Source organism: Silene latifolia, unplaced genomic scaffold (assembly GCF_048544455.1).
Source record: "Silene latifolia isolate original U9 population unplaced genomic scaffold, ASM4854445v1 scaffold_194, whole genome shotgun sequence".
NCBI lineage: Eukaryota > Viridiplantae > Streptophyta > Magnoliopsida > Caryophyllales > Caryophyllaceae > Silene > Silene latifolia.
The window spans coordinates 140,525-212,613 of NW_027413158.1; the positions used below are offsets into that span (position 1 = coordinate 140,525).

Consider the following 72,089-nt stretch of genomic DNA (forward strand, 5'->3'; position numbering starts at 1 on the left):
TGTTCTCAAATTATAAGCAAGCAATTATTGTTGTGATGGATTGAGTTGGGTTATATCTTACAATCCTAGGAAAGTTTGGGTCCCGGAGCCAAATCAGTTAGATTTTACAACACCTACAAGTCGACTTAATCTTCCCTACTCAACAACATGCATGGTCTAATGAGACTCGAGTTGGTTTATGTCTTACAAGTCTCATTGAAAAGATAGGTGATGGGTAAAAAATGCAAGGATTCATAGGCTCACATTTCATCAAACATAACACGTGCATGAGTTGAGATCAAAACAAGCAAGCAAATAAACCATGAAAGCATATTAATTTAAGCATGAATCATTCCCCATGTTGGTTTCCCCTAATCACCCATTAACCCTAGCTAAGAGACTACTCACTCATTATCATGTTGATCATGCTAGCAAGGTTGTCAATCATACCAACAAAAGGAAACATGATGAATAAATGAAAGTAATTAACAATAATTAAAGAGGGATTAAGAGAATTATACCTACTAATGATTCCAATAATAAAGCAAAGAATAAAAGAAGTACTTGATGCTTGATTGAGAGGTTGTCAATCTCCCAATAACCCAAATAATCTTCAATTACCCAAAATAAAGGATGAACAAAAGAGAGATTAAGGAAATAAAACTTGTATTAGAACTTGATTAATTGTTGATTACAATACTAAAGAGAGATTTGATTGATATTAACTACTCTAATTATTGATAAGAAGAACATGCTCTTCTAATTAGACTAATGGGGTATTTATAGTGGAAATTAGGTGGATGCATTAGGGTTAACTAAAGGCTAAACTAGTAATTACACTTTTTTAGTTTGAGCAGGGAGGAGCCAGTATTTTTCGAAGGAAGGGCTTCTTTCTTTGTAGCTTGGAGAAGACGAAATTGCGCTGTACTGGAATCCGTGCGTTTTGGAGTCGGGACGGGCGGATTCGGGCGGTGGAACACGGGCGGCTTTGGAGGAATCCGGGCGGATTCTGGTGGTCGCTAACCCGGGCGTCTTTGGAGGAAAACGCACGGATTGTGCTTGTGGAGGACGGGCGGATTGTGGAGAAACCGCACGGATTGTACCTCAGCAACATTTCTTCTTCTTTTCTTCCCTTTTCTTCATAAATTCCTTGGGTATTTCCTTGGGGACTCAAGGATCCTTTCTCAACATTGCTCATCTACTATAATATGTACAAAGGCCTTCTAATCTTGTCTCTCCTTGATGCTTGGTCATTGGATTCGATCAATTTAGTCTCGTTTTGCCATGAAAATGCAAGATTCTTACTCCTTTCCAACCAAGGGATCAAAATCTCAAAGAATATGCAAAACAAAGAACTAAAGATAATAAATGACCCAAATATGCACTAAAAAGCATGGGAACAAGGCTAATTCGGGGGCTAAATATGCGCTAATTATGGTCACATCAAAGCATGACATACAACTCTCCAAAATTAGGAGTAACATGCTGCAACCTGCCAATTGAAAATAATCCACGTTCTCTTAAACTCCACTTGCGAAGTTTTTCTTCCATACAAACTTAGTAGGGAATTGATTGAATGTTAATTCTTTTACTTCATCTTCGCGTTTATTACAATCTATCCAGTCTAAAAATTTAGACATACCAATTGTCGGACTGTCTAAAACTTCATCAACAAGATCGTCATGACTAAAAATAAAACTTTGTTGATCTGGCAAGCGAAACTACAATTGTTCAACAACAAGTGTGCGAAAATGAATTTTAGAAGAAAATAGCCTCCATATAGACTCACATGAGGAGATATACCTACAGTCATAAAACCTTCGTATTTCATCTGTTTGCTCGGGGTTCTCATCATTGCGTCGCCTGTGAGAGGATTGCATCGTCACTCGATCAACTTCTTTGTTTATGTACTTGAACAAATACTTAATAGACCTTGATTCCATTCAACATTTGATATGAGCACGGTATTTTAACAATAACTGCGCATTATATGTGAGGATGAATCCATTATCAACAGTTTCCCCATTTTTCTCAAGCAAAACACTTTATTTTCTCCTTTTATAAATAGGATACCCATCATCATCAACTATTTTCCTCTCATTACGGTTTTTAGGAAGATGTCTAGAACATTTATTACCAATCATACATGGCGAGTTTGGATATCCTTCGCCACATGGACAATGAATTATAAAATCTTCTACAACATTATATAACTCCGGGTGTTCATTTGGATCAGGTATTTAGCACTAATAACTCTCTCGATATCTGAAGCTTCTGGAAACTTGTCATCTCAATGCAAAAACAATAAAATGTGAGCATGAGGTAGTCCATGTTTTTTAAACTCAATGTTGTACACAGCTGCAGATTAATTTACAATAAACAATCTTTTAGGAAGAAACTACAATAAAGACAACATTATATTAAAACATCCTAAAATAAATATAATAGTTTGAAATTTTACCTCCAATTGCTCATCCAAATATGTGTCGATCTTTCAAGTCAGTCATCAATTCTTGAAGTTTAATTTAAAAACTCGACAACAAATATCTGGTCTATCCTCAACCCTAACTCCTTTCTTAGAAACCAATCTTTGTTATTTCAGGCCATTTCGGGTTACAGGTAAAAGTAATGAACAAATTCGAATAACCATTCCACTTACAAATAGCCATTGTATCTCGATAGTTTTCTCTCATGTATCCATCAGCTCCTACATAGCTTGAAGGTATTACGATACGACTCCCAACACATGGGCCAATATTTCCTTGATTAAAAAGATTAGCAAGATTATTGTATGTTTTTGCGTGCAATCGCTTTTCGATTATGTCGAAGAAAGGACAATCTATGATATTCAACCATCGTATAACCATCAACTAAAAATTGTTGAAACAATTTGCGAGACAATATAATCATGATAAATTAGCGGGATAATGAACGGTCTTGAATGTGAAATGCAAGCCACTCTCGCATTGTCAATTAATTCTGTGGCGTTTTTCTTTTACTCACTTTGAGAGAACTTTCCCTCTGTAGTATACCTAATCTAAAACCATCTTCACGCGAAGGAAATAATAGAGGATATTGTAATGGCAAATAGGAAGGATGAAGCCCAGATAGATATTCGCTGCAGTGTGCCACAATGTTTTTGAGCAATAATATCCCTTTACTCAGTAGTTGGCCCAATATCTCCTTCAATAAGCGCAACAACCTCTGAAGTAGTTGGAAGATTGTATGTTCTACCATCTGTTTGCCTTTGGGATATCAACCTAATACTCACTTCTCCATCAATATCAGTATACAATCTATCTCTAGCCATCCTAAAGATTTTTGCCAAAGTGTTTTTCTCGTCTATCATTCCTTGAAGCGAACGTATCAGATCATCAATAAATCGATTCTAAGCACCATCACTACAAAGCTTAATTTAAATATAAATTATTTTATAAACACTTGTGAAAAATGTATATAATACTACTATTACATAAAAACAACATACCTTAAAGTATTCTTATGATGGTGCCGGGATTTGTCGCCTTCCGAAAAGTATCAACTCGTTTGCATAGGAGTTGGTCAATTGTTGGTGCTTCGTCAAGTCAAGGTGCATCCCTCATTTTTTGAAGCATGCTCTCGGTTTTGGGATCCGAAACATCATGTTTTCGCTTTCCCGAAAGGCGAAACTTGTCCTCTTGCCGAAGAAGTCGGTGCCATTGGTGGGTGGCCGGGTTATGTTCCGGTGCTTCCTCGACTCGTTTGTGTTACAAGGAGAAATTCCGTTCAATGTTGGGCTTGTCAACAAGCCAAGTTAATTTCCTCCTTGCTCCTCATGGTGTGGATATGTTGGCTCTTATCAACATCTTTTCAAACCAATTGGATGCCAATGTTTCGGAGGTGGCTAGGAGAAGGGCTCTTGCCTTTTGCCTTGTCTATGTATACCTCTTTGTTGATGCTTTGAAGAAGGAGGGGTCAAAATGCTATGGTAGCATGACCCTCGTGCATGTTGTTGAGCAAATGGAGCATGGTAGAGATCCATCATGGTTGGTGCTTGGCGAGATCATCCAAGCTTTGGACAAGAAGGGTTCTTGTGGAGAAGCTCCCTCGTTTGGATCTCTAAGGATCCTCCAAGTGTGGCTATTGGAGAGGCTAAGGTATGTAGAGCCTCCGGTTGATTCTTCCTCTTATTCATTCCGTCACCTTACCATGAAGAAGAAGTTGTACTCGGATAGTTTCGCATCCACCGAGGCCTATTGGGCCGCGAGATTGACGGAGGAGGGTGGTCTTCATATCCGTTGGGTGGTGCCATGGTGGCACTTGCGGTCCTTCACGAGGTTGCCCGCTTCGGGCGCTAGTACTCGTTCTTTGATGGTGGTGGGTTTGAAGGTGCCCGCTCAAGATACCCTAGTCCAAGAGAATGTTTTCCGGAACTCCGAGCTTGTGGAGGTCTTCGAAAGATGGTGGGCCACTCGGCCGCTTTGGGAGGTGCCAAACCCCGTTGCCACGACATGGGTGACTCCCGCTTATGTCAAGTGGTCAAGAGCTCAATACTTGGAGGAAAGGTCCAAGTCTCATAAGGACGAGGTTGTTGACTTGAAGTATCAAGAGGTTGGCAAGGCCAACCGTGCCTTCTTTGAGGACTATGTCGATGGAGTTAGCCCGGATGTGATGAGGCCGTCTAAGAGGAGAAGCTCGGGACCCAAATATGTAGTGGGCCGTGCATGGGCTCGTTTTGGATCGAGCATGGGGTCTTGCAAGAGACCGGAGGCCGTCGCCGTTGTAGATCCGTTGAGGATCCATTCCGAAGAGGAAGTTCATGCTAGGCGGGCCAACAAGAAGAACAAGGGGAAGATGTACCCCGAAGGAAAAGACAAGAGTAGAATGGAAGAATGAAGACCTCCATTACCCACTTTATTATTATGTTGTATTAGTGTTGTGAGTTTTTATTATGTTGTATTAGCTATGTATTGTGTGTTTTGTGCTAGTTTTACTATGTGAGGTGTTTTAGTCGACACCTTAGCTTTGACAAGTTGTAGACTTGCCGAGCTTTATTTGTTGTTGAATTTGTAATTCCTCCCATTATTAATTAAATAAGAGGATTGCTTGTGTCAAAAGAAAATTGTGAACGCTTGTTTCTTCCATCCATTTTGTAATGGCAATTCGGTTTGAATCGTCCCAAACATTTGCACTTAGGAAGTGGGATTTTGTAGGAAGGGAGAAAGGCTTCTTTCTTGTATTTTGTGGGAAAGGGAATGTTTTTTCCTTTCGCTTTTTTGAAAGTTGATATGGGTGATTTTTGTATGTGGGTAAACATAAAGGAATTTTATTTTTTATGGGGATGTATATTTTTCGATTTAGGGTATGGTTGTATCCTTCTTGTGTAAGAAAGGACTGCGTACGTATCCACCTAAAAAAGGTGAAATCAAACCACACTCGTAGTTCAGGGGTTTTTTTTTTGTTTTAGTGCAAATGGATGTTGCCTTTGACAAATCAAAGGGCATTCGAAACGGGCAAGGTGCCGCAACTTAGACTCGATAAAACATGCAATTTCAAACCATAACACATTGAGGAACTTGACTTGAAAGGGTTAAGGTGGTCGCTAGTTGTAGAACTAGGGTGAGGTCGTTGGTTACTACGGTTCAAGGGTAGTATTTTTTGAGTTGGTATAGGTTGGTCGGGTTTGTAAAATCCTCCCTGTCTAGGTCACTCAGTCTCACTGCGCCCCCCGAAAGTATTTTCTTGACCAGATACGGCCCGACCCAGTTGGGTTTGAATTTCCTCCTCGGATCGACGGGTAATAGTGCTCGAACCGACTTGAGGACCAAGTCGCCTTCCTTGATGTTGCTGGTTTTAACCTTTTTGTTGAATGCCCGTTGTATACGCCGTTGGTATAGGTGGACGTTGTGCAAGGCGTTGAGCCGCCGTTCGTCTAGAAGTGTGAGTTGTTCATACCTTCGACGGGTCAATTCCGCCTCAGGAACCTGACTTTCTAGTAGGATGCATAGAGATGGGACCTCTAGCTCTACCGGCTGAACTGCCTCCATACCGTATGCTAGGTAAAAGGGTGTGGCGCTTGTCGGTGTTCGAATGGAGGTTCGGTATCCCCAAAGTGCGAATGAGAGTTTGCTCGGCCAATCGCGGAAGTTGTCTTGCATTTTCTTGACAATGGTGACAAGAGTTTTATTCGCTGCCTCCACCGCTCCATTGGTTTGGGGACGGTAGGGGGACGATCGGTGTCGTTTGATCTTGTATTTGTCCAGCAAGGCCTATGTTTCCGCCCGGAAGTGAGAGCCTTGATCGCTGATGATTTCATGGGGTACCCCATATCTGCAGATGATGTTGTTTTGGATGAACTTGGCCACTTGTTTGGCGGTCAAGACTGCATATGACTGCGCTTCCACCCATTTGGTGAAGTAGTCGATGGCGACGAGGACGAAGCAATGCCCCTTGGTGCCTACCGGGTTGACTTTCCCGATGATGTCGATGCCTCAGGTTGAGAAAGGCCAGGGTGATGTCATGGTGTATAAAAGGGATGGCAGTATGTGTTGTATGTTGGCGAATATTTGGCAATTGTGGCAATGTTTGACGTAGTTACGGCAATCGGCTTCCATAGTGGTCCAGTAGTAACCTAGCCGCATGATTTTTCGGGTAAGCATCATTGCGCTCATGTGAGGGCCACATTCTCCGTCGTGGACCTCTCCCATGACCTTTTTGGCTTTGTGATGGTCAATGCAAAGGAGGAGAATTCCTTGGGGTGTTCTTTTGTAGAGTTGATTTTGGTTTATCACGAATTGTGATGCAAGTAAACGGATGGCTCTTTGTCCTCTTTGATCAGAGTTGGGAGGGAATTCGTTTTTGGTTTTGTAGTTGAGGATGGCTTGGTACCAAGGTTCATCATGGCTTTCCTCGGTGTCGTTGATGGCACAAATGTGAGCTGGCTCGCTCCTTCTCTCGACACATAGGGGCATCGATGTCATGTCGCCAGGTATGTTGACGAGCGCGGCAAGTTTTGCCAGGGCATCAGCGAATTGATTTTCCTCTCGTGGCAAGTGGAAGTAGTCGACTTGGTCGAAGAACTCGGCCTCATGATTGATTTTTGGTCGTAGGGAGCTAAGCTGTCGCTTCGGATTTTCCATGATCCGGACACCTGATTGATGATGAGTGAGGAATCGCCGTGGACCCTCAGTCTCTTGATGCCAAGTGTTATGGCTGCTTGTAGGCCGATGAGTCATGCTTCATATTCGGCGGCATTATTGGTGACGGCAAAGTCTAGCTTGAATGAGATCGGAACATGGTCCCCCTCTGGCGATATTATAAGGATTCCTACCCCGAAACCTCTCATATTAGATGCACCATCGATGTATAGGTCCCATGCGTCGGAGTCGGCACAAAGGATGTCTTCGTCAGGAAGTGACCATGTGTCGGTTGCTGGATCCTCGTGGACGGGATTTTCTACTAGGAAATCGGCGACTGCCCTTCCCTTGATAACCTCGAGGGGTACGAACTTGAGATCAAATTCAGACAGCATGAGTGTCCACCTAGACAGCCTTCCGTTTAGTATGGGTTTTTCGAAGATGTATTTGACCGGGTCCATCTTGGAGTAGATGTGAACCGTGTAGCTGCGCATGTAGTGCCACAGCTTTTTTGTTGACCATACTAGGGCAAGGCATGTCTTTTCCAATTGGGTGTACCTTATCTCATACTCGATGAACTTCTTGCTGATGTAGTAGATGGCTCGTTCTTCGCCGTCGACTGTTTGTGCTAGCATAGCTCCCATGGCTGTGTCAGTGACAGTCAGGTACAGGGATAAGGGGATCTCTTATTGCGGTGGCATGAGGACAGGACGTTTGGATATGATTTCATTTATCCTGTCGAAGGCTCTTTGACAGTCATCGTCTCAATCGGTGTGATCGAAGGCACGAAGTTTCTTGAAGATTGGTTCACAAATCATGGTGAGCTTAACTATGAAGCGGCCGATGTATTGAACCTGACCGAGAAATCTCCGAATCTCCTTCTCGTTCTTAGGCCGAGGCATTTGCTGAAGGGCTTTGATTTTGGTTGGATCAATCTCAATGCCTCTTTTACTGACGATATGTCCCAAGATTTTTCTGGAGGTGACTCCGAATGCACATTTCTAAGGATTTAGTCTCATGTTATATTTCCGCAGACGAGCGAAGAATTTCCGGAGGGCGTTGATATGGCCGTCCCGTTATTTTGCTTTGACGATCATATTATCGACAAATAACTCTACCTCCTTGTGCATCATATCATGTAGGAGAGTGGTAGCGGTTCTTTGATAGGTAGCTCCGGCATTGATGAGACCGAAAGGCATGACCGTGTAGCAATATGTACCCCACCACGTATTAAATGCAGTCTTGTGCATGTCTTCCTCAGCCATTTTGATCTGGTTGTACCAAACATACCCGTCCATGAATTATAAGAGGGCGTGCTCGGCGGTATCGCCCACCAGGATGTCAACATGTGGCAAAGGGAAGTCGTCCTTTGGACTCGCCTCATTCAGATCCCTGAAGTCGACGCAAACCCGAATTCTCCCGTCTTTCTTTGGTACAGGAACAATGTTGGCCACCCAGTCATAATACTCAGACACTTTGATAAAACCGGCCTTGAACTATTTATCCACTTCTTCTTTGATTTTCAGGGCCCATTCAGGGCGCATTCGACGCAGCTTTTGCTTCATGGGTTTAGCCCCGGGCTTAATGGGTATCCGATGCTCTGCAATTTCTCTGTCAATCCCAGGTATATCTCTGTAGGACCAGGCGAATACGTCCTTGTATTCGTGTAGGAGGTCAATGAACTGTTGTCTTTCCGAGGGGTCAAGGGTTGTCCCTATCCTACGTTCTTGAGGTGTGTTGTCGGTTCCTACATTAATAGGTTCGGTCTCCTCAATGATGGGGGTCCTGGTTTCCCGTTTGTCAAGTTCTTTGGCTAAGTGAGGTTGGTAGTCACTCAAGTCAAATTCCTCGTAGTCATTCAGAATTGCATTTCAGTTAAATTGAGACGAGTCATAAGCAAACTTAGCGTTCATTAAGTTGACACAAGCGAAAAGCTCGGACAGGACAGACATCTCATGGTTAGTCAGAGGCGACACAGCAGAGGAGGTGGCCCCTGGAACAGGCTCCAGGTTGTCACCTTCCATGGGAGTGGGGACGACCCTAGTTAACTCAGCCTCTGAAGCAGCTACAAGTTTGTGATAAAACAGCGGGAAGGGGACCTTGACTGGGACATCAAGAGTGTTAGAGATAAGTCAGACTCAGACTCTGACTCCGACTCAGACTCAGATTCTTCTTCACTTCCCTCTTTGAACATAGGGCCTTCTCCAGTTGTGATCTTAAGAATGCGGCCTTGGCGATCGGTCCACTTGACAGTTTTCCTCCAGCCTTGTGTAGCTTTCTCTGGGTCAGTATAAGAGATTAAGGCGGTGGGGTCAAACTGGTTGTCCCTCAGAGCAATGTTGATGATGTCCTCATAGTCGAGGTGCTTGATGTTATCCTCTCCAAAGAGGAGAGTGACATGCTGACTTGTCCGTCAGGCATGGGGACGATTTAGACTCTGTTGATGCAGCTTCGGTGTTGTTGGGGATGAAGTAGTAGTCCTGGAAGACTTCTACATCCGGGTACCTGACCTTGGCCACAGAGTCATAGATTGGCTCAGGAAAGCCGTGATAGAGCTCGGACTCTCCCTCGGGGACAAAGTATCCATTGATGGTCAGATGATAGGGACGGAGGATAATTTCGTGCTTCTTTCGCTTCCGAACTAGGAGGTTCAACTCCTGGATATCCTCATCGGTAGGTTCATAGCCCAGTTCGAAGGGGATGTTGGGGACTGATAGGACAAGAGTTGGTCGTCACACATCCAATCAAACACATTTATAAAACTCAACAAACAACTAGTTAGTGGTAAGTCGAGGTTGATCCATGGGACGATGTGCTTTGGGTTCTAAGTCTATCTATCTCAATTTATGCTAGTGTCACAATTTGTTTGGGTTTGTAGTTGTGTTCTAGACTAATGCAAGCAATAAAGTATAATAAGCAATAAAAGGAAGGATGTAAACAAATGATTAAAAGTACTAGGATATCATGGGTTCATAGGGGACTCATGGGAGTTGACCATACAAACATGTTCACAAAGTTGCAAGCAATTAATGTTGTAAAGGAAACGAGTTGGTTTATATCTTACGGTTCTTAGGAAGAGTTGGGTCCCGGAGCCGAATCGATTAGATTGTACAACACCTACAAGTCGACTTACTTTCCTCCAAATCACTTTTATGCATGGTCTAACAAGACTCGAGTTGGTTTATATCTTACAAGTCTTGTTGAGTAGATAAGAGATGGGTAAAAATGCAAGGATTCATAGGCTTAGCATTTCATCAAACATAACATGTGCATAGGTTGACATCACAACAAGCAAGCAATTTAATTATGAAAATATATTAGATTAAGCATGATTAATCCCATGTTGATTTTCCCTAATTACCCACTAATCCTAGTTAAAAGACTACTCACTTATTATCATGGTAAACATGTCATTAATGGTGTCAATCATCACAACAAGTGTAAACATGATAAGAGAATGAGGAAATAAACAATAAAGAGTAAAGGGTAAAAAAATTATACCAACTTAAGATGATCCAAATAATAAAGCAAAAAATAATAGAAGAAACTTGATTGATTGATGAAGAGTTGTCAATTCTCCAATAATAACCCAATAATCTTCAATTACCCAATAATAAACTTGAATAATAAACTTGAACAATAATTAAGGAAAGATTAATGTGTAATTTGTGGAAAGATTAAAGAGTAATATATTCTAATCTACTCCTAATCTAATCTAAGAGGAATTTCTAATATGGGAACTTGGTTAAGAGAGCTTGGTCCCCTTGATTATTACAAATGGGGTATTTATAGTTGGGATTAGGTGCACAAATTAGGGTTACTAAGGGCTTAAATGACGATTAAGTCCTTGAGGAATCGCTCCTCTCAAGAAAAGATGCGGGTCTCCTTTTAGCTAGTCTTTCAAAAATAAGCGCATCTTTAGTGGAGCAAGAAAAGACGTGCTGGGACTGTGCAGGAATCCGAGCGTCCAAAGGGTCGGGACGCTCGTCCAGTAGCAGGGTAAGACGAGCGGATCAAGCACGGGATGCCCAGATCTTAAGGCAGTGTTTTTCTTCATTCTTGTCTGTCAAACAATCCGAGCGTCTTGAAGGGGAGACGCTCGTCCTGTAGCAGACGAGCGGATTGGGTCTCGGGACGAGCGGATTGGCGGACAGCTTCTTTGTTTGAGCTCGGATTGTAAAACGGACATCATTTTCTCATCCGGACTACTATTGGAGTGATTCAAAAGCCTAGATCACTTGATTTTTCGATGCCGTTTCATCTAGAATACTTTCAGAGCCAAAGGAGAAACTCTCGGTTTGGTTCCGAGCAATTTCTTCTTGTAATGTCTTCCTTCTCGTCATCCTTGCTCTTAAGTCTATGATTCTTCTATATACTCTTTATTCCTACATCCTTAGTCATCTTTCTTGCCTTCTCTTCATACTAGTTCATCCAATATCATCAAAAAGCTTCCAAATATGCACGGGAGACGGGAATTTCCGCCTAGTTATCTTTCTTCCTACAAAACATACGAAATGTACTAGGAAAGCAAAATAGGAAACATTTGACGGATAAAATGGCTATGGAATGTTATAATAGTATGCAAAATAGGTTCAATTAGGGGACTAAATGTGTGCAAATAATGTTCACATCAAATATCCCCAAACTGAACTTTTACTCGTCCCGAGTAAAGAGGTGACTAAAACTAGGACCCTTATTCAAACTAACCTACTAATATAGCCGATGTGAGACAATTAGCGGGTCTCACTCCGCCCCTTCAACTCACAACAAGACAACCATGAGGTAGGATACCTTCTTGCAAGGCAAGGTGGGGCTTGCCCAAATGGCGATACATCCAAGCATTAAAGCACACAAAACAAGTAATGGATGCATCTACAAAAGAATAGCCACTTTCCTCATCTAAGTGGCGGAAATTATCTAAAGGGGAAGCAATTCAAGGGTACACACTCCATCATAGATACAATTTCTTCAAACTACTAAGCCTAGAAGGATACCAATAAATCACCTCCAAGTTGTGTCAAGCTAGGGTACCTTTGTCCTCAATTGTTAAATGCTTTCGTTAAGAGTAGGCTCCCTATGGTGTTAGAAACACTGGAGGATCGCGGAATTCCCCTTCTTGCCTACACAAGAAGAAGGGTCGTGCCCTCTCTACCATGCACAAAAGTGGATACGATGGAAAAGGGATCAATAGAATTTTGAGTTTCATGTGGGAGTTTGCTTTTGTTGTTGTTTTTCCCCCCAATTTGTGGCATTTAACATTTCAGAACATTTTCTTTTTGCTATTTCTATTGATGTTTGGTATTTCAATACTTGACAACTTTCAACTTTTGCATTTTCTTTTGAACATTTTCAAAGCTACCCCATTTGTAGCGAGGGTGCTTATATTTGAAGCATTAGGAGTCTATTTTTGCTCCTCTTTTCTTTTGATGCAATTGCAAACTTTTTTACTTTCATTTCATTTCTTGAACTCAAATTTGAACAATTTTTATGCCCATTCCCTTTGATGACAAAAATATGGTAGAACATGGATGATAGATGCATGGTTTCAAGGGTCACCTTGGAATAAACAGTAGCCAATGAGTTATCACATCACAAGGTACTCTTGACTAGGCCTTAATCCATGGGTCAAAGGATACTAGCATGACACATCCTAGGGTGTTTTACAAGTATTCTAATAAGTAAAGTCTTAAGAAGAAAAAGCATCTACTAGGGCCTATAAACACTTGTCAAGCTTCCCAAATAGACGGTTTCGCAAAATTTTTCCTAAATGCAACTATATGCCATGATGCAACTAACATATATACATCCTAATGCATATGCTTCTACCAACTAGTATGCCGAGTAATCTAAATGCAATCCCTATAATCACATTGTTTTATACCGCATCAATCAAAATAAAGCCACATAGTCATTAATATAAAGAGGAAAAAGGAGATTGGAAAGATCATACCATGCGGTCTTCAATATCCTCATGTCTCGGATATGGCGTAGTCGATCAATGTGAACAAGGGTAAACAAACACAATATATACAACAATATATACAAGACTACACTAAAAAGGAAATGAACATGTTTTTGGGTTTTTCAAAATTTTCAAATTTTTATGGTTTTTATGTTTATGAAACAAAAAGACATGCTTTTGTATTTTTCAAAATTTTTCAATTTTTTATCATTTTTGGAATATAAATTCCCATCCCCCACTTTATTTTGGACATTGTCCTCAATGTACATGTAGGAGTAGAAATGAAAAAAAATACATTTTTTTTGGATTTTTGAATAAATGCAATGATATGAATGAATGCACGCTCTAACTAAATGCAATTCTATATGACATATATAACAAATGAATGCAATCTACACTATACTAGTTGATGCATGTTCTCACCTATGATCAAACCTCCCCAAACCGATTTAAGCACTATTTCTAGTGTAGAAAAGAATAGGATTGGTCATTAGTGACTATGCATGAATTCTAGTCTATATGCAACTATCTACATGAATCATGTGAGATATATTACAATGCAACTATACTATATGAACTAGCTAATGTAAATGCAATATGAAATATAATACAAATGCAAGCTAAATGTATATGTAAATAACTAAATGCAAGTGGAAATGTAATGCAAAGTGAAAGGAAAGGATATCTTACAAATGGTGGTTTGAGGGAGGACTCCACCAAACTATGTTAAATGGAAAATTTCTTTATCCATGGAGCTTAATGCTCTTAAAAGTTGGTCAAAAGCTTTTGAATGGTCCTCAAGTAAGCATGAATAAGTCTTGAACCATTGCAAAATAGAGTAGGGCCAATCCATGAAGGACCTCCCTTTGAACTCCTTCCCCTTCTTCTTTGCTTTAGGATGATGGCCTTCCCAGCTCTTGAAACTAGCAAGCTTGAGATTGTTGTCATAGGGGGTTTTCCGATTGCTCCTATTTCTTCCAAAGTTGATGACGAAAATACTTGGACTAGGTGATCTTCCAAGAATAGAAGGTGAAATTTCATGGCCTTGATGATGGGGTGACTTTGGAGTTGGGATAGTGGGTGCCAAATTTCCACATGTAAGCTCCTTCTTGGCCTTTTCTTTGAGCTTCTCCACTAGGTAATTCTTGTATGACAATTTAAATTTCATGAGAAGGTCCATAATGTCATCTCCAAGTATCATGGGCTCCATAGTGGGTTCGAAAAGACTCTCATAAAGGCATTCCTCCTCTTCATCGAAGCAATCTTCAAACTTCTCAAGGATGGGTTCCTCAAGAAAGCTAATCCCATAACTCCATTCATCATTTGAATCTATCTTTCCCTCCTCATATTCTTCCATAGATGCGTCATCATCGCTTTCTCCATATGAATCATAAATAGGGGCTTCACTCCTCTTCATTAACTCTTTCTCCAACACCTTAAAGTCCACATCAAAAGTCACACCCTCATACTCACAAAGGCTAAGAGTATTTGGCTTACTCAACCTCATGTCTTCATCATCAAATACCACACTTCATACTCACAAGAGATCAAGGAGATTGGCTCTTCCCACTTCTCATCTTCCACATCAAAGGTTACTCCTTCAAACTCACATTCATGGTCAATGCTCAAGGATTGGTGGGGAGTGGTTGGTTGGGTGGTTTCTTGGGATTCTTTCCTTTGGGCAATTTGAATCTCCAACTCCTCACCTTGGGTAACAATGCCTTGAAGAATATTATCCCTATTTTGGCTCTCTTCTAGCATTTGTTTGAAGAAGTTTTGTTGATCTCCCATCATTTGGAGAATCACATTTTGAAAGGGTTCATCTTCTTGTTGTGGGTGGGTGTGAAAGTGGTTGTATTGTGGCAATTGAAATTCATTATGAAGTGGGTATTGGGTGGGTGGTTGTTGTGGATATTGGATGTGATGATTTTGGTGGGAAAAGTTGGGGTAGTAGTTAGGATTTTCATTGTATGAGTAGTAAGGTAGGTTTGTGTTGACTTGCTCCTCAAACTCCCCATACCAATTGTAGTCATACTCAAAAGATCCACCACATACTCCATATGTCAAGTCTTGTGTCATCATTATAGCCAAGATAAAGATACAACTACAAACAAGGAAACTACAAGAAAATGGTAAAAACGAACCTTGAGAAACAAGTTCCTCAAGGTTACAGCACAAATAAAAATAGACAAACAAGTAAGAACTTAATCACATAACACCGTCCCCGGCAACGGTGCCATTTTGATAGGACAAGAGTTGGTCGTCACACATCCAATCAAACACATTTATAAAACTCAACAAACAACTAGTTAGTGGTAAGTCGAGGTCGATCCATGGGACGATGTGCTTTGGGTTCTAAGTCTATCTATCTCAATTTATGCTAGTGTCACAATTTGTTTGGGTTTGTAGTTGTGTTCTAGACTAATGCAAGCAATAAAGTATAATAAGCAATAAAAGGAAGGATGTAAATAAATGATTAAAAGTACTAGGATATCATGGGTTCATAGGGGACTCATGGGAGTTGACCATACAAACATGTTCACAAAGTTGCAAGCAATTAATGTTGTAAAGTAACCGAGTTGGTTTATATCTTACGGTTCTTAGGAAGAGTTGGGTCCCGGAGCCGAATCGATTAGATTGTACAACGCCTACAAGTCGACTTACTTTCCTCCTAATCACTTCTATGCATGGTCTAACAAGACTCGAGTTGGTTTATATCTTACAAGTCTTGTTGAGTAGATAAGAGATGGGTAAAAATGCAAGGATTCATAGGCTTAGCATTTCATCAAACATAACATGTGCATAGGTTGACATCACAACAAGCAAGCAATTTAATTATGAAAATATATTAGATTAAGCATGATTAATCCCATGTTGGTTTTCCCTAATTACCCACTAATCCTAGTTAAAAGACTACTCACTTATTATCATGGTAAACATGTCATTAATGGTGTCAATCATCACAACAAGTGTAAACATGATAAGAGAATGAGGAAATAAACAATAAAGAGTAAAGGGTAAAAGAATTATACCAACTTAAGATGATCCAAATAATAAAGCAAAGAATAATAGAAGAAACTTGATTGATTGATGAAGAGTTGTCAATTCTCCAATAATAACCCAATAATCTTCAATTACCCAATAATAAACTTGAATAATAAACTTGAACAATAATTAAGGAAAGATTAATGTGTAATTTGTGGAAAGATTAAAGAGTAATCTATTCTAATCTACTCCTAATATAATCTAAGAGGAATTTCTAATATGGGAACTTGGTTAAGAGAGCTTGGTCCCTTTGATTATTACAAATGGGGTATTTATAGTAGGGATTAGGTGCACAAATTAGGGTTACTAAGGGCTTAAATGACGATTAAGTCCTTGAGGAATCGCTCCTCTCAAGAAAAGATGCGGGATCTCCTTTTAGCTAGTGTTTCAAAAATATGCGCATCTTTAGTGGAGCAAGAAAAGACGTGTTGGGACTGTGCAGGAATCCGAGCGTCCAAAGGGTCGGGACGCTCGTCCAGTAGCAGGGTGAGACGAGCGGATCAAGCACGGGACGCTCGGATCTTAAGGCAGTGTTTTTCTTCATTCTTGTCTGTCAAAAAATCCGAGCGTCTTAAAGGGGACGCTCATCCTGAAGCAGACGAGCGGATTGGGTCTCGGGACGAGCGGATTGGCGGACAACTTCTTTGTTTGAGCTCGGATTGTAAAACGGACGTCATTTTCTCATCCGGATTCCTATTGGAGTGATTCAAAAGCCTAGATCACTTGATTTTTCGATGCTGTTTTATCTAGAATACTTTCAGAGCCAAAGGAGCAACTTTAGGTTTGGTTCCGAGCAATTTATTCTTGTAATGTCTTCCTTCTCGTCATCCTTGCTCTTAAGTCTATGATTCTTCTATATACTCTTTATTCCTACATCATTGGTCATCTTCATACTAGTTCATCCAATATCATCAAAAAGCTTCCAAATATGCACGGGAGATGGAAATTTCCGCCTAATTATCTTCCTTCCTACAAAACATACGAAATGTACTAGGAAAGCAAAATAGGAAGCATTTGACGGATAAAATGGCTATGGAATGTTATAATAGTATGCAAAATAGGTTCAATTCGGGGACTAAATGTGTGCAAATAATGTTCACATCAGGGACCTTAGCCTATTTCAAGGGAGGTAAGGCGCTCTTTAGCGGATTGAGGGGTAAACTTGGGAAATGATCCTGGCGCATGAGGATGCGGTTGATTGTGAGGTTGGCAAACGGGTCACAATCAGAGGGTGTTGATTCGTCAGTTAGGGCATTCACAGCTTGAAATCCCCACATCTCGTTGTCGTCCTCCTCGATGGCTTGGGAGGCTATTCCCTTTTTCATGACGGCTTTGATCGGGGAAGCGGGAACTGTGATCGTCTTCCCGTTGAAGGGGACCCTGATTTTCTGATGAAGGGTTGAGGTAACCGCCTTGACGGCGTAGATCCAGGGACGTCCTAGAAGCATGTTAAAGGAGGCGTCGATGTCGACTACCTGGAAACTGGTTTACCTTTCTAGTGGTCCGGTTGCGACGGTTAGAGTGATAAGCCTTGCGACCTTACAACGAGTGCCGTCATAAGCACGTACTCCTTGATTGGTTGGGACCAAATCGGCTTCCTTGATACCCAGTTTATGAGCTATTTTGAGGGGAATGACATTTACCGCGGATCCGTCATCCATAAGAACCATAGGCACATTCTTTATGAGGCACTGTACGGTGATGTATAGAGCCAGGTTATGGTTGGCTCCGAAGGGAGGGATATCTTCATCAGACAAGATGACCGGGTTGTTCAGGTTGGGGACATCCCTTATCACGTGTGCTATTACTTCTTCAGGGGAGCAGGTAGAGGGCACAGTCAGTTTTCCCAAGGCTTGTAGCAGCGCTTGCCGATGCTCAAAGGATGTAGCAATCAGTTGCCAAATTGAGATTTCGGCTTTCGCTTTCTGCAGTTGTTTGAGGATCGAATTCTCGGGAGCCTTCGGTTGAGTGTCCGTGTCCGCGACAACCTGGTCGTTCGTTGTTGGAACGACTGTTGAATTGTTCGGGTTTTGATAGGGGCGTCCGGACCGGGTAAGATGACCGATCTCTTTTGCCCGTTTTTCTTTCCCTTGGACTATATAGATATCCTCAGCATCATCTCTCCAGATATCATTGATTTCGGGATCTCGAGGGTACCTTGGAGGGATATTCGTTGGTGGGCAGTTTTTGTGAGGGTAGTTTTTGTGAGGTTGATTATTGTGGGGGTGATTGTTATGAGGTGCATGCCAGAATGGTCGCGGGAGCAATCCATCCCGGTGAGGGTAACTTTGGGTGCTTGGGGGACCCTCCCTCAGGCGTGGTGTTGGAGGATTGAAAATCAATCGGCGGTAAGCATCGTCAAGTCGGGTAATCCTTTCGGAGAGACTGACTATAGCTTCCTCGACTTATTGGAACATGGCAAGCATAGTTGCGGCACTAAACACGAATACCCCGTCCGAGGCATCCTTCTCCAGGGCATTCACCTTGTCATCAATTGGTAAGATGAGGTGTGAGCAGTCCAAGGTTGGCTCGTCATTGGAGATAGCATGGATTCCCAAAGGGTTTGTCTTGTTGTTTGGTTTTATCGGTGGAGGCAAAGGCAATTCCCCTTTCTCGATCATGTCCTGAATGACGTGCTTGAGCTTGAAGTAGGTTTCTGTGTCATGACCTTTCCCTTGATGGTACTGACAGTAGGTATTAGGGTTCCAGAAGCGGGATTTCTTAGCATCAGACGGATCCGGGGTGGGTCCGATTGGTTGTAACTTCCCTGGGTCCATAAGCCTTTTCAGGGCGCTTGCATAAGTTGACCCTATGTTGGTGAACACTCTTTGAGGGAGTTCGGCTCTCTTGGCGGTTGGCTCGAGGAGGTTGACCTCGTCAATCTTGTTTGTCTGACCATAAGGGCGAGATCCGGTTGATGTGGATCCCTGATAGCCTCTACCGGTGGTCTTGGCTAGGACACCCTTTCAGAGGTCGTCTTCAATACATGTCCCAAGGATTTGCAGATCCTGGAATGTCTTGATGTTTTGGTACCTTAATAAGTTGGCATATACCGGGCGGAGATTGTTGACAAATTTTTCTACCAAAGTTGACTCACTCGGCTTGTTGACCAACTGAGTGCTTACTCTCCTCCAACGGGTTAAGAATTCGGTGAATCCCTCCTTATCATTTTGGGTTAGGACCTCAAGAGTACGGGTATTAGCTTGAATCTCGACATTGTCGGCATATTGCTTAGCAAATTCAACTGCAACCTCATCCCATGTAGTGAGGTTCTTCGGGTCAAGGGAGTAGTACCATTGGCGAGGGATCGGTTCCAAGGATGATGGAAAGATCCGGGTGAAAAGTTCCTGTTTGACCCCTTTTATGGCCATGTAGTCTTTGAAGGCTCGGATGTGATTAAGTGGGTCCTCCACTCCCTTGAATTTGGGCACATCGTCGGGTAAAGTTGTCGGTAGTTGATCCCCAACGGTTCAAATCTTCGATTGTTTTCAAGGTGGATATTGTTACTCCGGGTTAAGAGTTGTTCTTCTAGGAGTTTGAGCCTTTTTCGATTTGATCAAGGGCGGAGTGTTGTGCTCTCCAGCTTCCTTGTTTTCCAGGGTGTCGATACAGGTCTCGACACGGTCCAGAGTCACCTTAAGAGCAGTGAGCAGGCTGGCTAGCTGAGCATTTGTGACATCTCTGTTGTCATTGTTGTTGTTGGACGAAGCTGAAGACGGGGCCATGGTTCTGAGGCAGAAAATTGATTCACATTACAACTCAAACCGACACGGTTTGTAATACCCCATAATTTAATAATAATTTATGAGAATAATTTATATAATTTATATAAATAATTAATGAGATTTCTAATAATAGTTGCGAGAAAGGCGTTAATTAAATAATAAAATAAGTAAGCAAGTCGGGAATTGGGTTTAGCTAGTAACTAAGCCTTGGGCCGTGTGTTGTAAATAAATATGGGCTGATTATATTAGGCCTAGTATGAGTGGTAGTCGGGATATGAGACGAGATTTAATAATAAAATAATAAGTATAATAATATGGTAATTCCTAATAATAATTAGAAAAGACAATAGTTTCCTAATTGGCCTCATATACTCTCTAAACCTAGACTATAAATACTTAACAAACCTGAAAAGTAATTCATAAAAGAAGAGGAAGGAGATTTAGAAGACGGAAGAGGCAATTAGCGATAAAAGGTAAGACCGTCTCACAATTTAATGTATTGACTTTGTAACTTATGTATCTCGTAAACTAAACCACCATATGACTAGCTGGGACCGTGACCTTGGCCGTGAGACACCAGGGGGTGACCGGACCTACGTTGGACTGCCGTTGACCGTCTGGGAGGGGGTGTTTGACCGGAGTTTTGTGGTGGTGTTTGTTGGGTTAAAATAATACAGAAGACTCGGTTTTGACCCTACTTCGACTGAGATGGACCTGACCTGGGTTAGGGTTGGTACCACGGGGAAGAGTCGACCGTTATGGGTGGTCGTGGGTGGCCGTAGGTGGTGGTTGTGCGGTGGTTGCCGAGGAAGGGTTACGGGTTCTTACCTAGGCATGACTCGTGTGGGACCAACTTGGGGTGGCTAGGGTTCAGGTGGGGTTGTCGTCATCTAGGTAGGTGTTAGGGTGGATAAAGGGGCCTGCTGAGTGGTTGTGGTGGCCAGAATGCGCAGAATAGGGGAGTGAGGGTGTCGTGTTGTTACTGTCGGGTTTAGAGGGGTAGTTAGGGCGTGAGTGTTGAAGGTTGTGGGGGCGGTTTGGACGATGGTTATGGGGGGGGGGGGTAGTGGTGCTGGGTACGGTGGAAGATGATGGTGACCTTTAGTGGTGGTGGTGGTAGTCGTAGGCAATGGTTTAACCGTGGAGTTTGTATAAGTCGGATTTTCGTTAATTGATGTGTTCGTGGTTGTGTTGCTAGGGCTCGTATGTTGGGTTCGTGTGTGGTGGTTACTATGGCAAGGTCTAGGATGCCATGTGTGGTGTTGCTGCCGGTGATTGGTGCGGGACTGGGTATTGGGTATGGGTGGCCACGATAGAGGCGTTTGTAGGGTGTGTGTGGATGTAGAGGAGGACGTGTTTATGGTGTGGGTTTGTCACGGTTTTGTGACTATTATGTTGGGTGGTGGGTTTAGTTTTAAGACGGGTAACTCGGGTTTCGTATTATAATTTAAACGGGATTTATAATTATACGAGATTATAACTTATGTAATTAATTAATTAATTAATTTATAATTAATAGAACTATTTAAATAAGTAAATAATTAATAATTGTAAATATTATTATAATTGTTAGGTAACAGATTGTGAAGGATTTATAATCGAGTTCGGATTGCTTTATTTATTGGATTGCTTGAGCTGCGTAATTGGAATTGCTTATCAGGTAGGGATAAATCCTACTCAACTTTTACTCGATAATGTTTGTTGGATGATTTATATTAAAGTGAATTGATCATATGTGAATTGTGTTTGTTGATATAATCGTAATTGTTGGAAGGGAGATTTATATTGCATATGTTGGTTGATCATATCGTAACTGTTGGAAGGGGGAATTATATTGAGTTGTGTTAATAATATTGATGAGGTGATTTGAATTGTTATCGTTGGTTGTGAACGTGATTATTGTGAAAAGAGATGCGATAGTCGATTTATGCGTTGTTGAGGGAGTTTGTACACCGGGGTGATGGTAATATGTATGTTGTGAGGAGGGATACTATTACATATTGGCGGTGACGTTGTTAAGGAGGGGTACCAAAGTAAAGTGAGCACGTTGTTAAGGGAGCTGTGCTAAGTAAAATGATGGAGCACGTTGTCAGGGGGTTGTGCAATGTAAAAAGGAAATTGGATTGCTTATCGTATGTTTTTGTTGTTAGTATTTATTCCTACTCAACCTCGCGGTTGACTGTGTATTCGTGAACACCTGCGGTGAACCATAATGGGAGCGATTTGTGGTACTAAAGATTAGCGACTCGGGAGCATTGGGATGAGAGCTTGACATGGACCGTAGTTGAAGTTTAGATCACATAGAATAATTATATCACTTTAATTATTTCCGCTGCGAGTTGTAAATATTTATTTTAAGTTTTAGTTGGTTAATTTGTAATAAACATGTAATCGCTAAGTTTTAATTTAAAGTACTTTGGAATTGTTGTACTTTGTTATTCACTACCTCGGGAAACCGAGATGGTAATGATCCTATTTATTTGGGAATGTCTAGCTAAAGGCTCTGAATAAATGGGGGTGTTACAAAGTGGTATCGAGCAAAACGATCCTCGTGCCTAACCAATGAACATAATAATGAACATAGCGTGTCTAATAAAATCAACCCGGGTAGAAACAGTTAGGAGCCCACTGGGATGAGTTAGGGGCCCCCTCACACCAAACTTCTGGCCCTTTCAGTTTTGAACCAGTTCCCTTGAGAGATATTACAGAGTGGGGCAATTTAAAATGAATGTTTTTTATTTTGTTGTAGGAGTTTTGGTTGCTTTGTTTGAATATTGTTTTCATTGATGACTGAGGTTACGGGACGTAACCTTGATTTTTAGGAGAGTGGAATGAGTGAAATGAGGATTTGATGTTGAATGGTTTTGATCATGAGCATGAAAGTAATTACAAATTGATATTGATTATGTGATTGGACGTTGTGTGATAGTAGAATCATGTCTAGTGATATGCGGTTGTATGAATCCCAAAGCCATGTTATTTAAAATATATTATGAAATGATTAAGCCTGTGATATGAATGCTTTAGAGTATATACTAGTCGTGTGTGAAAGTTTATTGACCAAATTGTGTTGATATAGGAGTAGGAGGGTGTTAATGAAGGCTTGTGACCTAGCAAAAAGGACCTAGAGCTGAACCTTATTCCGTCAGATTTTACCCCTAATTGATGTAGTTGCCATTTGACCAATGCCGTTGGTCTCATGTTTAAAAGTTTTACGGTTTGGGAGAAATAAATAATTTAGTGGACAATGGTCGAAATATTCCTGTACAGTTAAGTTTTCGACAAACGATTTTGTAAAATTTCTCATTTAATTTGTACTTAAGATTTTTGCCTAATTCCAACTCCACTATTTAAATGATTAAAATATGTTTTCAAATTGATAAGACACGTTGCAAGGTAAATTTTTGACAATTAATAGTGATTTTTACAAGTTGACTTTAGTTTTTGACAAATTGCTAATCGGTTTTTGTTTGGACCAACTGGATTGTAAAAATCTTTATAAAATGGTTGAATGAGATTTCAATTTTATTCTTTTTCTAATGGTTTGATAATTCCTTATATTTTCTGGAAAGTATAAAAACTCAACGTGGAATATAACGATTATTTAATAGTAATTTTTGGAAGTTACTGACTTGACTTTGATTTACGAAAAACGCGAGTTTTACCAAAAGTTTACTATAAATGTTTTATCAGTTCTTAACCTATGATATTTGGGAGGTGGGAGTGATGATAGGAGGACCTAAGGAGGGGTAAGAAAGGATATAATTGACCAAACCTTATCTTTGTAAGTATAGAATATTTAAAATGTTAAGCCATATTTACTCGGGTAGAAACTTATGTTGTCTTGTTTAACTTTTATAGAACCATGCCTCCAAAGAGATCTACACCTACACCCTCTACCATGTCCCAAGAGGAGATTGACCGTTTGATATCTATGAATGAGGCTTTGACTGCGGCTCTGAAGACTAAAGGGTCAGTTCAGGATCCAGCAAAGATGAGTGCTAGTATCGCAAGGCACAACCCGACGAAGTATGACGGATTAGGGGAACCATCTTTACTTGGGGATTGGCATAGAGAGTTTGATAACCTTTTTGAGTTGCTAGGATGTCCTGCAGAGTTGCAAGTAGATCAAGCTGCTTACTATTTGAGAGGAAAAGCGGGTTTGTGGTGGAATCGTAGTAAGGAAGTCTTAAGGGAAGCTTGAAGGGAGAGTGATGAACCTTTTATCACTTGGAAGAGTTTCAAGGAGACTATGAGGAGTGTATTTTTACCGGAACATATTAGGAGTAAGATGAGAGCTGAATTTGATTCTTTCAAGATGACTGATGAAATGACGGTGGAGAGCTATCACAATAGGTTTATGGAATTGGCAGAATATGTGTCTGAATTGAACTTTAGTGAGGAGATGCTAGCATTAAGGTTTGAACAGGGGTTGACAACAACTATTAAGAAGAGGTTTGCAGCTGGTCAACCAAGTAGCATGGATGAGGTTTACCAAAGGGCTGGGCATGCAGAGAGGATTGCTGATATGTTTCAAGAGGAGAGGAAGGTGAAGGGGGGAAAAGAGGAAGAGTGAGACACCAAGTGAGGGAGCTGGGGGTAGTAAGAAGCAAAACAATACTCAACCTAAACAATTTTCAGTTGGAGGACCTAGTTATGGGGGTGGAGTGAGCTTGGGTGGTGGTAATTAGGGTCAGCCTTCTGGAGCAATCTTTGGGTGGAGATGTTACAATTGCAACAGGTTGGGTCACCGAGCGTTTGAATGTAGAAGTGCAACCAGGAACGACAATAGAGGGAGTAATCAAGGGAACTATAGAACTCCAGCACCAAGTATTGGAAGCAATAGGTATCCGGGACAATGGAGTACTCAGAGGAGCTACAACAATAGGCAAGGCAATGGGGGCAATCAGAGTAATGGTAGAAAGACTTTTGGTACAGCTAGTACAGTGTAAGGGAATGGGGAGAAGGGTAACTAGTGTTGGAATATGTGTCCTCCGACAATAATGCGATCACAATTGTCGATCATGATGATCACATGTTTAAATCTCATTTTAAGAATACATGTGGGATGTAATATTTACTGATCAACTAGTCCACACATATCGGTAATGATTGGTGACTAGAGTTTGACATTTTTGTCGTGCGACGGTGGTGATCAGTTGATCCCCTTAGGTCATACCTATAGGGAAATACTCTTAATTGATTATTTAATTAATCGTATGCCGATACGAGTTAATTAAATTGCTTAAAAATTGACGGATAATTTTGTGAGTAAAGTTAACGTATCTTATTGTAATGTGATTAAATGAGATACGGTCTAAGTAATCGAATTGTTTTATTACTTAGATAAAATTATTGTTTACGAAACAATTGAAATTGAATGAATAATTTATTATAAATACAAGACGTTGTAATTTATAATTTGATAAACCGTTTTGGTACAAGTAATTACGAATTACTAGTCGACTTTGTATATGACATATTTTATGAGTATGTTGATTTTTAATATGTTAAAAATACATTACAATTTCACATGTCAAGTAACATGTCACATATGTCACAATTGACAAATGACAAAATAAAATGGACTACCCATTTTATCTCAAGTGTACCGAAATATTAGAAGGATTAAGGTTTATATTGTGTTTTTATTTTTAATTGGAAACATGATGATTAAAGCCTAATGTCTAGCATTGCATGCCTAGTCTTATCTTGAGAAGAACAAGACCATGCATTGGCTCTTTAATAAGACCCCTCCCACCGGTTATCTATGTAGAGAAAAACAAAAATGGTTTCCTCTAATTTTCATTCACTACTTCATCTAACATTTTTCTAGTGTAAGAAAAATATTCTCTCTACAATATGAAACATTTTTAGAGAAATAAAAACCTCACAAAAGCTCCTCTCTTGACCGAAATATTCAAGAGGAAATACAAATTATTTTTGTGTCAATTTTATAGTAAGACTTGTATTATTTCTAGTACAAAATAATATTAGTTATTAAGAGGTTTCCTTGGGTATATACTTTCGGGAGAGGTTCTAATTTGGACCTTTTGTTCATCCATTTTAAGGAAAGTTCAAGAACTAACAAATAGGTGAATTTGTTGGTGCCTATTAATCCGAAATTATATAGTAAGATTGATGATTTCTTCTCTTATCTTATTTATGTTTGCATGCATAAGATCTAGAATTTATTTTATGACTAAATAAATTTGAACATATATAAATATGTAAATTAATGAGATTAATGAATTTCTAACAAGCGGTATCAAGAGCCTTAGTTTGTTTGCATGCAAATCGGTTTATAGTTTTTCCGAGTTATATGATTAACATACAAAACTAATTAATTTGGATTTATGAAGATAAACCTAAAAATAACCTTGCATGTTAAACGTTTCTGGTCCTAAATGATTTTTAGGACATTTTGGTTTATTTATGGATTTTATTGTTCATTTTATAGATTATTGGCATTAAAATGTGATTTTTATGATAAAAATGTCATTTTTGGACGAAAACTAGCTAAACATTGAATTTTTAAGTGGTTTTTGGATATGTTTTTACATATATTATCTAGTGATGGCCTGTAAAGTTTCATAATAAAATGAGTTTTGTTTCTTGAAATATGGATTTTTCAAGTTAAAATCGTATTTAAATGGGTAAATAGGTTAATATGAGTTATATTTCGAATCTGGTCATGGAAATTTAGTATATTGTCACATGCAATTTTACAAGATGTGTATAAAATATTTGGATATAAATAACTATTTATGCATGATTTATGAATTTTTGATGAAAAATCACATAAATAGTGACTATAATTAGTAGTAATGCTAAAACATACTTCATGACTAAAGTAAAAACGTCACATGTTTAATTTTATCATATATTTCAGATCTAAAATTGAAAAGTTGATAAAAATAATTTTTCTCATTTTTTTATGGTCATAATTGTTAAAATCGATAAACCGCAACACTGTTTTTCACGATAAATTTTCGAAATTTTTAACCTAAGTTTTGAATATTATGAGTGTTATGGTATTTTTCCAGAATGTTCATGAGTTTAAATTTCAAATTTCAAATTTATTTGAAATTTTTATAATTTAATTTGAAGTTTATAGCATAATTTTGTATTTTAGGTCCAGTTATGAACAATATTAAGAAAATAAGTTTAATTATTGTCAAAATATTAGTGGAGACTAATTTTGAGTCCTAATAATGGTTAGGGTAATTAACTTGTACATAAATATGAATTTATGTAATTATTGTGATTTTAATAAGTTAAATCACGCAAACCCGTAAAAACCGATTAATATACGATATTGGCTCTTAAAAGGCGATTTAGCATAAAATCTAGCATATTCATACATATTATAATGCTGCATTTTATTTATGATTGTCATATTTTAATTTTATGTAATTTTGAATTATGTAATTTTACTTAGTATGGCCTTAGTTTTAATTGGTATTACCCGAAATGCATGGGAATATCGATTCGGTTGTAATTATTGTGATCTCGTATCACCGTTTTGTAATTTAATAGATTTATTTTATTTTATTACAAATGTATAGTAGGAAATTATGTAATTCATTTTTTAATTTTATTATTCCGGAGTTCCTTAAAGACGGTGCCATTCGAGAAGGCGGTCCATCAAAGGAAGTGTTGCCTTGAAGTGCGTGCCAAGACCGAAGTTCAAGGGACCAAAGGAGTTGGTTTCCGAATTTTTAATAGTTTATTAGATTTACTATTTTAGGAAGGCCATACTAGGATTTTATTTTTTATGCTTTGCATTTTATTTATATGTTGCATGCATCGCTAAATCGCCATAACTAAACATGCATTTTAAATCAAGTTTATCGACCGTGTCAATTAAAATTATCGTAGTTCACCGCTTTAGTTCACTTAAAACGTGATAGATAATAAATTGACATGACCTCTCGCTAAAATAAATAATTGAGACTTAGCCTTACCAAAAAGTAGAAACCATGAAAACCTATTTCATGAGGGAGTGCACTCGACCCTACCGGGGTACAAACCTTGTTACGTAGGGGAAGTGGGTGATAAATGTCTACCAACCGAATTTATAAAGATAAGGGTTGTATCCGGCTTTACCGATGCCCAAGTTGATGTAAATTTGGATCATGGACACATTTATTCGAAATTTGGGTTGAACTCAACGAAAGTATTCTCGACGGTTGCCGGATGTGTTTCGGGCTAAAGATAAATATTAATGTAATTTTATCGACCAAGAGTTCTAAAAGTAGAATCGATTAAAGAGTCAATCCACCGAGTTATATTGATGAGGGTTGTATTCGGCTTTACCGATGCCCAAGTTAATATGAATTTGGATCTTGGAATCATTTATCATAGTTGGGTAGAGGTCACTATGTAAATGCTTTACTTGTTATTTACAAGTATTAATAAAACGATGAATGTTAAGTTTTCCACTATTCCGTTATCATATTGTTCTATTTCTTTACCACAATTCATATACGATATCATTTCGATTTTTGATTTAAATCTCCATTAAAACATCGTATTTTTTTGGTGTAATGTGAGCATTTTTATAAATCAATAACAAGAGGATACATCATTCAGCATACATTTTTCAGCAACTTCAAAGACCACTAATAGTAACAAAGACAAACTATGAACTAACAACCCCTATTCTTTGTAACCATTCTTTATCTGAACTACGTGCTGGGATTAATTTGCAACCTCTCAATCTAATTGTCACTAGCTTCTTAATAGCTTCCCCAATACAATCTGGATTTTGCAGATTCAACTCCAACCTGCACCTATTTCTTTCCTGCCAGAGATGGTACCAGCAGGCCATTAAGGCCACTCTTCCAATTCTCCTCTGCTGCTCAGTATAATGCAAACCAGTAGAAGGTAACTTCATTTGCAGCCAGGCTTCAATGCATCCTATCACTTTGACACTGTAAGGACAGTCCTGGAATAAATGAGCATGAGATTCAGGTCCCCCTTCACAAAGAACACAGCTATCAGTATTACAAACTCCAATATGCTTCAACTTCAGACGAGTATTGAGAGCTTCTCTCTTAATAAGCCAACCAATAAAGGCATGCTTAGGGACACACCAGCTGTCCCAAACATCCTCATACCATTGCACAGGGGGGTGTGTACCCTGCAACCAACAGTACCCAGAGCTTACAGAATAGCCTTTGGAATCATGAACCCAAACACCATTCGAAACCCCTGCTGAGCTAACCTACTCTTCACCTTGCAAATATTCCTCCAATTCCAATTAACATCAGTTGGAGGAGTATACGAATGCCAATCACCTCCTTTCATATACACATGGTCAATCCATAACACCCATAACCGATCTGCCTTAGTGTAAATCCAGTTAACAAGCTTACCAACTATTGCTATATTCCACACCCTTGCTTCTTTAATCCCCAAACCTCCTTCTTTTTTAGTGCAACACACTGTATGCCATGCAACCAGAGGCGCTCTTTGATACTTAGCTCCACCATCCCATAAATAATTTCTGCAAATCGCCTCAATTCTAGTGATGATACATTTTGGAATCAGGAAAATGGAAGCCCAATAATTGTGTAAGGTATTCAGAACAGAATTGATCAATGTAAGCCTTCCTGCATAACTGAGCTTTCTAGCTCCAATCCCTTTAATTTTAGCAGTAATCCTATCCAGAAGAATATTGCAGTCCTGCCTAGTTAGCCTACCAGGTTGGATGGGAATACCTAGATATCTAAGAGGAAGCTGCCCCTCTTTAAACCCAGATATTTGAACAATGTCAGCTCTAACATCATCAGAAACTCCATTAAAAATAACCTCAGACTTACTAGCATTCACTCTTAAACCTGATCCAGCTGAAAAAGTAGAGATAGCCCTCAGCAGCAACATCATGGACCTCACATCTCCTTTACAGAATAACATTAAATCATCTGCAAATAACAAATGATTCAATTTTAACCCAGCACATAGAGGATGGTACCTAAAATACCACTGTTGAGTAGCATACTCCAGAATCCTAGTCAGATACTCCATACATATTGTGAAAATAAGAGGGGACATATGGTCACCCTGCCTCAAGCCCCTTTTCCCATGGAAGTAGCCAAACTGTATACCATTCAAATTCAAAGTAAAAGAAGTAGAGGTGATACAACTCATAATCAAGCCCTTAAACTTCTCAGGAAAATGCAAAGCACCTAGCATTTGCTCAACAAATCCCCACTCAATAGTATCATAGGCTTTCTGCAAATCCAATTTAAACATACTTCTAGCAGACACAGTTCTCCTTGAATAATATCTCACCAAGTCTTGACAGATAAGAATGTTCTCCAAAATACTACGACCCTTGACAAAAGCTCCCTGATTCCTGCTAATAATGTCAGGCAACACCAAAGCCAACCTATTACAAATGAGCTTAGAAATCGTCTTGTATATAACATTACAGCACGAAATAGGCCTGAAATGAGTGACATTTGTAGGTCTATCCACCTTAGGTATAAGAGTGATCACAGTGGAATTAATCTGACTAAGTAGTTTACCAGAGTCAAAAAAATTCATAATAGCACCCCCTATCTCATCTCCAACAATATCCCACGCATCCTTGAAAAACTGACTAGTATAACCATCAGGACCAGGAGATTTATCCTTAGGAATACTGAATAGGCAACTCCTAATCTCCTCAAGAGTAACAGGCTTAGCCAACAAAGCCCAGTGATCTTGATCTGACAACTCCCCCTTCTGACTACTCTGACATTAACATCAGTAGTCTTATTGTTCTGACCTAACAGCTCCTCATAATAATCAAGGAAGGCATGCTGAATCTTACTCCCTTCAGTACAGAGAATCCCCTTTTTGTCTCAATTTGCATAACTTTATTTAACTTTTCTTGATAGCATGGTGGAAGTAGGCAGTGTTGATATCCCCTGCAATGGACCATTGAACCTTAGCTTTTTGAGCCAGGAAACTATCCCTAGCCTCAATCAAAGCCCTCACCTCCTGGGACAGGTTATACTCAGTTTGAATAAGCTCCATATCCCCAGGTTGCTCCATTAACTTCCTCTGAATCTCTTCTAGCAGTGCACTAACAATGACAGTACTATTCTCCACATCAGAAAAACATGTCTTGTTCAACAACTTCAAAACAGGTTTCAAAGCTTTGAGTTTCTTAATCACCTTAAACATTTTAGTGCCACCATAGGTATTCTTCCATACACCAGATACACACTCTTTAAACTCCTCAGAAGTCCCCCACATGTTAAAATATTTAAAGCTTTTCTTGCCACCAAAGTCAGTCTGCCTATCAACCAAAGTACAAGGACAATGGTCAAATAATCCTTCAGGGTGGAAATGTGCCAAATAATCACCAAAACTATCCACCCATTCCTAATTGCCCATAATTCTATCAAGCCTACTATAAACTCTACTCCCAGCATCCTGTTTATTAGACCAAGTGAATAAGGCTCCAGTTGCAGAGATATCCTCCATCCCACAAATAGAAACACAATCTTGGAAGCTGCGCATCTCGGCCTCGGTAGTATTACCTCCCGGACGTTCAACGGGAGAAAGGACGTATTAAAATCCCAGTCCACAACCAAGGTAAAGAACAACACTCGGACTCTGCTTTAAGAAATTCCAAAGCTCTGCCTCTCATTAAGTCCATTAAAAGCATAAATCATTGTTAACAAAAACTTCTTATGATCAGTTCTTGATTCAACCATCATATGAATGAACTGAGCACCATAAGCTAAGAAATTCACTTCAAAACAAAGAGGATTCCAAAGGACCCAAATTCTTCCTCCTTTATGCCAACTACAATTCGTAGAAACACTCCACCCATCACATAAAGAAGAATTCTTATTAAGTAGAACACTAGGTTTTAATTTAGTCTCTAAAAGCCCAAACAATCCTACACCATTATTATGCATAAACCACTTCACAACTTTCTGTTTATTCGGGTCATTAAGACCCCGGACATTCCAAAAACCTAAACTATGCATTAGACTTATTGGAAGGGGGGTCCTTTCCACTCTCAATAACCCTTGCCTCAGGAGTATTCATCTCATTCAAGGCATCCATGAAAGTATAGGCACCAGATTTCCCTACCACCTTTTGTCCAAAAACCCCATCTTGTCTATTCAGTCTCATTAACTGTCTAGCTGGAGTAGAAGATATACCCTTAGCTAGTGGTGGGAACACTTTCGGCGTAAACAAAGGAGTAACCTGCACAGGAGACTTAGCAAGCGGTATCGCACTTCCGCACGGAGTTCTTTGAGCAGCCGCCATACCCGCTTTGGCTTCGAGGTAGGTTCCGCTTTGGCCATAGATTTAGGCTTCCTCTGTCTTTGCTTTCTTCCCGCACTAATGCTCATCATGCCCAAAACCCTTACAAGCAACACAGGCAACAGGCCTCCACTCATACTCAACTTTCACCTCCACTTTATTCCCAAATTCATCCAAAAAATACACCATAGTTGGCAAAGCTTGTCCCATATGAAGCTCAACCAGCACCCTAGCATAGCTAAGCCTGATTTTTTCCGCAGTCAAGTCATCTTTTTTGACAAACTTTCCAACCAAACCCGCAATACTAGATAAACAGTCACCCCAAAACTTTAAGGGAACTCCTATCATTCTAATCCACACAGGCACAATATCCCCATCTCCCTTAACCAAATCAGCATCTGAATTCCATGGTTTAACAACCACAGGTTTGTTTTCAAATAAGTAATACCCAGAATTCAGTAAAGCATCTCTCTGTTCCGGCCTCTTAAATCTAACAAGAAAGATACCATTATCCATAAACGAGACCCTATCCACCCCAAACTGATCCCACACATTAAAAACAAAATCTTCAATCACATCCCATGAAGGGTTTGCCCCTAATATATAACAAACGACAGAGTGGTTCCAGAAAGCTACCTCCTTTTTGACATCCTCAGGTGTAAACTGAAGGATATCCTCGAACGCTTCCTCTTCATTGATTGTTGTCATTACAGGAACATCTCTCCCACCACGGCGAAGGACCCATCCAGTGCCAGGTTGTTCACTCCTTCCTTCATCAAGATTCAGAACTGGAATACCTTGAACTTCGCTCATCAGCTTAGTCTTCCCAGTATCCTCAGTCTGAGGGACTTTAGTACTACTATGAAGAGGAACGTTCCCATTATCCACGACGATTTGTAACATTCTGTTTATTTTGAGAATTTTTTGGAGAATTTTTAGATTTTTTTGTTGATTTTGATGAAGATGCTAACGGTGAGAAAGTATTCTCAGAGAATGTCATAACAGCCATGATGACGGCTCTAAAATTTAGGTTAGATCGCAGGTGATTTTCAGAGGATTTTCTCTTTCTATCTCTAGCATTTTTTTGCTCTAAAGTATTATGTTTTTGTTCATTAAAACATCGTAACTAAAGACAAATATGAATTTTCTTCTAAAAACCTCATATGAACCATTGCTAAAGATCTTTTTGTGAAAAGTGTAGATAGAAGTTATTCATTATAAAAAAGGCTTTTGATTATTGACTAACATGTCTAATTACAATGGATAGTTATTCATATACTTAATTGAATTAAGTACTTTGAAACGTTAAATTGTTTTGCTAACTAGATTTGTTGGAAATCAAAATTGACCAAAATACCGCAACCACTTCAATGAAAGTTTTAAGACTAAACAAACGAATGAAGAGCAGTCTTCATGAATTTCAATTTTGCTTCTCTTAGCAAAGATTCATTGAAATGAGTGGGAGCATTCTCTTAATCGTTAAGAAAGGACGAGGTTCAAAGAAGTGAAATTAGAATGGAATTGATACAAGGTAATGTTAAAAGTAAAGTTATTGAGAATAACGATACTAAACCTATCAATCCCGACCGATAAAGTTTCCATTGTCTTAATTGTTGGACGCTAGAAAGGAAACTACCCCAAATTATTGAAGAATCAACAAGTTAGTTGTGGGACATCTAATGGGACCTTCTTCTTTAAATGTTTATTTGATTGACACAAATTTTGCTAGTACTACTTCGTCAATATTAGAAACCGGTGGTGGTTTTCATCATTGTATTTGATACATAGGATGATTAGAATATGACGACTAGCAACAATGATGTTGAGAGATAGAGTCATTGTGTACTCAATCTAGTTTTTGGGTTTAGAGTTGTACTTAATTGTGACTATTAAGTGCATAAACTCTAAATAAGAATGTAAACTTGTTAAGATACAAAAGAGGTTTCACTTTTGTGACCCTATACACCATGATTTCCTGTATGGCTAGCCCATTATCAAGGTGATTATATTCTAAACCAAACTAGAATGATATATCATGAAGATGAAGCAAGACTCAAATTGGTAACCCAAGATTAAACCTTAGATTCTGGAATGATGAACGCAAAGAGTTATCGAGTACTCTTGAAACCATTACATCTTATGGTATATGCGTATCTTGTATTCAAAGCAAGATGTCTCGTGCCTTTTGGTTGAAAAGGAGATTGAGGTTGTAAATCATTGATCCAAAATAGGTTGATCATTTTCTTTTACCAACGATTTAGGTTGACACTAATGTGTTCACTTAATAAGGTAAATAGAGAAATCATTGAAGAAGTTCAAAGAGTTCCAGGAATCACAATTTAATCGTGATGGGACTAGCAAAGTGAAGACTTTGATATAAGCCAAAGGAAATGTGATATAGTATCACAAGTTAATCTCTCTTAGCACGCATTATGGGATAATGTGTGGTTGGATAAAGAAATCAAACACTATTCGATATGGTTTGAACTTTAATCAAGTTACTTTGAGTTACTTGATCCTTTTGGGGATTTTATCATTTTGTCTAAATTATTTTTCTACTAAATCTAAAACGAATCATATGAGATATGAAATGGTAGGGTACCATGCTTGTAAGTTTTCACAAGAAACAAATGCTCATTTTTCCTTACAATAATCACGAGTACAACGGGTTTGTGGCTCGTGAAGCTGTCTTTCTAGAATACAAGTTTATTTCTAGAAGACAGAGTGGGAGAAAATATTCAAGAGCCACAAAACAATTGTGTCAAAAAAATTGTATGAAATTGTATGTCGCAAGAAACTGTATTTTCTTGGCTACATGACGTTGTTTCTTCGAAACCTAGGAGGTTAAATTCATCACTTATTGAAGATGATGAATTCATGTTACTTTTAAGAAAGTAAAGAGCTTACAACTTACAAAAAAATTGTTTGATTCAAGTTACTTCTGGAAAGTAATGAACATATGACTTACATGAGAGTGGTTAAGTCACAACTCAATACAAGGCTTAGAGCCATGAAAGTCCGAAATAAATTCCAAGTGAATTGTTAGATATCAAAGCTTGATTGGTGGCAAAGGGTTTTGCACTAGTTGAAATGCTTAAGTCTATTTGGATCTTTTTAGGGATTGTGTTTCATTGATATATACATATAGCGAGTGAATCTAAAACCCACTTCTTCAATTATAAGGAATGTATTCAATACATGTCTTGAGTTTTGTAGATTCTTGCCATCCTAAGTTAATGTGAAACTTAAGATAGGATCTTAAGTAGCACATCAATGAGTTGGCATCAATGTTTTGATCATGTTATAAAACTTTTCTCGATAGGTCAAGAAGTAGTGTTTATACATAGAGTTTAGTGGGAGTTATGGTAATTTTTAATTAGTCTTATATGTGGATGACATATTGATCATTGGGAATGATTTGACACTTATGGAGTATTATAATACATCTTTAATATCCGTATTTATGGAGATAAATCTACATGATATTAGCATCAAATAAGAAGTCTTATGTTGATAAGATTCATGATTAGTTCAATCGAGTTGAACATATTTGATTGATTCCATTTGTTTTTTTTCTTAGGATCAATTAAATGAGTAATGATGTACAACACTTCATATACTTTGAGTATGATGAATTGTTTAAAAATCGAATTTAAGTAATAATTACCAAGTAGCCATATAGATTATTCTTAAGTACTTGAGGAAGCATTAAGGATGGAAAGTTAAGTGTTTTTGATGCAATTAACTAATTTGTGTAAGGGTGTTACACGAATGACAATTGAGATTGCGAAAGGTTTCAGACAAAACCATATTCAAAACACGTGAAGATGGTTAAGGAACCATTGTGGCTATGTTATTTAAGAAATAGATTTGCTAGAATCGTTCTAGGCAATAAAGAACAATGAGAGATATTTACAACGGAAATTGAGTACACTTACAATCATGAGATGTGCAAGAGGATGGATCCCGCACACTGTGAAAACAGTGGAAGCTATTCTAAGGCTAGAGAGCTTATGTCTAGATTTGATCTAGACACGTACTTAGAAAGTTTTGTAATGCAAATGTATACATTACAAAGGAAAACGAGAATGTAGTAAGGTTGAGTAAGGTACACGAAGTTGATAAAACCTACTAACCAAAGCCTTCTCAGGGGCTTAACATGATGAGTCATGTCATATGTCATTTCAATTGCATTGAGATGAACAACTACATATAAGATGAAAATGGATTATGAAAAAAAAAAAAAATATGAAGTAGTAATCAGGTATTGACTATTCATATGTGATAATCACATTTGTCGTTCGAGTTTTTAAATCTAAAAAATCCTTTTATACCTTTTTACATCCAAACAGGTTGTAGAGACAATATTGAACCCCATTAAAGTGAACCCGGATTAACATGGTATTTGCCCATAGTCACTTGTATGAGGTGACGTCTCGAAGTGACTAGAGTGTGATGCGATTGATGGTAAGTTCAAGGGCCATAGAGTCATGTGAGATGACTAGTCGATCACATAGGCAGACTGTTAGGAACACTTTGTCGGGCCTTATGACCGCTTATAGAGTTCTGGCAAATTTATATAGCTTGGTCGTGGCAAGAGCTACTATAGTATTCTAATGAGTCGATTCTTTTGACTAAAGACTGTTCGCCTAAGGTGGCACAGTTTCAGATTAACTTTGATTTATGTTACTACGACCTTCGTAAATGGGGTCAAATGGGCATATTTTGGGTTATGATGGCTGTGGCTAGTCGAAGGGAATAAGTGCGATAGGAATTGTCCACCCCTTGTCAGGGTTATAACAATATCTCAGGGCCACTAGAGGAGTAATGAACTGGAAATGCGTGGACACGCTCGGAAGGTATCTATGGTAGATAATTCCGGTCAATCAGTTATTCTCCAGATCGAGGAAACCACTCTCGATATGATCACTTGCAAGTACGACCTGAAAGACACCTTGCATTGAGTGGGAGATAGTAATAGGAAAAGAGAATTGGTGACGCACACTTGTCGAGGATAAGTGGGAGATTGTTGGAATATATGTCCTCCGACAATAATGCGATCACAATTGTCGATCATGATGATCACATATTTAAATCTCATTTTAAGAATACATGTGGGATGTAATATTTTACAGTCAACTGGTCCACACATATCGTTAATGATTGGCTGACTAGAGTTTGACATTACTGTCGTGCGACGGTGGTGATCAGTTGATCCCCTTAGGTCATACCTATAGGGAAATACTCTTAATTGAATATTTAATTAATCGTATGCCGATACGAGTTAATTAAATTGCTTAAAAATTGACGGATAATTTTGTGAGTAAATTTAACTTGTCTTATTGTAATTTGATTAAATGAGATACGGTCTAAGTAATCGAATTGTTTTATTACTTAGATAAAATTATTGTTTACGAAACAATTGAAATTGAATGAATAATTTATTATAAATACAAGACGTTGTAATTTATAATTTGATAAACCGTTTTGGTACAAGTAATTACGAATTACTAGTCGACTTTGTATATGACATATTTTATGAGTATGTTTATTTTTAATATGTTAAAAATACATTACAATTTCACATGTCAAGTAACATGTCACATATGTCACAATTGACAAATGACAAAATAAAATGGACTACCCATTTTATCTCAAGTGTACCGAAATATTGGAAGGATTAAGGTTTATATTGTGTTTTTATTTTTAATTGGAAACATGATGATTAAAGCCTAATGTCTAGCATTGCATGCCTAGTCTTATCTTGAGAAGAACAAGACCATACATTGGCTCTCCAATAAGACCCCTCCCACCGGTTTTCTATGTAGAGAAAAACAAAAATGGTTTCCTCTAATTTTCATTCACTACTTCATCTAACATTTTTCTAGTGTAAGAAAAATATTCTCTCTACAATATGAAACATTTTTAGAGAAAGAAAAACCTCACAAAAGCTCCTCTCTTGACCGAAATATTCAAGAGGAAATACAAATTATTTTTGTGTCAATTTTATAGTAAGACTTGTATTATTTCTAGTACAAAATAATATTAGTTATTAAGAGGTTTCCTTGGGTATATACTTTCGAGAGAGGTTTTAATTTGGACCTTTTGTTCATCCATTTTAAGGAAAGCTCAAGAACTAACAAATAGGTGAATTTTTTGGTGCCCATTAATCAGAAATTATATAGTAAGATTGATGATTTCTTCTCTTATCTTATTTATGTTTGCATGCATAAGATCTAAAATTTATTTTATGACTAAATAAATTTGAACATATATGAATATGTAAATTAATGAGATTAATGAATTTCTAACAACTAGTTTATTGAGTGGATTAGAGTCTTAAAATTTATATAAGTATTTAAGTTGTTAGTAGTTTAATAAAGTAATTGTAGTTCCGAAACTTTGGGACGAAGTTTATTGTTAGGGGGGTAGAATGTGACACCTCATGTTTTAAGTTTATTTTGTGATACATTTTCATGTTTTGAATTAGCTTTGTGATACATTTTGATAAGTATGATATGGTTTGATAATGATTAAGTAAGTTAATTATGTTGCAATGATCATAAGTTGGAATGAGGCTCAGTTGTGCGGATGTTTATAAATGTTGTTTTAGTAGTATGGGCAAACATCGGGATAAAGTTCATTTTAAGTGGGGAAGACTGTAATACCCCATAATTTAATAATAATTTATGAGAATAATTTATATAATTTAAATAATTAATTAATGATATTTCTAATAATAGTTGCGAGAAAAGCGTTAATTAAATAATAAAATAAGTAAGCAAGTCGGGAATTGGGTTTAGCTAGTAACTAAGCCTTGGGCCGTGTGTTGTAAATAAATAAGGGCTGATTATATTAGGCCTAGTATGAGTGGTAGTCGGGATATGAGACGAGATTTAATAATAAAATAATAAGTATAATAATATGGTAATTCCTAATAATAATTAGAAAAGACAATAGTTTCCTAATTGGCCTCATATACTCCCTAAACCTAGACTATAAATACTTAACAAACCTGAAAAGTAATTCATAAAAAAAGAGGAAGGAGATTTAGAAGACGGAAGAGGCAATTAACGATAAAAGGTAAGACCGTCTCACAATTTAATGTATTGACTTTGTAACTTATGTATCTCGTAAACTAAACCATCATATGACTAGTTGGGACCGTGACCTTGGCCGTGAGACACCAGGGGGTGACCGGACCTACGTTGGACTGTCGTTGACCATCTGGGAGGGGGTGTTTAACCGGAGTTTTGTGGTGGTGTTTGTTGGGTTAAAACAATACAAAAGACTCGGTTTTGACCCTACTTCGACTGAGATGGACCTGACCTGGGTTAGGGTTGGTACCACGGGGAAGAGTCGACCGTTATGGGTGGTCGTGGGTGGCCGTAGGTGGTGGTTGTGCGGTGGTTGCCGAGGAAGAGTTACGGGTTCTTACCTAGGCATGACTCGTGTGGGACCAACCTGGGGTGGCTAGGGTTCAGGTGGGATTGTCGGCATCTAGGTAGGTGTTAGGGTGGATAAAGGGGCCTGCTTGGTGGTTGTGGTGGCCGGAATGCGCAGAACAGGGGAGTGTGGGTGTCGTGTTGTTACTGTCGGGTTTAGAGGGGTAGTTAGGGCGTGAGTGTTGAAGGTTGTGGGGGAGGTTTGGACGGTGGTTAGGGGGGGTAGTGGTGCTGGGTACGGTGGAGGATGATGGTGACCTTTAGTGGTGGTGGTGGTAGTCGTAGGCAATGGTTTAACCGTGGAGTTTGTATAAGTCGGGTTTTCGGTAATTGATGTGTTCGTGGTTGTGTTGCTAGGGCTCGTATGTTGGGTTCGTGTGTGGTGTTTACTAGGGCAAGGCTAGGCTGCCGTGTGTGGTGTTCTGCCGGTAGGTGGTAGTGCGGGATGGGTAGTGGGTATGGGTGGCCACGATAGAGGCGTTTGTAGGGTGTGTGTGGATGTAGAGGAGGACGTGTTTATGGTGTGGGTTTGTCACGGTTTTGTGACTATTATGTTGGGTGGTGGGTTTAGTTTTAAGATGGGTAACTCGGGTTTCGTATTATAATTTAAACGGGATTATAATTATACGAGATTATAACTTATGTAATTAATTAACTAACTAATTAATTTATAATTAATAGAACTATTTAAATAAAGTAAATAATTAATAATTGTAAATATTATTATAATTGTTAGGTAACAGATTGTGAAGGATTTATAATCGAGTTCTGATTGCTTTATTTATTGGATTGCTTGAGCTGCGTAATTGGAATTGCTTATCAGGTAGGGATAAATCCTACTCAACTTTTACTCGATAATGTTTGTTGGATGATTTATATTAAAGTGAATTGATCATATGTGAATTATGTTTGTTGATATAATCGTAATTGTTGGAAGGGAGATTTATATTGCATATGTTGGTTGATCATATCGTAACTGTTGGAAGGGGGAATTATATTGAGTTGTGTTAATAATATTGATGAGGTGATTTGAATTGTTATCGTTGGTTGTGAACGTGATTATTGTAAAAAGCTGTGCGACAGTCAGTTGTACGTTGTTGAGGGAGTTTGTACACTGGGGTGATGGTAATATGTACGTTGTGAGGGAGGGGTTCTATTACATATTGGCGGTACGTTGTTAAGGGAGGGGTACCAAAGTAATGTGAGCACGTTGTTAAGGGAGGTGTGCTAAGTAAAATGATGGAGCACGTTGTCAGGGGGTTGTGCAATGTAGAAAGGAAATTGGATTTCTTATTGTATGTTTTTATTGTTAGTATTTATTCCTACTCAACCTCGCGGTTGACTGTGTATTCGTGAACACCTGCGATGAACCATAATGGGGAGCAGATTTGACAGGTACTAAAGATTAGCTGACTCGGGAGCATTGGGATGAGAGCTTGACTTGGACCGTAGTTGAAGTTTAGATCACATAGAATAATTATATCACTTTAATGATTTCTGCTGCGAGTTGTAAATATTTATATTACGTTTTAGTTGGTTAATTTGTAATAAACATGTAATCGCTAATTTTTAATTTAAAGGCTTTTGGTATTGTTGTACTTTGTTATTCACTACCTCGGAAAACCGAGATGGTAACAGTCCTATTTATTTGGGAATGTCTAGCTAAAGGCTCCTGAATAAATGGGGGTGTTACACGGTTCAAAAGAAATCAAACGCTATTCGATATGGTTTGAACTTCAATCAAGTTAATTTGAGTTACTTGATCCTTTTGGGGATTTTATCATTTTGTCTAGATTATTTTTCCACTAAATATAAAACGATTCATATGAGATATGAAATGGTAGGGTACCATGTTTGTAAGCTTACACAAGAAACAAATGCTCACTTTTCCCTTTCAATTATCACGAGTACAACAAGTTTGTGGCTCGTGAAGCTGTCTTTCTAAAATACAAGTTTATTTCTAGAAGACAGAGTGGGAGAAATTATTAAAGAGCCACAAAGAATGTTATGTCACAAGAAACTGGTCTTTCTTGGCTACATGAGACGTTTTGTGAAAGACGTTGTTTCTTCAAAACCTAGGAGGTTAAAATCATCACTCGTTGAAGATGATGAATTAGTGTTACTTTTAGAAAGTAAATAGATTGTAACTTACAAAGAAATCATTTGATTCAAGTTGATTAATTCTAGAAAGTAATGGACATATGACTTACATGAGAATGTTTAAGTCACAACTCAATACATGGCTTAGAGCCATGAAAATCCGAAATAAATGGCTTGATTAGTGTCAAAGGGTTTTGCACTAATAAAGAGAGATTTCAAAGCATGATTGGTAGCAAAGGGTTTTGCACTAGTTGAAATGCTTAAGTCTATTTGGATCTTCTTAGGAATTTTGTTTCATTATGATGATATACATATAGCAAATGAATCTAAAACCCACTTCTTCAATTAGAAGGAATGTATTCAATACATGTCTTGAGTTTTGTAGATTCTTGCAATCCTAAGATAATGTGAAACTTAAGAGAGGGTATTAAGTAGGACATCAATGAGTTGGAATCAATGTTTTGATCATGTTATAAAACTTTTCTCGATAAGTCGAGAAGTTGTGTTTATACATGGAGTTTAGTGGGAGTTACGGAAATTTTAATTAGTCTTATATGTAGATGACATATTGATCATTACGAATGATTTAAGACTTTGGAGAAATATAGTACATCTTTAATATCCGGATTTATGGAGATAAATCTACATGATATTAGCGTCAAATAAGAAGTCTTATGTTTATAAGATTCATGACTAGTTCAATCAAGTTGAACATATTTGATTGATTCTATTCGCTTCCGCTGCCGAATCAATTAAATAGGAAATGATGTATAACACTTCATATACTTTGAGTATGATGAATTGTTACAAAATCGAAATTTAAGTAGCCATATTGATTACCCTTAAGTGCTTGCAGAAGCATTAAGGATGTAAAGCAAAATGTTTTTGATGCAATTTTGTGTAAGGGTGTTACACAAGTGACAATTGACAATTGAGATTGCGCATGGTTTCGGACAAAACCATAATCAAAACACATTAGGATGGTTAAGATACCATTGTAGGCTATGTTATTTAAGAAATAGATTTTCTAGAATCGTTCTAGGGAATAAAGAACAATGAGAAATATTTGCAACGGAAATTGAGTACACTTGCAATCATGAGATGTGCAAGAAGGATGAATCCTGCGCACTGTGAAAACAGTGGGAGCTATTCTAAGGCTATAAGGCCTATGTCTTGATTGGATCTCGATACGTACTCAGAAAGTTTTATAATGCAAATGTATACATTACAAAGGAAAACGAGTATGTAGTGAGGTTGAGTAAGGTACAAGAAGTTGATAAAACCTACTAACCAAAGCCTTCTCATAGGCTTAACATGATGAGTCATGTCATTTCAATTAAATTGAGATGAACAACTACATTCAAGATCAAACTGGATTATAGAATATGAAGTAGTAATCAGGCATTGATTATTCATATGTGATAATCGCATTTGTCGTTCGAGTTTTACTTTAAAAACTCTTTCCTTATACTTTGTTACATCCAAATGGGTTGTAGAGACAATTTTGAACTCCGTTAAAGTGAACCCAGATTAACATAGTATTCGCCCATAGTCACTTGTATGAGGTGACGTCTCGAAGTGACTAGAGTGTGATGCGATTGATGGTAAGTTCAAGTGCCATAGAGTCATGTGAGATGACTAGTCGATCACATAGGCAGACTGTTAGGAACACTTTGTCGGGCAGTAACCGCTTATAGAGTTCTGGCAAATTTATATAGCCTGGTCGTGGCGAGAGCTACTATAGTATTCTAATGAGTCGATTCTTTTGACTAAAGACTGTTCGCCTAAGATGGCACAGTTTCAGATTAACTTTGATTTGTGTTACTACGACCTTCGTAAATGGGGTCAAATGGGCATATTTTGGGTTATGATGGTTGTGGCTAGTCGAAGGGAATAAGTGCGATAGGAATTGTCCACCCCTTTGTCAGGGTTAAAACAATATCTCAAGGCCACTCGAGGAGCAATGAACTGGAAATGCGTGGCCACGCTCGGATGGTATCTATGGTAGATAACTCCGGTCAATCAGTTATTCTCCAGATCGAGGAAACCACTCTCGATATGATCACTTGCAAGTATGACCCGAAAGACACCTTGCATTGAGTGGGAGATAGTAATAGGACAAGAGAATTGGTGACGCACACTTGTCGAGGACAAGTGGGAGATTGTTGTAGTAAGTGTCCTCTGACAATAATGCGATCACAATTGTCGATCATATTGATCACATATTTAAATCTCATTACAAGAATACGGAAGGGATGATACATTATATATATAGTCAACGGGTCCACACATATCGCTAATGATTGGCTGGCTAGAGTTTGACATTACTGTCGTGCGATGGTGGTGATCAGTTGATCTCTTGAGGTCACACCTAAAGAACGATTCCCTTAATTGAAAAGATTAATTAATTGTATGACGATACAGATTAATTAATTCCTTAAAATTGAACAAATTATTATAAGAGAGAAAAATGACATCTTATTATAATGTGATTAAATGAGATTTTATTTAGTAATTTAAGAAGTTATATTACAAAAATTAATCGGTGTTTGCGAAACACGCGAGATGAGAATGATAAGTTAGTTATAATTACAAGATGTTGTGAATTATACTAACTAGTAATTAAATGACCATTTTATGAGAAAGTAATTTTAATTTACTAGTCAATTTATTAAATATGATTTATTTAATTTATAAATGATATTTAATTTGTTAAATATGCATTTTAAATTAAAATATGACATAAGACATGTCACATGTCACATGACATACAATTGTACAATTGACAAAAATAAAATGAACTCCATATATATTACACTACATAAACCGAAATTTTGGTGGGCTTGTGAGAAGTTTTGTCCTTTTCCATTTGTCTTGTTCATTTGTCTATGACAATTGATAGTGACATGACAATGCAAAAGACTTACACATTTGTCTTGTGAAGACAAAAAGAAAAATAAAAATGGTCCATATACTCTAAGAGTCCCACCGGTTTTGGGCAATCTTTTTAGAGAGTTTTTCTCTAAAAATTCATCATTCCCTTATGTTTAAGAAAAAACATAAACTTCTCTCTCTTGTTCTTCATAAAATTCATTTTTGTGAATCAAATTTGTATAAATCAAACACTAATAATACTAGAAGTAGTATATGAGTATTAGTAATCGATTTTAAGGTAAACTACATTACAAACATCTAGTACATGTTAGTTTGTGGGATTAAGGGATAGTCTTGGGTGCTACTAATTGGAGGGCTTCTATTTTGAAGTCATGAATGTTCATCCAATATTGGAAAGCTCAAGAACTAACAAGAAGGAGATCTTGTTGGTGCCCATTTGACCGATATTTTAATGGTGAGAAATTGATTTTCTTATCTCTTCTTATTTAGTTTGCATGCATAAGATTTAAATTAATTTTATGACTAAATTAATTTGTAACATATAAGAATATGTTGTATAATGAGATATAGATTTCTAACAACATATTCATATATGTGATGATTTAATTTAGTCATAAAATTAAATGTTGATCTTATGCATGCAAACAATAATAATAATAATAAGGAAGAAATCATCATCTTACATTGAAGATTTCGGATTATTGGGCACAAGTAAGATCTCCTTCTTACTTGTTCTTAAGCACTCCTAAAATGGAAGAACAAGGATTCAAGTGTAGAATCCCTCCCAAGGATTAATACCCAAGGTAATCTCTTAATAAAACTAATATTATTATTACTAGAACAATATCAATTTAAATAAAATTGACCCAAAATCTTTATTTTTGTTCTCTTATTTCGGTTAAGAGAGGAGAAGAAGGAAGAAGATTTTATCACTCTAAAACTCTTATTTTAGATGGTTGAATGAATGAAAAAAATAATACACACTCTTCATGTAGTATATTAGGTTTAATTATAGAGAAAACTCCTTTGGTCTTTTCTATAATGAAACCGGGTAGGGGGAGGGTAAAGGGGCCAATGCATGAACAAGGTTGTCTTCACAAGAGCAAGTAGGTTTGCATTGCTAGTTTTTAGGTAATATAATTGTGTTTTCCACTTAATAAATCAACACAATATTTAACCTAAAACACCCACTAATTTCGGTCATATTAAGATAAAATGGATTCCATTTTATCTTTGTCAATTTGTCACATGTCACATGTCATGTAAAATTGTTATGTATTTTTAACATATTAAAAATCAACGCATTAATAAAAATACGTCATATACAAAATTGACTTAGTAATTCATAATTACTTGTACCAAAATATTTTACCAATTATAAATCACAACATCTTGTATTTATAATAAATTATTCATTCAAATGCAATTGTTTCCTTAAACAATAATTTCATCTAAGTAATAAAACAATTCGATCACTTAGACCGTATCTTATTCAATCAAATTATAATGAGATACGTAAATATTACTTCCAAAATGGTCCGTCAATTTTAGGTAATTTAATTAACCCATATCGTCATACGATCAATTAAATGATCAATTAAGAGTGTTACCCTTTAGGTATGACCTAAGGGGATCAACTGATCACCACCGTCGCACGATAGTAATGTCAAACTCTAGTCAGCCAATCATTACTGATATGTGTGGACCAGTTGATAGTAAAATATTACTTCCCAATTATATTCTTTAGAATGAGATTTAAACATGTGATCATCATGATCAACAGTTGTGATCGCATTATTGTCGGAGGACACATATTCCAACAATCTCCCACTTGTCCTCGACAAGTGTACGTCACCAATTCTCTTATCCTATTACTATCTCCCACTCAATGCAAGGTGTCTTTCAGGTCGTACTTGCAAGTGATCATATCGAGAGTGGTTTCCTCGATCTGTAGAATAACTGATTGACCGGATTTATCTACCATAGATATCTTCCGAGCGTGGCCACGCATTTCCAGTTCATTACTCCTCGAGTGGCCCTGAGATATTGTTATAACCCTGACTAGGGGTGGACAATTCCTATCGCACTCATTCCCTTCGACTAGCCACAGCCATCATAACCCAAAATATGCCCATTTGACCCCATTTACGAAGGTCGTAGTAACACAAATCAAAGTTAATCTGAAACTGTGCCATCTTAGGCGAACAGTCTTTAGTCAAAAGAATCGACTCATTAGAATACTATAGTAGCTCTCGCCACGACCAGGCTATATAAATTTGCCAGAACTCTATAAGCGGTCATAAGGCCCGACAAAGTGTTCCTAACAGTCTGCCTATGTGATCGACTAGTCATTCTCATATGACTCCATGGCACTTGAACTTGCCATCAATCGCATCACATTCTAGTCACTTCGAGACGTCACCTCATGTAAGTAAATATGGGCGAATACAATGCTAATCCGCGTTCACTTTAACGGGGTTCAATTGTCTCTACAACCCGTTTGGATATAACAATGTATAAAGAAAAGATAAAAGACAAATTCGATTATGAACATGAACAAAAACAACACTTTTATTTCATTTAAAAATCTAACATAAACTTGGTAGACGTTTATGTCCCATGGACGCAACATGTCCATCATGCTTGGCCTGCGATAATGCCTTGGTGAGCGGATCGGCTATGTTGTCATCCATCCCAACCTTACAAATCGCAATTTCCTTTATTTCAATGAAATCTCTTATTACATGATATTTTCTAAGTACATGTCTAGATCTATTACTAGACTTTGGCTCCTTAGCTTGGAAGATCGTCCCACTATTATCACAATAGAGAGTGATGGGATCATTGGCGGTAGGTACTACTCTTAGACCTTCCGTGAATTGCACGATCCACACAGACTTCCTTGGCGCCTTCGATCTTTGCAATGTACTCGACTGCGTTGTTGAATCCATGATCCACGACTTCCTTGAAGCTTCTCCAGCTAACGGCACCACCATTGAGCATGAAAACAAAACCAGCTTGTAATTTCATGTCATCTCTATCCGTTTGAAAACTCGAGTCCGTGTATCCATTAACACGTAGCTCCATGTCTCCTCCAAACACTACGATAGAATCCTTAGTTCTTCTCAAGTACTTAAGGATGTTCTTGACGACTATCCTGTGACTCTCACCTGGATTTCCTTGATATCTACTCGTCATGCTCAAGGCATATGAGACATCAGGACTTGTGCATATCATGGCGTACATGATTGATCCAACAGCGTAAGCATAAGGGATCATCTTCATGCGTTCAACATCCTGGGGTTCGGAGGGAGATTGAGACTTGCTCAATATAGTCCCAGTTACCATAGGTACCAATCCCCTTTTTGTTTTGTCCATACTGAACCGTCGAAGAATCTTATCAACATAAGACTCTTGACTTAGTGCCAATATCCTCTTGGATCTATCTCTATGGATCCGGATACCTAATATGCGTTGTGCGTCTCCTAAATCCTTCATTTGGAAGTGGTTACCTAACCACTTCTTAACAGAAGACAACATTGGAATATCATTTCCAATGAGTAGTATGTCATCGACATACAAGATTAGGAACACAACATTGCTCCCACTGAATTTCATGTATAAACATGGTTCCTCAACACTTCGAGTGAAACCATTCTCTTTTATCACATGATCAAATCGATGATTCCAACTTCTAGATGCTTGCTTAAGACCATAAATGGATCTCTTAAGCTTGCACACTTTGTTAGGATTTTTAGAATCAACAAAACCTTCGGGTTGTATCATGTACACCTCCTCTTCTAAATGCCCATTTAGAAAAGCGGTTTTGACATCCATTTGCCATATTTCATAATCATGAAATGCGGCGATCGCTAACAAAATCCGTATGGATTTTAGCATGGCTACGGGGGCGAAGGTTTCATCATAATGGAGACCTTGGACTTGGGTAAATTCTTTTGCCACTAGCCTAGCTTTGTAGACATCATCATATCCTTCTATGCCATTCTTGACTTTTAAAACCCATTTGCATTGAAGAGGTCTTGCCCCTTTACGCAAATCTACCAAGTTCCAAACTTGGTTTTCATGCATAGAATCCATTTCGGACTTCATGGCTTCAAGCCATAAGGAGGAATTTGGACTAGATATTGCGGCCTTGTAGGTGGTGGGCTCGTCACTTTCTAAAAGCAACACATCGAGTGTTCCATCTTCTTCGATAAGTCCCACATATCGATCGGGATGGCGAATAACTCGGCCCGTTCTTCTAGGAGGAGGAGGGACAACCGCGCTAGATGACGAAGGAACATCTTCTTACGTCTCTATCTCAGTTTGTGGCTCTTGAACTTCATCAAGTTCAAAATTTCTCCCACTCTGTCTCTTAGATAAAAATTGACTTTCTAAGAAGACAGCCTCGCAAGACACAAACACTTTGTTCTCTTGAGGTTTGTAGAAGTAGTATCCTTGAGAGGTCAAGGGGTAACCTACAAAGATGCATTTTTTTGGATTTTGGGGCAAGCTTGTTGTCGGTCTTTGCCTTGACGTAAGCATCACATCCCCAAATTTTCATGTAGGATAGATTAGGAACTCTTCCTTTCCACGTCTCGAATGGAGTCTTTTCGGTTGCCTTTGTGGGACTATTATTCAAAGATATAATTGCCGTTTGGATTGCAAATCCCCAAAACGAGTTTGGTAACTCGGTTTGACTCATCATGGATCGAACCATATCAAGTAGGGTTCGATTTCTCCTTTCGGCAACACCATTAAGTTGTGGTGTTCCGGGTGGAGAAAGTTGTGATATAATACCACAACCTTTCAAGTGTGAATCGAATTCAAGGCTAAGATATTCTCCACCACGATCGGATCGTAGTGCCTTAATCCTTTTGTTCAATTGGTTCTCTACTTCGTTTTGAAACTCCTTGAATTTCTCAAAAGCTTCACTTTTATGCTTCATTAAATAGATATACCCATATCTACTCAAGTCATCGGTGAAGGTTATGAAGTAGTTATAATTTCCACGAGCGGTGATACTCATTGGTCCACACACATCGGTGTGTATGAGTCCCAATAGTTCACTAGCTCGTGTCCCTTTACCACTAAAAGGATTACGAGTCATTTTGCCAAGAAGGCAATATTCGCATGTACCATATGATTGATAATCAAATGGTGTAATCACATTACTTGAAATTAATCTTTTGATGCGATTCTCGTTTATGTGACCTAATCGACAATGCCAAATGAACGATTCATTTGGGTCACTTGATTTGAGTTTCTTTGATTGAATGTTATAGATATCATTCGCCGGATTCGAGGTTTCTAAAATGTAAATGCCATTGATGGAAGAAGCTTGGCCTATAACCAAATCATTCCTCGAAATAGCACAACGATTGTTCAAAACAAAAAACTGTCCATGTCTAACATAGCGATACAAATAATGTTTTTAGAGAGTGTAGGCACATAAAAACAATTATGTAAATACAACTCAAATCCATTAGGCAAAGCTAATACATAAGTTCCTTTGGATTCGGCCGCTACTCGAGCTCCATTTCCAAGGCGTAGATCCACATCTCCTTTGCTAAGCCTCTTCACTTCTCTTAAACCTTGTAAATGATTACAAAGGTGAGAACCACAACCGGTATCCAGTACCCATGTCGTAGTGGAAGTATAATTTATATCAATAACATAAATTTCCTTAGGAATTTTACCTTTTGGAACGATGATTCCTTCCCTAATATTTCGCAAATATACGGGACAATTCCTAAGCCAATGTCCCATGCCATAGCAATAATGGCACTCATCATCAACTTGCTTGAAGTTTTTCACTTTCTTTCCCTTCTTCTTGAACTTTTTGCCCTTTGAAGCAAGAACTTGATTGCTTGAGCTCCCACTAGCTTTGGCATCTTTATCTTCCAGAGACAAAGATCCTATAGATGTTATGAGGCGGTCTTCCTGAGACCGGCTCACACGAGATCTAGTAGTAGTAGATGGTCTAGTAGAAGTGATGAAGTTAAGGTTTCCATCCGATCCTATCCCAAAATGAAGTTCTCTATTAGTGTCGAAATCATTGTTGAAGCAAACGTCGTCAAAAACATTGTGGCAAGACTCAATAGTTATCGGTGCGGTAGCCTTTGATGGATTCATTGTAATGAACTACAAGTATGGAGGAAAAGGAAATATTAACATTTGTCTTTTTAAATCATACTTGTAAATAATTTAACAAGATATGAGCATTTATATAGTGACCTCTACCCAACTATTATAAATGATTCCGAGATCCGAATTCATATTAACTTGGGCACGGGGTAGCCGATGAAACCCTTATCAATATAACTTGGTGGATTAACTTTTAATCGATTCTACTTTTAGAACTCTCGGTCGATAAAATTACATTAACATTTATCTTTAGCCCAAAACACATCCGACAAGGGCACGGGGTGGCCGATGAAACCCTTATCAATACTTTTGTTGAGTTCAACCCAAATTTCGAATAAATGTGTCCATGATCCAAATTCACATTAACTTGGGCACGGGGTAGCCGATGAAACCCTCATCAACATGAATTCGGTGGATAGACATTTATCACCCACTTCCCCTACGTAACAAGGTTTGTACCCCGGGGTGGCCGAGTGCACTCCCTCGCGAAATAGGTTTTCATGGTTTCTACTTTTTGGTAAGACTATGTCTCAATTGTTTATTTTTAGCGAGAGGTCATGTCAATTTATTATCTATCACGTTTTAAGTGAACTAAAGTGGTGAACTACGATAATTGTAATTGACACGGTCGATAAACTCGATTAAAATGACAATGCATGTTTTAGTTATGGCGATTTAGCGATGCATGCAACATATAAATAAAATGCAAAGCATAAATTAAATCCTAGTATGGCCTTCCTAAAATAGAAAATCTAATGAGCTATTACATATTCGGAAACCAACTCCATTGGTCCCTTGAACTTCGGTTTTGGCACGCATCTCGAGGTAACACCGTCTTTATGTATCGCCTTCTTGAGTGACACCGTCTTCAAGGAACTCCGGAATAAATAAATTACATAACAAATTACATAATTTCCTATTATACATATGTAATTAAAATAAAATAAATCTATTATATTACAAAACGGTGATACGATATCACAATAAATTACAACTGAATCGATATTCCCATACATTTCGGGTAATATCAACTAAAAACTAAGGCCATACTAAGTAAAAATTACATAATTCAAAAATTATATAAAATAAAATTATGACAATCATAAATAAAATGCAGCATTATAATATGTATGAACATGCCTAATTTTATGCTAAATCGCCTTTAAGGAGCCAATATCGTATATTAAACGGTTTTTACGGATTTGCGTGATTCAACCTTTTAAAATCACAATAAATTACATAAAATCATATTTATGCATAAGTTAATTACCCTAACCAACGTAGGACTCAAAATTAGTCTCCACTAACATATTTGACTATAATTAACTTATATTTCTTAAAATTGTTCATTAATGGACTAAAATTATAATAAAATGCTATAAACTTCAAATAAATCACAAAAATTTCAAATAAATTCAAAATTTGAAATTTAAACTCATGAACATTCAGGAAAAATACCATGACACTCATAATGTTCAAAAACTTAGGTTAAAAATTTCGAAATTTACCGGGAAAAACAATGTTGCGGTTTATCGGATTTATCAAATATAATCATAAAAACATGAGAAAAATTATATTCATCAACTTTTCAATTTTAGATCTGAAAATGATAATAAAATGCAACATGTGACGTTTTTCCTTAGTCATGAAGTGTGTTTTAGCAATTATTCACTAATTAAGGTCACTATTTATGCTATTTTTCATCAAAAATTCATAAATCATGCATAAAGACTTCAAAATAGCCTATTATTTTACACACATATTGTAAAATTTTATGTGACAACATACTAAATTTATATGACTAGATTTAAAATATTTCTCATATTAACCTATTTTTCATTTAAATTCGATTTTTATAATGAAAAATCCATATTTCGAGCATAAAAACTCCAAAAATTCTGAACATTTACAGGTCATCTAAAAATAAAACATGTGATAACATATCCAAAAACCACTGGAAAATTCGAAGTTTAGCTAATTTTAGTCCGAAAAATGATATTTTAATCATAAAATCACATTTTTAATGCCATTATTATATAAGATGAACAATAAAAATCCATAAATTAACCAAAATATCCTAAATACATTTTAGGATCAAAAACTTTAACATGCATAATTTATTTCGTGATATATCATAATAACAAAAATTTATGAGTTTTATATGTTAATCGTATAACTCGGAAAAACTATAACCGATTTGCATGCAAACAACCTAAGACTCATGATACCGCTTGTTAGAATTCTATATCTCATTACTTAACATATTCATATATGTGATGATTTAATTTAGTCATAAAATTAAATGTTGATCTTATGCATGCAAACAATAATAATAATAAGGAAGAAATCATCATCTTACATTGAAGATTTCGGATTATTGGGCACAAGTAAGATCTCCTTCTTACTTGTTGTTGAGCACTCCTAAAATGGAAGAACAAGGATTCAAGTTTAGAATCCCTCCCAAGGATTAATACCCAAGGTAATCTCTTCATAAAATTAATATTATTATTACTAGAACAATATTAATTTAAATAAAATTGACCCAAAATTTTTATTTTTGTTCTCTTATTTCGGTTAAGAGAGGAGAAGAAGGAAGAAGATTTTATCACTCTAAAACTCTTATTTTAGATGGTTGAATGAATGAAAAAAAAATAATACACACTCTTCATGTAGTATATTAGGTTTAATTATAGAGAAAACTCCTTTGGTCTTTTCTATAATGAAACCGGGTAGGGGGAGGGTAAAGGGGCCAATGCATGAACAAGGTTGTCTTCACAAGAGTAAGTAGGTTTGCATTGCTAGTTTTTAGGTAATATAATTGTGTTTTCCACTTAATAAATCAACACAATATTTAACCTAAAACACCCACTAATTTCGGTCATATTAAGATAAAATGGATTCCATTTTATCTTTGTCAATTTGTCACATGTCACATGTCATGTAAAATTGTTATGTATTTTTAACATATTAAAAATCAACGCATTAATAAAAATACGTCATATACAAAATTGACTTAGTAATTCATAATTACTTGTACCAAAATATTTTACCAATTATAAATCACAACATCTTGTATTTATAATAAATTATTCATTCAAATGCAATTGTTTCCTTAAACAATAATTTCATCTAAGTAATAAAACAATTCGATCACTTAGACCGTATCTTATTCAATCAAATTATAATGAGATACGTAAATATTACTTCCAAAATCGTCCGTCAATTTTAAGTAATTTAATTAACCCGTATCGTCATACGATCAATTAAATGATCAATTAAGAGTTTTACCCTTTAGGTATGACCTAAGGGGATCAACTGATCACCACCGTCGCACGACAGTAATGTCAAACTCTAGTCAGCCAATCATTACCGATATGTGTGGACCGGTTTGATGTAAAATATTACTTCCCAATTGAATTCTTTAGAATGAGATTTAAACATGTGATCATCATGATCAACAGTTGTGATCGCATTATTGTCGGAGGACACATATTCCAATGATGTAGTTTAGGTGAGCGACTATATTTCTTTCTCTCTTACATTCATATGCTTACCTTTTGCTTCATGAGAAAAGAGTGACCCGTGAGAGTCCATCATTAACGGTCTTGCAAGGTCGACAGTTCAGCTCTATTATAAACATCCTGCAACTCGCTTGCATTTGACATTTTTGCTATAAGTACTAGTGCTTGCATTAAATCGGTTTAAGTGGACAATTTGTAGCTAGCTCTAAGTTTTCTTTTTTCTGTTCCGTTAGTTTTGCGTATAGTTTGCTTGGGGACAAGCAAAGTTTTGGTTTGGGGAAGTTTGATGCGTGCATTTTATATATACTTATTGTACCATATTTGCACGCATCTTTATGCATATTTAGTAGTGTTTAGCTACAAATGTCCCCCGAATAGTCTACTTTGGTTTGTCTTGTATTATTTGCAGGTATGAATCGGAAAGGAGCATAATCAAGCTTAATACATGTCCCTATGCATGCATTTAGGAGATGAGTTGAGTCGGAGCTGGAAACTATTAATTGTGATGCGCAAGGAAGTAAGATAACTAGGCGAGCGAAGGAAGAACTTCAAATTACTAGTGCCTACTTTGAAGAGCTATATCTCGAGTTCTACAATTGATTTTCAGTGATTTCAATTGGAGATGAAAGCTTGTCCTCTTATCTTTCCAACGCCACCATAAACGCTCTGTTTGCCCAAGTAACGAAGAAATGGCAGTCGTTTGAAGTTCGGTCTGTGAAGCGGAATTATCTTTTGAAACCGCTCGATCGAGTAGAATAGTGTTCGATCGAGTAGTTTAAGTCCTCGATCGAATAGCCTCTTTTTGATAGTGTTCGATCGAATAGGTTTTCTACTCGATCGAGAGGTTTTGCTATAATTTACTCGATAGAGGAGTTTTAAAGTACTCGATCGAGTACTTTTCTATCTGCCGCAATGTTTTAATATCGTTTAGGTTAATAATTATTTTTCCTATAAATAGGAAAGACATAATTAAGTTTAAAACTCTCTTTTTTCTCTGTTCTCCTCTTTTTCTCTTTTTCTCCCTTTTGTAACTCCGATCTGATTGCTCTCTCTTTTCGGATCTTAATAAGTAATTCTCTCTTTACTTTCTTTAATTTGTAATGCTCTTTATTTCTTCATCTTTTGTTTTTGTTATGTTTATTCATAGCTAAATTCTCTTATGTTAGGATTAGAGGAGCCATGGTAGTAAAGTAACGATGTTGTAAATAGGCTAGACGATTTATTTGTGAGAATCTGTCACCATAGCAATATAACTATAATATGTTTAGTTGAGTGCACGCTTCTAAATAACTTTAATCTGGTTAAATTCGCCCCTGGATCGAAAGATTGGGGAGAACAGGCCTGCTATGAACAGTAGACTACCTAATGAGGGCGAAAGTTAAGTTAGTAGTAGTGTAGGGTGGATAGCGGACCGAAAGGACCTTTCCCTTGCCCTTCTCACAATAGACTGTCTAGGCTATTTATGACTGAGTTAGTAAACTGCCGTGGTGAACCGAAATCCTGACATACCTCTCTTTATCTGATCACATCATAGCTTTTCTTGCTTTTATTACTCTTTGCCTTACTTCTCTTGCCTTAATCACAGTTAGTTAGAAATCATTTAAAAACCCCCAATTGTGACCGTAAATAGACTAGAATTAACAAGTAGATAGTGACCGCCTCTCTGTTGAGATCGACCCTACTTATCGTTGACTTCTGTTAGTAGTACTTAGGTATTTATATTTGGTACATAACGACCGTATCAGCGGCCACGGTGGTGGTGGTTCGTGTAGGTGTGTGGTGTGTGTGTGGTTGTTGCGGGTGGGGTTGTTGGTGTCGGGGGGTTGACGATGGGGCCGTGGGCTACTGATGGCCGTGGCCACCATGGCTGGTGGTGGTGGCTCTCGGTGGCAGCAGAGGTGGTGTTGTGGTGGTTGGGTGAGTCGGGTTTTGGAGTAAATAATTAAGACGAGTTTTATTTAGTTAATTAATTCGTATTTAGTTAGTCGTATACATACTTGTATAATGTATCAGTATATTTATACGTATTGATATAAATATATTAGTATATTATACGTATTGGTATACGTATTGGATTAGTATATTTATATGTATTTGTATACGTATTTGTTTGATTAAATGAGTATATTTATACGTATTCGTATTATTATCGTATTTTAGGAAATGGGTATTGTGAGACGGTTTTACGAGATGGGTCTAGCTTGTGTGACGGTTTGCTTATACGGATTTGCTGTGAGGTAGGTTAATCCTACTCAGTTTCAATATGCATTTAAATTGTCATGTGAGTCGTATTTTAATTGTCACTGCATTATAACACGATTTTGGTTGAGACGGTTGGATGAGTCAGTAATTGGCATATTGTGTGGCATCTTGTGTTTATTGTGTTGTCATGTATATTGGGTAAAATGATGGTTGTGACTGTTGGTTGTTGTTGAGGAGACGGAAGGAGATTGGGAGATCGTCTTTCGCTTGGGTCGCCTCTTAGAGCTTTCCTACTACAAGAGGGATGTGCACATTAATGATTTGAGTTTGGAGGGACGCGTGTGGTTAAGACATGACGTCTGGCAGAGGATCCGGTTGGCTTCTGGACCCGGTACGTCTGGTCGTGTCCTGGTACCTGTTTGTGGTTATCGGTATGTCTGGGCGTGTCCCGGTACTAGTGTGGTTGACGGTATGTCTGGGCGTGTCCCAGTACCAGTGTGGTGTCGGTATGTCTGGGCGTGTCCCGGTAACGTGGTAGAGGTTGCTTGATGGTAATTCATCCATATCATAGTCATGTCGCATGTTCACACTCTAGTCGAGTCACACTTTTTTTATTTAATGAAACTAACGTTTGTGTGTCTGTGCATTGTCACCTATCTCTTTTGGGGTGGCCTGTGTCGATCTATATGATATCCTTTGGTCATATAGGGAGCAGATTATGTTCGGGTTGTTTGTATAGTACGCGGGAGACGGGACGAGCTTGATGATATCACGAGACGGGTCTAGTTAGCTAGAAGAGTATAGAGTAACGAGTTGTATTTTATTTATTCATTTGTTTACGTTTTTGTAATTCATTAAACCTTACATTAATAAATTGTTCTTTGATTGGAGTTTTGAAACACTAACTCGGGAAACCGAGATGGTAACGCTCCAACTATCGTGGCCAGATAGTTATGGTGTTACACCATCATCATCGTCATCCAATAATTTAAAATCATTAGGGGGAAAAGACTCACATTGTGGGGTGGAAGAGCATAAGTATTGTTCATTCGCTCACTTTCCTCACGCATTTCTTTGAGCATTTGTACGAGCCAGAGTTGCATAAACTTCCTCTTCAAAACCCGGCGACAAAGTTTGTTTGCGAGCTACCTCCCGAAATCCGGAGGCCATGAAATTTAAGAAATGTCGAAGGTCTGGCCCAATCTTGTAGTAGACACTCGCACAACTCATGTAAAGAGCCATTTCCCGGGTCCCGAAGTTCATGCCATCAAGCACTACATAAGCCATATAAACCTCATCAATGACTTGTCCAATGGAGATGACAATATTGGTAAAGGCATAAAATCGGTCAAGATAGTCATGAAAAGGCTCATTCTCTTGTTGCAGGTCGTATCCGTTCATCATTATGGAAGGCCAAGCTTTATTACCTACAAAATAGGTACTAAAACTACAAGAAAACCATGAGAACAATCCCAAGGAACAAGTGTTCCTCGGAACAAAATAAAACAAGATAAAATTCAACAATTAATTAGTAAACAAAACCGTGCTCCCCGGCAACGACGCTAAAATTTGATAGGCTATCGCATACCTAACAAAGATAAATACCCTAGTAACAAATGAATGTAGTAATAGGGGCCGAACACAAGGAGACGGGAGTTGCTAAACAAGTTGTCATGGAGTGAATTCTATCAAGGTCGGTTATCGTATGATTGTTTGGTTTGGTTTGATCGGTATACTTGTAAAAACGATAATAATAAAAGAGTCTAGGGGAATCGGGTCATACATGCAAATTATGTAAATGCTCAGGTCAAACTAGGAAATTGATAATAACGATAATTGTTTAGGCTTAAAGATAACCACCTCTCGGCCTTATTGTCAACGGTTCTAGTGAGCTCTCGCTATTACTAGATCGGCCTACTAAAACATGCTTAGTCTAATTTAATTTCGTGCCTCTCGACTTATAGAAATAATTAACAAATTTAATCTAGGATTGTGGTCAATAATCAAAGACTATCAATTCAATACAAGCATATGATAGAAACTTTTATACGATTACTATAGCATCCTAATTTAACAATTGCAAAAACTATTTATGCATGGTTTCCCTATTCCCTAGACAAATGAACTAATCTTGTATAATGAAAACTAAACTAATATGGAAGAGTCATAATCTAATCTCACAAGATCAAACACAAGTTTTACTTAACGTAAACTCTTATTTTATTTCTGAATAATCTGAGGAATAGGCAGGGAAATAACTCATATTTATACTATTACAGGATATCCCACTCTTGATTGAATAATAAGAAATCCCTAAATTCTTAAACTAGCTAGGAAACCTTATTTAACTAATAATTAAACTAACAACCAGATTTGCAGAAACCTAATAAAACTAGGATTAGGAAATACTAAGGTTTTCCTAAATTTATTCGAAAACAGTAAATAAAATAAGTTAAATACTACTCCTAAGCAGTTAGGAAACCGTGCTCTCCTCCATGGTCTTGAAAACCATGCTCTCTAGCTCTTTCCTCGTCACGGCTCTATTGCACCCGCATAAAATAGATTTAGTTAAATTGGGATATTCATGTTCTCAACAAAGATAAATACGATTTATTTACGAATGGTTGTAATTTTATTTACAATCGATTCAACCATCTAAAAAATATATCAAGAGTTTCATTGTAATAGGCACTTAGGGCATCAACAATAGAGGTTTGTCAACAAAGGTTTATGTACTTTTTAGAGGTTTGTTGACAAACCTCTATATTGTTGGGAATGGGGGTTGAGGTTCATAGATGAGAATGGTTACAATTATGTATACAGGTTTGTGTTTTTGGTTTTGAGTGATAGTAGACCCCATGTAGTATACTTTTATGTGGTTTATCTATATTTAAGAGGTTTGTCTATTATTGTATTGAGGTTTGTTGTTAGAGAGGTTTGTGTGTGGAGTGATATACATTAGACAAACCTCATTTGGGGTTTGTCTATTACTAATGCCCTTAATAAGAACATACAGCCGAAGCAAATAAAAATTCACTAACATACACGTGAAACATCAGTAATCAAAATATTCGCTAACAATTTGAGCTTAAATCAAAATTGTCACGTATCACATTTTAATTGGTTGTGTATGATTTTCATTGTGTATGTGCAACTTTTTTTTGGTTCGGCTCTTGATATAATTCGGATGAAATTGACGGTCGGGTCAGCCTCTGTTTAAGATTGAAGGAGACAAATGTGGTCGTGGGGCCATGCATGGGTAGATCAGTGGCTGACACACAAGTCAGTGAGTCAATGTACTATAGCTGCAGAAAAGTATAATGACAAAAAAAATACTCCCTCCTATTCCAGATAACCGTCCCATTATCCATTTCCGTCTATTTATAATAATGTCTCATTGTCCATTTTTGGTAAGTGTTGTGTGGTTCAAATTCAATTTCATTTCCGTCTATTCACATAACTGTCTCATTATTCGTTTTGTGTGATCTAAACTTATTTTCTTAATTCTTATGCCATCTTAGCAAATAGGAGGAAGTATTAGACATATGAAGATGATTGGCAATCTACAAGCTGTTTTTATTTTGTGAGTGGAATAGAGTCAAGCTGACCAGCCTGGTTTCCCATCTCCCAAATAAATACTCCCTCTTATTCTACATAATTATTCCATTGTTCATTTTTATCTATTCACAATAATATCTTATTTTCTATTTTTAATAAAGTTTTATACTTATTTTAATCACTTCAACCCCACAACAATACACCATCTCATCCCACAACAATACTTATTTTAATCACTCCACTCACAATAATACCCTACAATACCTTCCCTCTCTCATTACCTCACTCCACCACAATACTTTACATTATTTAACTCATCTCCTTAATTTTTGTGTCATCCACACAATGGGACACTTATCTAAAATAAGGGGAAGTACAAGATATTTTTAAGAGTAAATTATAAATAACTCTCTTATATAATCGACTTTTTTGAAATAACTCCCTTTTATAATTTTTTGTTCAAATAACTCTCTTTTAAAATATGCTTTTATACAAATTAATGACTCTTCACCGGAATGAGACTTATTTTTGAATTTTTCGGCCAAAAATTCATTTTTTCCTTCATTTTTCACTTATATGAGATGTTACATTACGATTCTGCTCGTTTACTCACTATGTTGTTCTTTAAAATAAGACAAAACGACGAATTTATGCTTGATTCTTCTTCGTTCGGAGTGCATGATTTGAGTGTATTATATTTAAGAGAGATTTGGAATTGTTCACAGGTTATGAAAACTTAGTAGAGATGTAGGCACTACTACAGATACAGGCTATAACAACGGCTAAAAACCGTTGTTATATAAAATAGCGGACGTTGTTAAAGCGTCCGTTGTAAAAGGTTTTAACAACGGTTGGTTTTCTTAAGCAACCCGTTGTTAAAACTATTAACAACGGTTTTAAGTATCAAAACCCGTTGTTGAAAGTGTGACTCAATTTTGGTGGGAAAGTTATAACAACGGTTAATTTACAAAGAACCGTTGTTATAACTAAAGACAACGGGTTGTTTCTACATAACCGTTGTTGTTTGTTTTTACAAAATAAAAAAAAAATTAAATTAAATATTACTAGATGCATGCATAATTACGGGGCCCGTTATAATTCCGATGCATGCATTATTACTGTCATCCATGTACTGTGCATATGAATGGACAATATATGGAATGAGAAGGGTTTACATAAGATTTGAAGCAGGGAGATATGATGATTATGGCACAACTTCCTAAACATGCATATATTATATTAATTAAAAAACAACTCAAAGGACACATTACTTAGTATAAATACATACATTATCTCAACCACCATTCCATTATCTCACTATCTTCAAACTCTAACTGCTAAAACAATCTTCAAACCCTAATTAATCTTTCAAACAACTCCAAAGTTCATCAACAAAATGAACGATTACATCCTTAAAACTCTTGCTATGACCGAGAACAACAACAGTTTCATCCGCCGGTTGCTCCACATCGAGGACAGTTTTAGGAGCTATCTTGTGGATGCTCAAGCCGCACTCAAGGACGCCAAAAGAAATGGCTTGACAGAGCGGCGATTGTTGCGGCTATATGACGATATAGAATCTTTGAACGAAACCTCCAAATAGCTAAGGAGGAGAGGAGGGATATCATAGAAGAGAATAAGACTCTCTATGAAAATATAAGAATTGCATTTTTAGAAATGTAATTCTTTTTTTAATTTATGTATGTATATATATATATATATATATATATATATATATATATATATATATATATATATATATATATATATATATATATATATATATATTATTAATTAAGTTTATAATGCATTCCTCTCTATCATCTTGCTTCTTCTTTGTTTTATTTTATTTAATTTGTTTTACGAGTTAATTAAGCGAATAATAACATAATAATGATCGATAAAAACCCATCATATATACATGAAAATGAAATAATTAAAAAAAGAAAACAATGACGATGAAAGACGATGAAACCAACAAATGATTGGCGAGATTTACTTGATAATTAGAGAAAGTAAGAGACGATGAAACCAATGATGATGGCGAGATGATAAAAGAGAAAAAGAGACGATGAGAAAGTGTGTTTCTTTGTGTTTGTGTTTGTGTTTGTCTGTGTTTGTGTTTGTGTTAGGTTATGTATGTGTTTTTGTGGTGTGGAATGATCGTGTTTGTGTGGTTTATAGTATGGAAAGTATTGACAACGGTTGTTAAACAACAACCGTTGTTAAATAAGTTTTAACAACAGTTGTAAATCAACAACCATTGTCAAATAAGTTTTAACAACGGGTTTAAAAATACCCGTTGTGATTACTTTTCACTAACTTTGCGCCAATTTTGCGCCAAATTATTAACAACGGTTGTGCATGTGTGACCCGTTGTTAAAACTTATAACAACGGTTATATAACCATACTCGTTGTAATTAAGTTTAGTAAAAATCGCGCCATACATTCTACAACGTCTATTGTGATTTTCGTGCATAAACGTTGTTAAAGGGGCGTTGTAGTTGCCTGGATTTGTAGTAGTGAGGGATTACGTTATAAGAAGGGTAAATCAATCAACTTATAAAAAATAAATTTAGTTCCGGTGAAAAGGCATTGATTTGTTGAAAAACAAGTTTTATAAGGGAGTTATTTGGATAAAAAAAATTATAAAAGGGAGTTATTTTTAAGGGCTTTTTTTGGAACGGGAGTAAGAATTAAGAGAGTAATAAAGTTAAAATGAACTAAAAAATGGAGGGAAGAGAAGGAGGTTGAAGATATAAATGGATAAAAATGGGAAAATATAGTGTAATAGTCCCTCCATTAAGGGTGTACTTGTTACTCCCCTCCCCCCCTCAAGTAATGCAGTACCTCTATATGGAGGTAATAATTCCTCCCTCACCTCCTCTTTCCACCCTCCACAACCACCACTAACCACCAATCTCCTCCCATTTTTTCTTATTTTAACTCTCATTACTCCCTTAATAATTACTTCTATTCTAAGCAAGCCCTAAAAAAATGATTATATAAGGGATTTATTTGTAATTTAATCTATTTTTAAAATATTATACTGACTGCCTACAAAAAAAACATATTGGTCTCTACAGTGTAAATTGAACAGGTACAAAAGCAGAATGTAGAAGTATTAGCAAAACGTATTTAAGTAAAGTGTTATTTGACTTGTTTTGATCTGAAAATGGAAACGAGAGACTATCTGAAAGACAAATATTCTTAGAACAAAAATACTAAACCAAAATAATCGACAGCTAAAAAGATAGGTGTATAAATCCCAAGTAGAGTACATCCAGGCATCCAACAACTTGTAGATGGTCCACTGGCAAAATCCATCCTTTCAATCAAAACAATTTTAAAATGCCACCATCTTTTTCACCCTTCAAAGCTATTTCACACCATGTAAGTAGTACCTCAGCTCTTAAAAAAGGAAAAGAAATAATTAATCAAACATTAACTTGAGAAAAAAATACAAGATATTCTGCCTTCACCAGTCTAATTTTCTCTCCACAATCACCTGCGCATTTTATACACTTAATTACGCACTGTGCGCATTTTTTTACGAATTTCTGTAAAATTAATCAATCAAAGATATGAAATGTTACATTCCTTAGGTCAAGGAGTGACAGAGGAAGGAGGGGTCCTGGACTCCATTGGGGGGGTATGTCCATCAGACCCCTTAGATGGATCATCCGAAGATTGCCGGATACCATCGTCGGTAGCACTTTCGCTCCGATTCATATCTTCAATCATACGTAATGCCTCAGGCATTGAAGGCCGTTGATCAGGCACTGTCGAAACACAAGCCATTGCAATTTGCAATAGTTGAACCATTTCCTCTTCAATATTATGGTACCTCATAAGCTCTACATCAAATACCTCAGCTGTCCATTCTTCCCGGACAACAGATTGGACCCACCTCGGAAGGTCGATTCCCTCGTCCCCTAAAGATGCTTGGTTTGGGGATTTTCCGGTAAGAAGCTCTAAAAGGAGGACACCAAAGCTGTACACATCGGATTTAGGAGTCGGTTTCCGGGTCTCCACAACTTCTGGGGCCCGGTATCCAGCAATGCGGTTTGTGGAGGAAGCGGAGTTCAGGGAAAAGAGAGGGGAGAGGCCAAAGTCGGAAACGGCTGGCTCGTTATTGGAGCGAAGAAGAACATTAGAAGACTTTATGTTGCCGTGGATAAGGTTGGTCGATGTGTGTAGGTATGAAAGTCCCCGAGCTGTTCCAATGGCTATCTTCATACGGTTGTCCCAGTCTAATGACGCTCGGCCTGCACCTCGGTTACCTGTAATTCACATCCCATAATAACTTCACCATAATAAGATTAACACATTCCACATTTTCTTGGCAAATAAATATTAGATACTCCCTCCATTATTTTTTAAATCATGTTCTACCACAATGCACACAAATTATGATTTGTATTCATTCTACCTTATATTTCTTTATTTACTTTGTGTCCATGGGAAATATTGCATTCCTAACCATTTGCCTTTTCTTGTATGCATTCTATTGGCTGAAATGAGAGAACCCTAACAACGGAATCCTAAAACGACAAGTATAAAGCAAAAGTCATAAAAGCTAGGACGACAAGTAAAAAATAACACAGGGAACAATAGTAAAGTAAACTGAATGGAGCTTTCTTTGGCAATGTACTTGAGTATTACTGGACCATAATGGGAGTGAAAATGTTAAAGTCTCTGTTTTTCCTTTTGTGGTTAAAAGAAACCATGATGCTGATTGGTTTTGAGAGTACTACTACAGAACTATTAAATGTTTCCGATAGGGAAAATTTCCAATCTAATCTAATTGTTTAAATGTAGCTAAGAAACACATGATGCAATTCTTTGTTCTTTAAATTGGGTAACTTGGAGGAAGACAGTTTATGAGATTACTGAAGTGTAAAGACTTGCCCATATTTGACCTCTACTAGTAAGTAGTAACTAGCTATTGAATATCCAACATGTAGATTGTAGCCGATCTTGAAAAGAACGAGACAAGACAACGTATCACTAGCAAACAGGTGAATCCTAAAGGCTACAGAGTACTTCATAACAGCAGCATACTCCTGTAAAGTTGATAGTGGTTGATTATGTTCTTAGGAGCCTTGATGATGAGCATTGAGCATCTTTTAAAACAACTCACAATTAGGTAGAGTAGTATACATTCACAATGTGACTATAACTTCTTTCATTGTCTGTCATAATTAGTATAGGCATCTAGTAGGTAGCAAACAGACACTAAGCTCAACAACACTTCATATCATCACATAAATGATGATGGCCTCCTTAGACCACCCCCAAGCAATGTCAATTGGGGGGGTCAATTTGTGGAAGGTCACCTTAATCCTTAATTAAGAAAAAAATTAGGATGACCTAAGGGGTGATCAAGGTGAGTAAAGGTCAATTTGTGACCCTTATTGGCTCAAATTGACCTCCTTTGTGACCCAATAGGTGTCACTCTCTGGTTGGTTGTTCAATTTTTTTTTTTTTGCTTTTCTTTTTATTATGTAGAATTAGTTTGGAACTTTTAGAATTATTTATTTTCATGTTTTTTTATCTTATGTATGCGATTTTTTTTTAATTATATTTGCGGTTTTTTTGTTGTCAATAAAATCGTCTTTTCAATTTTTAAATTTTAACAATGTTATTTAATAATTTTTTTCCAATAGTGTATCCCATTAAATTAATATTTAACATATTGGACTACTTTTATTTTATGAAAAATACAAAAATAACTTGTATATATTTAGTTAGTAAATAATGATGGAAAAAGTAAGAGAGAGGTTTTAGTGAGGTAGAGAATGTGGGAATTCTGGGAAATGATGAAAGTGAAAAATACTTGGATTAATTGACCCAGGTCGTGACCTTCTGCTTGGAAGGGTGAAATGGGTCAAGTTAATAAGGGGTGATTAAGAGTAAAAATTCTGATTGACTCGATTAAGTCGACCTTTTGCTTGGGGATGGTCTTAGAATGTTAGGTAAGATCTAATTTACATAAGAAAGTACTTCTATTAGATAAAGTGGCCTCCTACAAGCTAATTGCTATTAGTTCTAAGTTCGAGACGACTACATGATTAATGAACACTGGAATCTAGTTCAACTCATTCCATTACATTCCAAATTATTACGGAGTAATTCTTCATCAACTATGTAATTTAATCAATCACAATTCTAGACATTGGTTCAACCTTAAATCACAAAAAACTAGGAATCGATTCTGACAAGCTAATCTCAGTCACTGCAAAATGATATCACTGCGACTGTCACGACCTTTCTGTCAAAGAGCTGAATACAATGCCGCGGCTCAGATTTTTAATAGCACAACAAGTTGACCTAAAATGCCTTAAGCATAACGCTAATTATGCTCAAATGTAACTAAACTATTGATTCCCTAATATCAAGGTCACTAAGCAAGGTTTGTCCACATAAAAAAGAGGAGCCTGAGTTTGACAGATGCTTTATGGGTATATGGTCAAAAATACACACCTGGAAAGTCGAAAATACCCCTTGACATAGTTCACTGAATGTCAGAATCACACAATGACCAATCATTATTCCAAAATAACCAAACTGATTTATATTGGTATTGATGAACAATAGGTATCACTTGTGACGGATATATCCGTCACAAGCTTTTAACGGGCTAAGTATCAGCCACATGGGTAGATAAGACAAAAAGTATAATGCATAGGGAATCACAAATGAGTTGTCTTTATCCTCCCATGTGAGTTTCATTTGACCCGTCACAAGCTTGTGACGGATATCCGCCGTCACAAATGAGAATTTGTGATTGATGAAACATGCAAAGCTAATGTATTTTAACGGGCTAAGTAAAATCTTACTTTTATTTTTTAGTTCTTTTTATTATTGCTTTTCCTTTTTTTTTATTAACCTTTTCCCTTTTTCTTTCCTAACCCCCATTTATGGTTCAATCTTTGGTGTAAAATTTGAATGGTGAGTGAACAAAGCTAATGTGGAGTGTAACGTAAGGCATGATAAAACAGAGTGGACTGGGGTTATCATTAAAAGGACAACAACATGTCACATATGTCGGTGCCTAAAATCATGAAAGGGTGTTTCACAATTTTGGTCCCATCTTCCCTAATTTTCTATACCATTTCAATTAAATCACCCTAAATTAAAGTTCGTCACCTAATCCCGGAAAACTAACTTACACTCCTACATTCTACACTAGATTGTAGACTCCTTCTACTAGGTTAATCGAATTTAATAATACGTGTAGAGAAAATGATTGAATTAAAGTTTTACTACTATTTCCGTCTTAGTCATTTAATCATAGAAAACAAATGATGGGGACAAGGGATTAAAATTTATTAACTAGACTAGATTGAGGAGTACTTCGATTTGGGTAGTCTAACTAAAAACTATGAGAAAATAACTGAATTCTCGATCTAATTTATTCAAATACTCGAAATTTGGTAATTAACAATGGTAGAGATGACAGAAATAGCAATGTGAGTTTAAGTAGCAATGAATATGATCAAAATTGAAACTAAACGAGCGCTTAGTAAAGTGAGAATTAGAGAGTGAATGATACCGTGTAAGAGAGAAGACAAGCTGCCATTAGGCAAGTAATCAGAGACCAACAGCTTCTCATCTTTGGAGAAATAATAAGCTCTTAATGGAACCACATGCTCATGCTTACATTTCCCCAACAACTCCATTTGTACCTCAAACTCCTTCTTACCCGCGGCTACATCTTTCAGCCGCTTAACCACTACCGTCGTCCCTTCCTCCAACACCGCCTTGTAACTCGTCCCAACACTCCCTTTTCCGAGCACCTCCGCCGACGCGCGTAACAGGTCCTCTAAATCAAACCTGTAGGCTCCGCCACCGTTGACGAATACCAGCTTGTTCCTCTCCCCTCCTTCCGGCCCTGTTCCGCTAGTCAAGTCGTCTTTCGAAGACGACGTCCCCGCTTCCCCAGCCCCGCCTCCGAGTGCTGCGGCAGCAGCTCCAGCTGCAGCGGTCTTCGGGGCGGAACGTGTCTTTGAGGAGCGGTCTTTCTTCCTTCTTAACAAACAGAGAAGTAAGCATAATAAGAGAGCGAGAAGAAGTGCTGCTGCTGCGACGGAGATTCCAATGATGGCTCCCTTTGAAAGCTTACTCTTCTTCTTGCCATTTACCTCTGCCGGTGAGGAAGGAACTATCGACGGCTGACCTGACGGCGGCGATGGAAAAAATGAGTTGTTACATCGCTGTAGTGGTCCACCACATAGCTGTAAGTTTCCGGCGAAGGATGATTCGGGAAAGTTGGATAATGTCTTTGGAATTGAGCCGTTTAAGTTGTTGTTAGAGACATTAAACTCGGATAAATGAGCGCTAATGCTGGGTATTGGACCGGCAAAGAAGTTGTTCTGCAGGTATAATCCGTTGAGGTTAGACAAATTGTTGATGTCGAACGGTATCGGACCGGTGAAGTTATTGTAGGACAAGTCGAGGCGACTGAGCCGAGTTAGCTGGGTCAGACCGGGGGGAAACTCGCCTGTCAGGGAGTTGTGGCCGACGTAGAGGGAGCGGAGGAAAGTGAGGTTGGAAAAGTCAGAGGGGAGTGAACCGGTGAGGCGATTAGAGTGGATGGATAATACACGGAGCTGTGATAGCCGTCCGATTGTATTCTCAGGGATGGGGCCTACTAATCCGACGGCTGGGAGACGGAGTGACTGCACGTGAGACCGAGTTGAGTCGCACGAGACTCCGACCCAGTTGCATGCTGAATCAGACAAATTCCATTGAAGTCGAGGCGCGTGGGGGACTTTGGATAAGAATGACTGTAGCGCTTGCTTGTCCTGAGTCGGCTCTGAGTTGATACACCGAGTTGACAAGAGTAGGAAAAATGTACAGAAGAAATTATGTGTGGTGGTACCACGCGCCATGATTGGATAATGGAGAATTAAAATGGGAGGGAGTGGGAGGAAATGAAGGAAGAAGAATGTTGGTTTGAAATTAGTAGTAGATGAAATTAGGGGAAAGTTCTCCGGGTTGGAGAACGAGAAGAAGAAGGAGAAGGCATGTGAGGGAAATCAGTGAAGAAGAAAAAGTGAGTGAGAGAAAAAGTGAAAGGAGGAGGGAGGGTATCACGAGAAGCATAAAAGGGTGAAGAACAGATAATAATATCAATTGGTCTCGCTTGTGACGGGTTACCCTTTGTGGCGGATATTTTGTGAGATAAAATGGTAACAAAATGGGTTAGTGGAGAAAGGGGACCACATGAATAATGTTGCAGAGAGAGAAAAAAGTGGAGTCTTTTTGTGAGGTAAAATAAGATCGTCACTCAAGAGCGGATATGATCTTCATCACAAACAAGAATTTGTGTAATAATATACGGAGTACTTTACTTTAAAATCATTTAGGTACACTCCTTGTTGCTTTGCTGGCTACCAAGTTCAATACTCTTGTACTCCACCAACATTCCTACTTCAATTCTTGTTTAACTCCAGTTTATTAATCTAAATTCAGTATTTCAATTTAATAATGAGAGCAACAGCAATGGAAGAACCGAAAATGAGTTTGTCCTTTGACACATAGACCTCACCTCACTTAATAACAAACTCGACTTTTTAAGAACTACTCTCAACAATGAGGGTTTGTTTTTAAAAATAGAACCCAAATAATGGGCACATTAAAATAATTGCAAGTGTGGGGATTGGGGACCACAACTTCAGCTTTCCCACTTTTGCATTTTTGGTGCGTGAAGAACAAACAAAAGTCCACTCCTACTTTTCTTTGCGCGTGTTTCCCACGATGTAGATCATGATTTCCTCAATTGTTTCTTCCTCATTTTTTTTCTAAAAGGACGAACTCGGTTCGTCTGCGTGAACACTGACAAATGAACCCTCCACAAACCGCATCCAACAATGGTACTCCGTTCGTTCTTCACTAAGAATGCCTCTTAAAAACGTCCATTGCTGATGCTCTGATGGAGTTTAGGGGGGTCTAGTGACCCCAATTAGCTGCGACATTAGTCCGTTGGAGAATTAAAAAGTTCAAACTTTAATTTTCTAATTTCTTTCTAGTTTATTGTATAACATAATGCGCTAGTTACAACTAGAGCTGGCAAGCCAGATCCGACCGGAGTGATCCGACCCGAACCCGAGCAAACCCAAAAATATTGTGACCCGAAACCGACCCGACCCGACCCAATGACGACCGTAACCCGACACGACCCGATTATCAGTGCCCCGAACCCGAACCCGACCCGACCCGATATTGACCCGACCCGATACTGACCCGATTAAATTGATGACCCGACAATTATTAAGCTTAATTTTGATCAAAATGAAAGTGATTTTTTGTTTACATTGATATGTTTGACTTAGTAATGGATTAATTAAACCAAATAATAGGTTAAAAACTAAATTTAATGGTAAAAAATTATAGTAATGCGATTAAGTTATCGGACCCGATAATGACCCGATCCAAACCCGACCCGACCCGATACATCATTTGACCCGAGATGACCCGACCCGATAACGACCCGAACCCGACCCGACTCGATCCGAAAGGGTATGCTGACCCGATATGACCCGAACCCGATAAGGCCCGACCCGACGTGACCCGACCCAAACCCGACCCGACTGACTCAATTGCCACCTCTAGTTACAACTGAAATTTTTCCACGTTGCTAAATTCAAAGTCCAGTTCCAGTACTTTAAACGTGTTATATGTAATACTCCCTTCAATTTGGTTTAAACTTCATTATAATTAGTGAGGAAATTAGGATATTTGCTAGGAGCAGTTGTTATCACTACCTGAGATACTAAAGTTATTATAAGATAACTAGTGTAGACCCCGTGCATTGCATGCACGGTATTTATAGAGTTCTAATTATTAATATATTATTTATAGATTATAAATTGACAATTCATTACTTTTGTAATGTTTCTTATTATTTTATTTGATTTGAAAAAATAAATTAAAATAACAAAATTAATCAAGAGATTTATGTAGTGACATAAATTGTGTATTTTAATGAAAATATTTTTTTTACGAGAAATTAGTGATATTATTTTATACTCCAATTTTTTTTTATATTTTCCCATTTATCAAAATCAATTTTCTTTCAAAACATATCATTTTTAAGCAAAAAAGAAGTTATATATATATATATATATATATAGATTTGGGATCCAGTGAGAACCACCTACATAGTGAGACCCGCGAGAACTCCACCTTATGGATTTGTTTTCTAAAAAATAACGACTTATTTGGATTGAGCATCGAATTTTATGGCTAGATAACATATATCTTGGTCCAAAAATTATAAATTATTGACAAAAATTGAGACGAGAAACATTTTATTAATTTTCATGCACCTACTACTCATTTTTATGTATCTAACAATTTTCATGCACCGAGAACTCATTTTCGTGCACCTAGAGCCAGATATTTTCATGCACCTAGTAATCATTTTCATGCATGTAACAATTTTCATGCACCTAGTATTCATTTTCGTGCATCTGTATCCATTTAAGTATACCTAATTGTATGGTTGTACAATAAGTTTATATTTTGTTAATAAAATCAACAAATTTTGTTTAGCTATACTAAAAATGTGTTTTAATAAACTAATGTAAGGGTAAATGATATATCAAAACTTTCGGAATAAGATTTGATGATGATTTAGTAAGGGTTCTCACGGTTCTCATTATGTTGGTGGTTCTCACCGGATCCCGACCCTATATATATATATATATATATATATATATATATATATATATATATATATATATATATATATATATATATATATATATATATATATATATATATATATATATATATAGAGAGAGAGAGAGAGAGAGAGAGAGAGAGAGAGAGTTAGGATCATGAGAGTCTAGCTTCTTAGGGTGAGTCCGTCCTATTATTCCTAGCCATTCGATCAACTCAATCGTATGGCTGAGATTAAATCTAAGATTTATATTTTAATTCTACTCTATGTAAACCTATTATTATGCATAATTTCAGTCATTACCCATAATCACTTTCTCTCTCTTTCTACTTTCTCTCGGGATTGTCTAACGTAATTCACTAATAACAACACAATTTGATTTACAGACTTCGTCATTCAACAGATCTTGTTTCATTTTTCTCGTTC

General features: G+C 37.4%; 2 protein-coding genes across 2 annotated transcripts; both read right to left on the reverse strand.

Annotated features, from left to right (window-relative positions):
- Positions 1-32,180: 32,180 nt before the first annotated feature.
- LOC141638185 (uncharacterized) lies at positions 32,181-33,005 on the reverse strand. The gene has a single exon (XM_074447593.1). The coding sequence runs from the start codon at positions 33,003-33,005 to the stop codon at positions 32,181-32,183; it is 825 nt and encodes a 274-aa protein (XP_074303694.1).
- A 30,241-nt stretch (positions 33,006-63,246) lies between these two features.
- On the reverse strand, positions 63,247-69,097 carry LOC141638187 (putative inactive receptor kinase At2g26730). Its single transcript, XM_074447594.1, has 2 exons — positions 67,530-69,097; positions 63,247-64,254 (listed from the first exon to the last, which is right to left on the reverse strand). Exons 1-2 carry the CDS (start codon positions 68,866-68,868, stop codon positions 63,578-63,580), a joined length of 2,016 nt encoding a protein of 671 aa, XP_074303695.1. The 5' UTR covers positions 68,869-69,097; the 3' UTR covers positions 63,247-63,577.
- Positions 69,098-72,089: the final 2,992 nt, after the last annotated feature.

Bases quoted from the DNA above. Each gene is read 5' to 3' on its own strand.
- LOC141638185 (XM_074447593.1), bottom strand. From the start codon at position 33,005: ATGTTACAAATCGTCGTGGATAATGGGAACGTTCCTCTTCATAGTAGT.
- LOC141638187 (XM_074447594.1), bottom strand. From the start codon at position 68,868: ATGGCGCGTGGTACCACCACACATAATTTCTTCTGTACATTTTTCCTA. The intron at 64,255-67,529 runs GTATCATTCACT...TGTGAATTACAG, and splicing joins CTTGTCTTCTCTCTTACACG to GTAACCGAGGTGCAGGCCGA.